Here is a 72089-nt window from a genome sequence, read left to right on the forward strand (position 1 = left end):
ATGCAGTGACATTAGCTGACAGTTTCATACACTGAACAGCAAAAATCAAGATCTGCATCTGCTGATTGTGAAACTCCCCCTCTCCACTATCAGTGCCAACCAATGCTGCCTATTAGTGCCAGTGCTGCTTATCAGTGCCAACCAATGCCGCATTGCTGCCTATTAGTGCCAATCAGTGCTGCATATCAGTGCCAACCAATGTGGCATTGCTGCCTATTAGTGCTAACCATTGCCAATCGGTGCTGCGAAGGGCCCCCCAAATTACTAGAGGCCCCTCACCCCGCTTCTAAACTCGCTGGCTGAGTCATTTCCGACAGCAGAACACCCCCTCCCCCCCGCTTCTCAACTTTCTTTAATGTGACATGTCACTGTCGTCAGCGCCCTCCGCTTCTCATTTTTAATGTGCCAGGTCATTTTGCTTCGGGCCCCAGGAAGGTCAGGATCGGCACTGGGTCTTGTAATGACCTGGGGGGAGTGGTGGCGGGGAAACTCATGCTATTTTTTTCAATGATTTGTATCCATATTGCAGGGACCAAACATTGCATTAAAGCCGCAAGCAGTATTAAATTTATTTTTTCTTATAGTAATCTCATGTTGTGCAGGGACATTTCTAAACACGTGCCACTACTATAGACACCCAGCAGGTACGATATTTAAAGGAATTTTTCATTTTTTTTTTCACTTTAAGCATCATTAAAATCGCTGCTCCAGAAAAAAACTACAGTTTTTAAAACGTTTTTTTCCATTGATACATGTTCCCTGGGGCAAGGCCCGAGTTCTCAAAGACGTTTTCCAACAATAACTTGCATATTGGGCTTTAAAATGAGCACTTTTGAATTCGAACGTTCGAGTCCCATAGACTTCAATGGGGTTCTAAATGTTCGCGCAAACGTTCGGTCCGTTCGAATGTTCTAGTGCGAACCGAACGCGGGTATGTTCGGCTCATTCCTACTTGTCATGCTACTTTGCCATCACAACTCGTGGGACAAGTCATATATGGGTTCAGTTTGGGGCAGGTCACCAATGGAAGTTGCCAGAGTACCCAAAATCTCAGTAGCTTCCTAGGGTGCCAGTGCTACATCAGAAAGTTGGTAGGTATGCATTTAGGAAGCTGCAGTCCTACCCACTTATCTGTGAAGACTTTTTTTATTGGCTGTCCCATCACAGCATAAGCATTGGACAAATGTAGGGACTGGCATTTCTACTTCCTGCAAGTCCCCACATGTACCCTGTTACTACTTCCTCCATAACAGATGTTTCATTTTTAAATGGTTTGCTGAATAGGTGAATTGGACTTGTATTCATAGCTGATATCCTTCTGTATGTAGTGGGTTGTGAGGCAAGGAATGCTGTCTTCTATGGCAACAGTCTTTAACAGTTCCAAACACAAAACTAACTGGTCCTTCACTTTCACTACAATCACTCCTTGTAGTTCTTCAGTACACAGAGCTCCACCAGACCCTCTGATTCACTGCCACTGAATCCCTGAGCTCCTCCAATCTTTGCGTTGGTATCTTCCTTAAGCATCACCCCCGCCTCTCTGCTGGGTCCCTAGCTTGGCACTCTAGATACCTCTCAAGTTTTACACCCGCTGGCTGGGTCCCAGGCTTGATTTCCATTGAAATTTCCTGATTCTTCACCGTCCCCGATTGGTGAGAATACTGTTCTGGTACTTGCTTCAGTTACTCACTGTGGTCCCTGGTAATAAGGCAGATCCCTTACCAGCGACATCTTCTCCTCTACCTTCGACCACGACAGGTTCTCTGGCCGACAGAACCACCACTGGTTGGACTGCAGACCGCAATCCCAACCCTGGACTGCTCTCTTGCTTCTGGATAGGCCCTCAGACAGCCTAGCAGCCAGATGTGCCCGGGATAGGCCCCAACTCCGGCCTGGCAACCCGGGCAATACAACACACGTCCACCCAGACAACCGTCCAGTTGGCACAGACCATAGATCACCTGACCTCACCCGAATATATAGGCTCTCCCAGCAGAGCCAAGGGATTCAAGAAAACCCCTGCCCATTGGCTGAGATACCCCATATACCCATAGCCTGACCTTGCATTACCCTTCTCGTACCTAGTACCACCAAGTACCCGGCCACTGAAAGAGAGAAGAGAAAAGTGCAACCAGGCCAAACTTAGGGAGAATCAATAGATCTCTAGCAATCAAGCAGGATAACTACTCCTGGCAAGTACATTTGTGAGGAACAACCCTGCCTAAACTCCAGGGTGCTACACTTTTTATCATGCTTTTCGCAGAAATGCAGGACAGTTGTACCATGGGTTGCTATGGAACAAGTTCACATCAATGCTTTTTTGTGTCTCTGAGTTTTTGGAAAGGGTCAGGGACTTTTTTTAAAACACAAAACACTGCTTTTTTGGTTCAATAGACTTCAATTGAGAAGCTGCAGAAAAGTATGTAGTGTGTTTTTACCGCAAACTTTTCGGCAACAAAAGTCCCACAATGCAAAGTCCTATCGTGTGTACAGAAATCCATCAGACTTTTGTCCGAAGTACAAACACGAATGCCCAGAACCAATGTTAAAATCAACCAACAATAGCAGAAGTTGACCAAAGGGTGGCGGTAAAGAGCAGAAAAACCATGTGATGTTGGGAAAGTTTGCGGGAAAGTTTGCAGAAAAGTCCTGCTGTGTGTATGCTATGGGTGTAGTAAGAAAAAAGAAGTCGCGCTAGTTCAAAAAATAAAAAATGGTGAAAAACCGGTGACTAATAAAGCCAAATAATTAAATATATGGTGATAAGCACCATTAATGAAAAAGTGCAATTTATATATAACTACTAATTGGCATAAATGTCTCTATAATTGATAAAACACATTGACAGTCCAAGTGAGCCAAGAGGTTAAAGTAGTCCACAGGTGTGTGATGGAAAGGAATCTTTTGGATAATAGTGATAGCAACCACGCTGTGTATAGACCAACAGGAGACCTCCACCACAGATAGTACTGACTCTTACCAGAATTCAGTAAAAATTAGGCATGAAATCAAATCCAGCAGCAACATACAGGATAATCTTCAGCCAGCGGTATCCATAAATTGATATTCACCATTAAAATCCAGGCTCCATAGGTACAAAAGAGACACCAAGAGAGGAATATAGTGTAATACTGCGCTGGTTTATTGTAGCATAAAAAAAGCTAAATGCTTACTTACATTTCCAAAGAAAGAATAGGCATCGAGCGGACATAAAAATTGAGTAACAAGATAAAAACCACAGCCGGCCGGACTGTGTGTAGGCGTGCGTCCGGATATCCGGATCCTTACACCTGGTAAACGCGGCAACGTCAGAGCGTCTCCTCCCGACGTTTCGTCACAATGGGGACGTGTTCACGGGGTAAGGAGACGCCCCTGACGTTGCCGCGTTTACCAAGTGTAAGGATCCGGATATCCGGACGCACGCCTACACACAGTCCGGCCGGCTGTGGTTTTTATCTTGTTACTCAATTTTTATGTCCGCTCGATGCCTATTCTTTCTTTGGAAATGTAAGTAAGCATTTAGCTTTTTTTATGCTACAATAAACCAGCGCAGTATTACACTATATTCCTCTCTTGGTGTCTCTTTTGTACCTATGGAGCCTGGATTTTAATGGTGAATATCAATTTATGGATACCGCTGGCTGAAGATTATCCTGTATGTTGCTGCTGGATTTGATTTCATGCCTAATTTTTACTGAATTCTGGTAAGAGTCAGTACTATCTGTGGTGGAGGTCTCCTGTTGGTCTAAACACAGCGTGGTTGCTATCACTATTATCCAAAAGATTCCTTTCCATCACACACCTGTGGACTACTTTAACCTCTTGGCTCACTTGGACTGTCAATGTGTTTTATCAATTATAGAGACATTTATGCCAATTAGTAGTTATATATAAATTGCACTTTTTCATTAATGGTGCTTATCACCATATATTTAATTATTTGGCTTTATTAGTCACCGGTTTTTCACCATTTTTTATTTTTTGAACTAGCGCGACTTCTTTTTTCTTACTATGCTTGTTTGTGCTGTATGGCACACTTAAGACGCGGCTGTTAATTTATTTATTTTTTGCACTATATGCTGGGTCTGCGCAACAATCTTTTCTTTTTTCTATGCTATGGGTGTGTCCGGCCAACTCCCCTCAAACAAAAATCCACGGAAAAGTTTTTGTTTGAAGTCCGATTGTGTGTATGAGGCTTTGTGGAGGGTAGCATTACATGCACTAGCAAACTTGGATCAATCTAACAAAATTAAAGCCAAACTCAACTACAGAAAGAGTTTTTTTTTGCCTTTTGGGATAATTTTTTTTTACATAAATGAATAAAAGCTGATCATTGTAAGCACTCCTGTCACTATTAAATGGTTTGTCAACACTACATTTACAGTAACAGACTTGCTGGCACGATCACCAGGTAAAGAAAGGCCTCATTCACATGGGAGTCCCATTCCGTACACCCAGGTGAAGGGCAGTCTTCTGCTGCACAGGTATGTTGTGCAGTCTGCCTGCATCCTGATCCATGCATCGGACCAGCATAAATGTGCAATCCGTGATGGAGGTCTGCGCAGCCAGCCGCCTGCCAATGATTTCAACAGGCTGCTTACACACCCCTGCAAGGAACACCTGTGCATCCCAGGCAGCTAAAGACGGCCTTTCCAATGGCGACACGGCACAGCACACCCACGTGAATGAGGCCTAAAAGAACAAATGCCTAAGATGGAAACTAATGCAGACACCACATCTAAGGATTGTTAAGCTGATTTCTTGTGAAAAAAAAAAAAGGATTGTTAAGCTGCATAATATTGCATCTTCGCTTTTGTGTTTAAAGCGGAGCTCCTCCGTTAAAAAAATATTAAAAGCCAGCAGCTACAAATACTGCAGCTGCTGACTTTTAATATATGGACACTTACCTGTCCTGAGTCCAGCGGCGTCTGCAGCAGAAGACGAGCAATCGCACATCTATCTGCTGCCCCCACCGCCATCCTTGGTGAGGGAACCAGGAAGTGAAGCGTTCTGGCTTCAATGCCCGATTCCCTACGGCGCATGCGCGAGTCGCGCTGCGCCGTCCTTACTGGTCCCTGTTGTGTTCTGGGAGCCAAGTGTTTCCCAGAACACAACGGGCAGGTGCGGGAACTGGCAAACTACCTGCAGAATACCCACAGGAGGACTCCCGGAATTGAGTGCAAATACCTGTCTTAGACAGGTATCTGCACCCCCCTTCCCCCTGAAAGGTGTCAAATGTGGAGGAGGGGGGGGGGGGTTCCGATGAGCAGAAGTTCCACTTTAGGGTGGAGTTCCGCTTTAATATTGCTTTTATTTGTAGAAAGTATGCATATCTTCTTTTTCTACTTCTACATTTTGGATTAGAAGGTGTACATGTTGAAATAGGTTTGATATTCTTCAATACAGCGACCGCCTATATTGCGGTCTATTCCATTATTTTATTGGATAACTTATGGCATTTTTGGTGCATTATTTTATATTTAAATAGGCCTTTGAAAGGCAATAGTAGGAATGAGTAAGTGACTTGAAATCTACTCCATGGACTGTTTAACCCCATGCTCCAGCTATCAATGTGATTATCCTCCTATATGCACATTTTTCTACTATGAGCCTTGAAAGAGGTAATTGTTTTTATGTAAATGTGTTCCCTATTGAGTTCCTATATGTGTTATTTCTTTTGTGCCTCAAACACTCATCTGGAAAGGTTTCCAGATGAGGATAAGTGTGTTTTCCTTTTACGCATACTCTTTTGTCTCGAACAACCCTTTTAAAGAAGTTACACTGGGTATGCTAAGCATGTAGAGATCTTTTGTTTCCTATAGTTTTTGTTGGTAAATTTGAAGTGATTGTAAAGGCTTTTTTTTTTTTTTAAATAACATGTTATACTTACCTCCTCTGTGTAGTTGGTTTTGCACAGAGCAGCTTGGATCCTCCTCTTCTCGAGTCCCTCTTTGCTGCTTTTAGCCCCTCCCTCAAGTGCCCCTCAGCCTTGCAGCTTGCTACAGGAGGCACCCAAGCCAAGTCAGAGCTCCGTGTATCAATACAGGCATGGAGCCCCAACATGACAACGCCCCTTCTCAGCCCTCTGATTGGCTGAGTGACAGCCATGGGAGCCAATGGCACCACTGTTCTGTGCCAGTCAATCAGGAGGAGTGTCCTGGATGGCTGAGGCGATCGTGGACTTCGCTGGAGAGAGAAGGGGCTTTAGTAGGTAATTAGGCGGTGCTGGGGCTGCTACATACAGCATGTTTTTTTTATCTTAAGGCATAGAATGCCTTAAGATGAAAAACCTTCTGCCTTTACAACTGCTTTCAGGTAATGCATATCAGGCTGGATTCACACTAGTCCAGTGCGAAATGCAGCTCCGGTTTCCCTGTGAAGATAAAAATTATTAATTCAGCGGTTCTTCTCTGCTGTAGCTAATAATCAGCTGACCTGGGAGAGGGGGAGAGCATTCCTGTTCAGAACAGAACACACGTGCGAATCAGATGCGTTCCCATTGAAGCTTATGTGCCTGCAATTCGCACCAGACTGCCTAGAAAACGCAAATGATTTTTGTGCAATGCGGAATGCAGATGCAACACACATATGTGAACCATACCCACTGAAAAAAAAATAGTTTTCAAATGTTCTGCGAATTGGATGCATTGTAAGCCGTATCCAATTTGCAATAGTGTGAACCCAGCCTCAAACAAATACAAATGTTTAATAGAGAGAATGCTTATCCATCTAGACCAACCAATTAAAACATACAAAACATGTGTAGCGCCCCCTTACTTTCAGTATGGGCACTACGCTAAAGTTAGCGCTACACATGTAGAGATAAGTTCACAGTGCTTTGAAAAAGTATTCACACCCCCTTGAAATTTTCCACATTTTGTCATGTTACAACCAAAAAACGTAAAATGTATTTTTTATGATAGACCAACACAAAGTGGCACATAATTGTGAAGTGGAAGGAAAATTCTAAATGGTTTTCAAAATCTTTTACAAATAAATATGTGAAACATGTGGCTTGCATTTATATTCAGCCCCCTTTCCTCTGATACCCCCAACTAAAATCTAGTTTAACCAATTGCCTTCAGAAGTCACCCAATTAGTAAATAGAGTCTACCTGTGTGTAATTTAATCTTAGTATAAATACAGCTGTTCTATGAAGCCCTTAGAGGTTTGTTGGAGAACTTTAGTGAACAAAAAGCATAATAAAGGCCAAGGAACACACCAGACAGGTCAGGGAAACACTTGAAGAAGTTTAAAGCAGGGATAGGTTATGGAAAAATATACCCCAAGCTTTGAACATCTCAAGGAGCACTGTTCAATCCATCATCCGAAAATGTAAAGAGTATGGCACAACTGCATATTTACCAAGACAGGGCAGGCAAGAAGAGCATTAATCAGAAAAGCAGCCAAGAGGCCCATGGTAACTTTGGAGGAGCTGCGGAGATCCACAGCTCAGATGGGAGAATCTGTCCACAGGACAACTATAATGCCACGTACACACGACCGTTTTTCGGGTTGTAAAAAATGACATTTTTAATGGTCTAGAAAAAACTGTTTTTTTCAACCCGAATATTGTTAAACCGGCCTTGCCTACACACGATCGCAAAAAAAAAATGCTCTAGCAAAGCACGGTGACGTACAACACGTACGACGGCACTATAAGGGGAAGTTCCATTCGGATGGCGCCACCCTTGGGGCTGCTTTTGCTGATTTTGTAAGACGATTCGTGCTTTTCAGTCTGTTACAGCGTGATGAATGTGCCATCTCCATTACGAACGGTAGTTTTACCAGAACGAGCGCTCCCGTCTCATAACTTGCTTCTGAGCATGCACCGTTTTTTCACATCAAAGCCCACACACGACCATTTTTTACGACGTTAAAAACGACGTGAAAAATTAAAGCATGTTCTAAATTTTTAATGACCATTTTTTACGTCGAGAAAAATGCTCTGGAACCCACACACAAACGTTTTTAATGACATAAAAAAAAACACATATGTGTACGCGGCATTAGTCGTGCTCTCCACAAATCTGGCCTTCGTGAAGTGTCAAGAAGAAAGCCATTGTTGAAAGAAAGCCATAGGAAATCCAGTTTGCGGGAAGCTCATACACACGATCGGACTTCCATCTGACTTTTCCGTGGATTTTTGTCCGAAGGGGCGTTGACCTAGAACTTGGTATGCATACACACGGCAGAACATTTTCAGCCAACATTCACCAAATCACGTGGTTATTCAGCTCTTTACCGCCACCCTTTGGGCAACTTCTGCTATTGTTGTCTGAAGTTTAGCATTGGTTCTGAGCATACGTGTTTGTACTTTGGATTTTAGTCCGATGGACTTGTGTACACACGATCGGATGATCCGACGTAACACATTTGTTGTGGGAAAGTTTGAGAGCATGCACAGCGAACATTTGTCCGTGTAAATTCCGACAACAATTGTCCGATGGAGCATACAGACGGTCGGATTTTACGCTAAAACACGTCCAGACCGCTGTTGTCGGAAAGTCCGATCGTGTGTATGGGCATTAGAATGACCCAGTCAAAGTCCAGACCTAAATTCAATTGAGAATCTGTGGCAAGTCTTGAAAATTGCTGTTCACAGGACACTCTCCAGCCAATCTGACAGAGCTTGAACTATTTTGCAAAACAGAATGGGCATTATTGTCACTCTCTAGATGTCCAAAGCTGGTAGAGACATCCCCAAAAAGATTTGCAGCTGTAATTGCAGCGAAAGGAGGTTCTACAAAAGTATTGACTCAGGGGGGCTAAATACAAATGTACGCCACGCTTTTCACATATTTGTAAAAAAAATTGAAAACCATTTATCATTTTCCTTCCACTTCACAATTATATGCCACTTTGTGTTTGTCTATCAGATAAAATCCCAATAAATACATTAACGTTTTGGTTGGAACATGACAAAATGTGGAAAATTTCAAGGGGTGTGAATACTTTAAGGCACTGTATCACTAATGTCTGCATTCAGGGTCTACCACTTGCATGTGATCATTGTATGAAAGATTACACGGGAGTAGCCGTAATTAGCTCCGGGAGTCGGCAGCCACTCAGTAAACAAGCGCTGCATATTATTGAGTAAAAAATTAAATAAAACAAAAAATTTAATAAATCTGTATTCCTGGTCAATATTTTGCACTGGAACACGCATATGGCTGATGCCTAGGAATGTATCATACATGCAAATACATGCACGAATACGCACAACACAAACACCTGAAATTACATCCAGAAATGGTGATACTTAAACATCAGTAAGTTGGGGGGTTATTTACTAAATGCAAGTGCAGTCGCTGTAGATCTGAGGGGGACATGCAAGGAAAATAAAAAAACAGCATTTTAGCCTGCACATGATTGGATGAGAAAATCAGCAGTGCTTTCCCTCATTTCAGATCTACAGCGACTGCACTTCAAAGTGCACTTGTAATGCAAAGTGGATTTCTCCTTAGTAAATCAACCCCCTTGTGTAAGGTTTTAAAATAATGAAATAAATAAAATCAACATTTTTAAAAGGTTCAGTAAAATTTTATTGGCAGTAATAAAAATCAAACATACATAGATTCACAGAAAACAAAATTTTCCTGAGCTCAGCATCAGCTGGATATTTGTGCACAGCTTGATGTATATACCCCTGGGTACATACATAGCTTGACATCCCTGAGGTAGATTTCTCACATTTGTATAGTCATAGAAATATCCCCACCCATCCAATCCAGACTAACACGGTTACCTGAGACAATCCGGAGTAATATATATTTGTATAAATACACGTGCGTGGGGTATATTATAAGGTAACCTTCTGCGTCATACTACTACATGCTGAATCTTGATGCTCAAATGTTTTGAAGGCCAATAAAAATAAAGCAGGAGCCTAAGAACTGTCCGATAGGACGCCATGGGCAGTACAAACCCTTCCAGTTCCTGCTCTTGTTCTATAATTTTTACACTTTGGGCCTTCAATAAGAGCCGGTTCACACTGGGGCGGCACGACTTCGGGGGCGACTCGGCAAGTCATCCTGAAGACGACTTCAGAGGCGACTTGCAAAATGACTTCTGTATAGAAGTCAATTCAAGTCGCCCCGAGTAGCCCCCAAAGTCGTACAAGAACCTTTTTCTAAGTCGGAGCGACTTGGGTCGCTCCTCTTAGAACGGTTCTTAAACCAACAGAAAAGTATCAGTTCCAGCAAGATAAACACAGACAGCAGGCAGTTTTCACAGAGATCGCAATTCATTCTGATCATGTCCTTTAATTCACCACTGGACATGGGAAGATATGTACAATTTACCCCTGTATCGTCATTCCGAAAATCAGTGCCCTCCATCACTGATACTAAAAATATATATATATAAATATGTACTCATAAAATAACCATATAGTTCTGAGTAAAACTATATATTTGTACAACGTAATATACATATATAAAACAAATAAATATGTTTTCTGATATAATGACACATACCCAGCAATTTCTAACCATGCTGTAGTAACGTTTGTGAATACCAGGTATGGAGGGCATCTTAGGTTAAAACAGGCTGATAAATAGATAAAAAAAAAAAGTTATGTACAGATTTATTGTGTATATAATACACTGTGTATATACATATATTTATATAATGCTTTACATTTCTGATATGCATTATATAAATATATATATCTGTTTGTGATAGGAGCTGGAGACCTAGGATGCAAAGCACTGGCATGCACTGTACCCCTTCCTTCCTCTTTGAGTACCTGAATAAAGTTGGCCATACACCAGTAGAATTTCGTTCAAATGTCCATATGGAAATTCAGAAAAATGGTTTGTCAGAGGATTCCATATTGCCATTACTGAGCCAACTCATTTTGCTGGAAAGCCTTTAAAATTTAGTCTAGACCTGCCTCTTGATTGGCAGTATTAAAAAGGTTTCTTTTGTGCCAACACCGTGCATGTATTAGTGTACCAGCTATGACTAAGCACTGAAGCTACAGTGCGAATTGTTAGCTTTTGTTCCAATATTTTTGCTGTGGCATGTTTATTTTGTGATCGATTTTAATTAAAAGAACATTTTTGGAGAACGGCTGTCCAAGTTTCCTTCGTATTTTTGCATCACTGTTGCATTGCCGGCACCCATGGTTTGGTTCCAGTGAGGAGGTTCTTTGAAGACTACTGAGCGGTTATTTTCTCTCAACACCGTGCATGTGTTGGCACAAATGAAACCCCCCCCCAAACAAAAACCACAATCAAAAGTTAGAATTTCACTCTTTCAAGAAAAATTTCCATCATGTCCCTTCAAGATTTCTTATCAGTACGGTAGAGAACAATTGCTTATTTATCCCCACTAACCTTTCTGACAACTTTTGAACAAAATTCTACTGATGTATGGCTAGCTTTAGATTGTTCTTATTGGTTGAACTGTAGCCCACCAATAACAGCCTCTTAGCTGACCTCAAAGCGAGGAAGGCTTAAAGGGGGAAGTGGAACATTGTAAACATCAGACGCATATTACCCAGCAACCCATGGTTGGTTGATCTGTGCCACGATTTGAAATTGCATAAGCAATGGCTACATAAAAAAGGAGAGATACTTGAGGCCCGTACACACGAAAAGAAATTTGGAAGTTAAAATTTGTCCGACTAATGATCTGCCGACTTTCGGATCGTCCGTATGGTGCTTTTTACAGCCGATTACAATTTTTTTGTATGAAAAAAGCTGGATGTGCTGACTATAAAATTTTAATCGTATGCAAACATAATGTCCGACTTTCGTTTTAATTAGTACAGTTTTCATCTGAAAAAAATTGTAAGAGCAAGACTACGCATGCTCAGAAATGAAAGAATACATACAAAACAATTCAGCACATGACATCAATTCTGACGTTGAATTCTGACTACAAGAATTTTCGAATGGGGAGTAACCTCTTCACTTTTGACATGAGACTAGCAGCATACAAAAAAACGGATAAACGTTCTACCAAAAATCTGATCGGGTGTACGAGGCTTTAGCCTTGGTTCACATCTGTGCGGTGCATTTTAGGTGTGAATTCATTTAACTTTATATAATGTGTGTTTTAATGAAAGCATATTAAAAATGGAGCAGGCAGGACTTTAACGTACTGCACCTAAAACGCACAGGTGTGAACAGGGCCTAGTCTTATTCTCTATTACTATCTGTAATTAATGTGCAAGCAATACTTGGGGGGTTATTTACTAAAGGCAAATCCACTTTGCACTGCCAAGTGCACTTGGAAGTGCAGTCGCTGTAGATCTGAGGGAAACATGCAAGGGGGGGGGGGGGAAAGATCTAATGCGACTGCACTTTTTAGTGCACTTGTAGTGCAAAGTGGATTTGCCTTTAGTAAATCAACCCATTGGTGTCATTCTAACCCACAATACGCAGTGGAGTCATCAGAAAAAAAAATTGAGCCTTATATACCAATTCATACTGGGCCATTTCCACAAATCAAAAAAAAACACTAAGCGATCTTAACTTAAATACAATATATTTTTTGCAAAGCCCCTCTGATCAGGTCCAACTGACCCAATTGGACCCCCTATTCTCCTCTATGGAGTGCCGGATGTAAACAAATTATGTCGGTTTACACTAGGCTACCCCAGAGTCCGATCTGGCAAAAAAGAAAAACGGAAGGGGATCTATCCTCTAGTCTAGCCAGATCAGAGGGCAGTAAAGTACATCCAGCTGCCCATAGAGCAGAGTGGGCTGTGTCTGTGCCTGTTCTGAAAAATCAGTGGATGGAACCCCTGCTGAGGAAAACCGGATCTGGCCTTTGTGAAAGGGGCCTTAGGTAGAGATTTCAGTGGGAGTAGGGGTATAATTGTGTTTGTCAGTGTTGTGCCCAACCCAGTACAGTGAGGGGCTAGAACAGAATTCATACTTGGTATTCGCTTAAAAAACAGTTGTCCTAAAGCCACCGTGTGTTGGCAACATACTGTTAATATACCCATATATAACAGCTTATGGTTTTATCAAGAATGACCAAACCTTAAACTTGCCTACACCGGGGCAGTTCCTTTTCGCACAGGATTATGGGCTTCCATACTTGTCTTAATAGCAAGTATGTGAACTGCTCTCCAGCATAGAGATTTGGGATCCTCAACTTTCTCACGGATCTATAGAAAGACTTAACGAGGTCACCAGATGAGCCTAATGCAGCGTACACACGATTGGACATTCCGACAACAAAACCGTGTATTTTTTTCCGACGGAATGCTGGCTCAAACTTGTGTTGCATACACACGGTCACACAAATGTTGTCGGAAATTCCAAACGTCAAGAACGCGGTCACGTGCAACATGACGATGAGCCGAGAAAAATGAAGTTCAATGATTCTGAGCATGGGTCAAATTGATTCCGAGCATGCATAGGATTTTTGTGTGTCGGAATTGCATACAAAGACGATCTGAAAAATTGAGAACCAGCTCTCAAACATTTGTTGTCGGAAGTTCCGACAGCAAATGTCCGAAGGAGCATACACACGGTCGGAATATTCAACCAAAAGCTCACATCGAACATTTGTTGTCGTTGGTTTGTACGCGGCATAAGGCAAGTAATTTGAGGTTTTCTCTCATAATAATTTTTTTTTCTATCTAGGGGTCATTATTTTCTTTGGTTGGGGGGGGGGGGGGGGTGGGTGTTGAATATTAAGATTGCTTTATATTTTTCTTCAAGTTTTCTACCTTAATACCTTGATGAGAAATGTCATAATACCTATATTTGCGCACTAATATTTAAATGAGAAATATACTTTTAGCTAATTGTACTTTTGATTTTGTTATGCAGTTTTATATTTATATTATAGGACACAATGGTCTTAAAAGTTGTACACAACAAATACAATTTTAACTGTTGGTAAACAAAAGGAAAACAAATAAAAAAAAATAACTCAAATCAAAATGCATGCAATTTTGGAAATCTTATGGCCAGTTAGGTACTCCTAAGGCTTTCAAAAATGAAATGTTCATATTGCCATTTTACACATTAATTAAAGAATAATAAGAATAACATTCACAGCAGCCATAAGTAAAAAAAGAGAAAAAAACTAAAAATAAAACATTCTGAATAAAATATAGAACATTGAAATACATCAAATACTTGGTACAAATAAGATCAGACAGAGGGATCAAAGTATAAAATGTATAAAGAAATAGCGAGAAAAGGGCAAACACATTACGTAAAGACCAACTATAGTTGGTAACTGTGAGAGGATTGCCGTTAGCTGCACATGTAAAATGCCCATTACGAGGGTCACCTATTGAATTGCCACAGGACTTGTATTAGTAAAATATAATTCTTAATTGGCTTTTGCCATGCTCATTCAAGCACATCAGTTTATCTTTGGTGTAGAGTCAAGCTGGCCATACACAATTCGGTTTTACTCCTAAAAACCTTTGGAGGAGGCTTGCCATTGTAAAATAATGATTGTATAATGGCAAATCCAGAGCAATTGGATTTATTTTTCCTTACCATTGTGATCAGTGCATGCATATGTGTCTTTCTGAGCAAGCGTGCTTGTTCAAACTTGCAGCTACTATGAAGGATCAACTTGTATATTGATTTAAAAGATGTGGCCTTAGCAACATTTCCTGTATGTGTATAGTTTTGAAGTAGAACTAAAAGGCAAACTCCCCCCCCCCCATTTAGGATAGCGTAAGGAGTGTTATAACCCCTGTCAGGTTCTTTTTATGTCATCTGTCCCCCATTTGGGAGATTTTTCTTATCACTTTCTGTCCCATAGCCAAAACAGGCAGGACAGGATATCAATTCAAACACTTTGTTGTCACCAGGACCAGTCTCCCCATTGGAAGATTTCCCCCACTATTACTGTTGTGCGGGCGACCCAATTTTTAGGATTTTCTTTCAATTTCAGTAATAATGGTGAACATGACAAATAAAAATGGTGAATCTCCCTAATGGGTACACAGACAACAGTATTAAAGCCTGACCGATGTTCTAATCCAAAGAAAGTTTTCCCCTTAGTTATACTTTTACAAAAGAAGGATCTGTGTAAATCTGCCTGTCCGTGGGCAGCATAAGTCAGTCTAATGTTACATTCATTGTTTTCAGGCTTGTGACACACTAAGGCCACGTACACACGACCGGTCCATCCGATGAGAATGGTCCGATGGACCGTTTTCATCGGTTCGCCGCTGAAGTGGTCTGATGTGCGTACACACCATCAGTTCAAAATCCGATCGGGTCAAAACGCGGAGACGTAAAACACACGACGTGCTGAAAAAACAAAGTTCAATGCTTCCAAGCATGCGTCGACTTGATTCTGAGCATGCGCGGGTTTTGAACCGATGCTTTTGTGTACTAACTATCGGTTTGGACCTATCGGTCAGCGGTCCATCGGTTCGATTTTAAAGCAAGTTCTATCATTTTTGTCCAAAGGACAAAAGACAGATGGGCCGTACTGAAACTGAACTTCGGTCCGTTTTCATCGGTTTGGACCCATGGTGTGTACGCGGCCTCACATTTGCCTCGGTACCAGCTTTGTATTCACACTGAGATTTAACTGGTCTATTTTGGTAGCCCATCAGAGTGAACAAAATAAGGCTCCTTTCACAAGGGCTTTCCGATCAAGGTCCATCTGTCAGTTTTTTAGGCCAACCTCATCGGATGCTCCATGCACCTCTATGGAGCAGCGCCATGCCCGCCGACATCTGCCACTATCCGATCCAGACAGATGGAAACCCTATTTTGTATCAGTCTGGAGAATCAGATCGGATGAAAACGGACAGGCGGTCCGTTTTCATCCGATCTCCATAGAAGACAAGCGGGGCTTTGACAGGTCCATCTCCATACAGTGAGCGGAGACAGACCTGTCATCCACCTGCTCAGTGGGGGATCAGCGGATTGATCACTGTTGAGCAAAGCGGAGTCCGTGCTTACACAAGCCCATGTGAAAGGGCCCTCAGTCACAGTAAGGGAGATTTACTAAAACTGGTGCAGCTGTGCCTAGTAACCAATCAGCTTCTAGGTTTTATTATCAAAGCTTAACTTGAACAAGCTGAATTTAGAAGCGGATTGGTTACTATGCACAGCTGCACCTAATACTGTGTGCCCCAGTTTTAGTAAATCTTCCCCATTGTGGTAATGCAAAAATATGACGATGTTTCAAGTATCTAAAGAGAACTTAGTAACCAGTTTGCTTGATAGCATGTCTCCTCTACCATTAATATTTGCCCTGGGCTAGTATGCCGCCCCTTTCACCTATTGGAGCCCTGAAAGAAAGCCCATTACAAGTTCTGAGCTGCTGTGAATTGGAGTTCATACACTTCTGTGCAGTGACATGAATGAAGTCTATGTGACACTTCAAAAAAAAAAAGTTGAGAAAAAGAAAAAAAAAACGTATATATAAAAGCAGTGCAATGCTCTGTGACATGCATCCCAGTGTTCCATGTGTTTTACCATGGAGGCTAGTGTGAAATTAGCCTCACTGTACAGCAGTGTAGAGCAGTTTAAGTTGGATCCCTAGTAGGCTCCCTACATCTCTTGCCTATTGCCATTTATTAATACAGATCTGCATTAATGTCACAATCCCAGAGAAGGTGTTTTTTGTAGGATGGTCCAATGAGGGGGAACTCGAGAGACAAAAAACAGGAAGGACGACCTCAATAGATTTATCTGCGTTGTGTGGCATAGTAAAGTCTGTGCAGCATGTAATTTATTTGGCACACATTACCTAGTTCATGGTCTTTGACCAATTATATTATCAGTCCATTATGTATAGTTTTTTAGTTCAGAAAGCAGGACCCTTGACCTTTAACTGCAACCCCAAATCAGACAGACCTTATGCTACATCACTTGGTCTGACTGGCTGATCTGCCTACCCGGTATACATCAGGGGAGGGTGATGGAAGTCACATGTTCCACCGTACCTAGATTCTGGGTATTTCAGTGGGCTCTAGTAGGCTAAGGAGGTGGCGAGGGGGGAATAGGGATTGTAAAGTACCACCTGTGGAGGAGACACGCTATCAAGCAGCACTATTATTTTGCCCCTGATTTAAGTACTGTCAGCTTCAAATCTGCTTTAACAGAGTTGAAATGATCAGCTCTAATACTGGTTAGACATGGTGATGCCCATGCAAAGCTTTTCATAAGTGGAAAATTCATCAATAATTTGAAAAGTTGAAGAATGGGCACCACCATATTTAAGGGGTGGGTGTTCATCTTTAAATCTTTAATAAACCAGAAAAAAAATCAAAAATCAAATCACAGTGTGAATCTAGAGCCACGTTTCAGCTACTCTGCAGCTGTAGGGCTCAACTCCTCGGTGGCGGGTTGTCCTGGTGAGATGGCCGACACGGCAGCCTTCTCTGGGCACTGTGCCACCATGTGGCTAGTACTTTGGCAGAAATGGCATTTCTTGGGCTGTGGTGGCAAGCTACATTCCTTGGCGTGGTGATCAAGTCCTCCACAGTTATAACATCTGCAAGAACAAAATAAAACAATGTTTGTACACTTTTTTTCAAACTGAATTTAACTAAAAATAGTTAATACTTTTAATAGGAACACAAACATTGCAAGACACAAGATGGCATTACCCTACCCCGTTAGTAAAAGGTCAAAACTCTTTGGGGTTTATTTACTAAAAGCAAATAGTCTGAGCACTGCAGTTGCGCTAGAGCGGAGGGGAACGTGCAAGAAAAAATAACGTTTTTTGCTTGCACATGACTATATGATATAAATCAGCAGCTCTTCCCATCATTTCAGAGCTTCCCCTCAGATCTGGAACACAGTATATTTGCCTTTAGTAAATCAACCTCCCCGTGTGTGTGTGTGTATATATATATATATATATATATATATATATATATATATATATATATATATATATATATATATATATATATATATATATATATATATATATATATATATATATATATCCCAATGACATTGGCTCACATAAATAAAATAAAAAAACACTCATAAAAAAAAAAAACATAAAACCACAAGATGTATGTTGGTAGCACTCAATTAAAAGATAGCAGTAAGTGAAGTGCTGAGGTAGTAGCAAGCCAATGTTCTGCAACGTAGTGAGGCAATAATATCTTTGTTGGTCTAAAAATGAAACTTGCAGATAAATTATAATTACTCTCGCTAACCTTCCCCCCCACACCCCCACCTCCAGTCTATAGGTGTAATAAAAACTAGTGAACATAAGGTTAATGATTCTTACCTTGTACAGGCCCTACCATGGGTCTCGCTGGGCTGGTTTGGACAGGGTGGTGAGCGCCACCGGATTATACAGAGCAGGAATCTCCCGCTTACCCTCCTGTCAGATGAAGTATCACCCCCTGGGCCGGTTCATATGATAGGCAGTACACTGGTGATGCCCATCATAGAAGGCAGGACTTCGTCTGAGGACAGCGGCCACGCGGGGTAAACAGGAGATCTCTGCTCTGTATAATCTGTCTGCTCTCCTAGCTTGCAATGCACTTCTCACAGGCAAGGCTGAGCTGCTGGGCACTGGTGAGGCTGCATTGATGGACACTAATGGGGCTGTGCCGATGAGCACTGGTGAGTATAATCAGTGCCGATCCTGACCCCCCTGGGGCCCTAAGCAAAATGACATGGCACATTAAAAATGAGAAGCGGGGGGCCCTGATGACAGCGACATGTCACATTAAAGAAAGTTGAGAAGCGTAGGGGGTGTTCTGCTGTCGGAAATGACATCTTACATTAAATTGAGAAGCAGGGGGTGCTGACATCTTACCTCTTCTCCCATGCAGCCAGCGAGTTGAGAAGCGGGGTGAGGGGGCGAAAATGACCTCTCACCAGGCGGGGCCTCTAGTAATTTGGGGGGCCCTTCGCAGCTTTACGGGGCCCTAAGCGGCTTGCATAGTGAGCCTATAGGGCGGATCGGCCCTGAGTATAATACACTCTTCAAATATGCTTTAAAATGCATGGTTTTCCCTTTTATGAACAAGACAATAATGACTATGTGGGTATAATAATGCTATGGGGCTGGTATGAAATGATTTCCAGAAATAACATACATACAATGTATAAAATATATATATATATATAATACAATCATTACATAAAACACATACACTGCATATATTTGAGGGAAAAAAAAAAGTATATTACCTTAACATACATTACAGGCTTGTTTGTTATAAATGAGTGCACAGATATTTACAGTAAGGGTATTCCTACACTGGCAGATATTTGCAAGCAATATAATAGATAATTGCTTGTGATAATCAGGTAGTGTAGGCGGGACTGGATTTAGAAGTAGGCACAGTGCGCATGTGCCTAAAGGCAACAGAGGCAAAAAGGTGACTTTTCACGTGCAGTTATATACACTATGGGGCAGATCCACAAAAGGATTACGCCGGCGTATCTATTGATACGCCGGCGTAATTTAAAATTTCCCGCGTCGTATCTTTGTTTTGTATCCACAAAACAAGATACGACGGCATCTGGGATCGATCCGACAGGCGAACGTCTTAGTACGGCGTCGGATCTTAGATGCAATTTTTCGGCGGCCGCTAGGTGGCATTTCCGTCGAAATCCGCGTCGAGTATGCAAATTAGCTATTTACGGCGATCCACGAACGTACGTCCGGCCGGCATTTTTACGTCGTTTTCGTTCAGCTTTTTCCGGCGTATAGTTAAAGCTGCTATATGGTGGCGTACTCAATGTTAAGTATGGCCGTCGTTCCCACGTAAAATTTTAAATTTTTTACGTCCTTTGCGTAAGTCATTCGCGAATAGGGATTTGAGTAGAATGACGTCACCGTCGTAAGCATTGGCTTGTTCCGGGTTAATTTCGAGCATGCGCACTGGGATACCCCCATGGACGGCGCATGCGCAGTTAAAAAAACCCATTGTGTACGTTGGGTCACGATGTATTAACATAAAACACGCCCCCATCACATCCATTTGAATTCCGCGCCCTTACGCCGCCAGAGATACACTGTGCTGCCGTAACTTACGACGCAAATTCTTTGTGGATTCGAAAAAAAAAAATTGCGGCGGCGTAGTGTATCTTAGATACGCTACGCCCGGCGGGAAGATGCGCCCAGGTACGTGGATCTACCCCTATATATACACCACCATATTCTAAACCACGTTAGGGTCAGGAAACATAAAAAAAATAAAAAAAAGGGGGGAGATCCTAGCAGAGGGGCGTTACTTTAGGCATCAAGACTTGTGTACCAATAAGCCCAATAATTGAAATCCAGCTCTCACTTTATGACCATCTGCTTCTATATCAGACATTACTTTGCTTAAAAAGTATGCTGCAGAGAATTTCCATTATGTTAAAAACCACTGTGACTAAGGAGTAAATTTGGTTATCCACAGAAAAGGAAGCAAACCTTTTAGCACACATAATGCAGCAGCATCTTGGCTAAGTTGGGGAGAAAAGTTTGAGTGGGTACTGTTGGTATGACCAGTCATACGTTGACATCAATCGCCATGCATTGGCCAGCATAAGCCACCTTGTCCCAGCTGATGAAAGATGGAGGAGATTGACCACTAAATCAAACCTTGTATGCCAAAATGCATATTTCAAGTCAACATTAGATTGTGTTTGTTTATGGTTATCTGTATCCTTACCTATCTCCTTTAGGCTTCCTTTTTTGCTGGCCCTTTACTTTAGGTCGCCTCTCACTGCCAATGCATGGGGCACCCCCTGGCCCTGTTACTTGGGTGGACTCGAAGCCCTTTGATGATTTCTTGAAAGTGAATTCCACAGACTCCCCCTCCTTCAAGCTGCGGAAACCTTCCATGTACAGTTTGCTCTGTGAATGGAAAAAAATTGATTAAATTATAAGAATGGGAGAAAGAGGAGAGGATTGGGCCACTTTATAAAAGCATCAATCAAAATGGTTTCCACTACCTAAAGTGTTTGTTTTTTTGTTCGTTTTATTACAACAATTACTGGTAAAAGCCAACTGTGTAAATGTATAGCCCCAAAATATTATTATATATTACACATTAGGTCATTGGCCATATTATGTCATGTCATTGTGATAATGATGCATCTGTATGACAGTTTCAGCAAGCTCATTTCCATCATTGGACTCCCATCAGGGATGATCATGCAGTGTGCGGATGTCAGTAATATGTCGTCTCTGTCCACAACGATAATGAAAATAGTCTCTGAAAAAAAAGTTATATTAACAGTCTGACATTTTAAAACAGACATGGTAAAAATAAATATGCATTTCTGTGCCATGGTATACCCTCTTAAAGCGGAGCTCCACCCTAAAGTGGAACTTCTGCTCATGGGAACCCCCCCCCCCTCCGGTGTCACATTTGACACCTTTCAGGGGGAGGGGGGTGCAGATACCTGTCTAAGACAGGTATTTGCACCCACTTCCGGCCACACAGTCTGCGGGTAGACTGCGGGCAGGACGTCAGATCCCGTCCCGTCCCCCGTTGTGTTCTGGGAAACACACGCCTTCCAGAACACAGCGGGGACCAGTCAGCGCGGCGCAGCGTGACTCGCGCATGCACCATAGGGAACCGGGCAGTGAAGCCGCAATGCTTCACTTCCTGGTTCCCTCACTGAGGATGGCGGAGGGGGCCGACGGTGCTGGACTCCAGTACAGGTAAGTGTCCCAATATTAAGTCAGCAGCTGCAGTATTTGTAGCTGCTGGCTTTTAATATTTTTTTTTGGCGGAGATCCACTTTAAAAAAGGTCGCAGCTGCTCCTTTAAAAAAATACTCATAAGACACTCTTACACATACAATGATGTGTAACAGCACTATCAACAAACTATATCATGTGCAAAAAAAAATCATGTGTGCTCAAATTGGTAAATAATCAATATCAAACCAATTACATAAAAATGTTATTATACAAACATCATCATCTAAAATGTCTAGCTTGTTATAATATATCCATCATGACACTCACATGAACAGAGTGTCCTTCCCAAAAATTAAACCACATTTTTGCACAGTTCATCACTGATACTCCTCTTCTGGGGTCCCCCGCCAGCCCCTCCCCCCTGCGGAGTGCCCCCATGGAAAGCCACTGCCATGGGGGGACTCATGTGGACTCCCGTTGACAAAGACAGTAAGGCTCGACCCTGCTCCCCCCCCCCCGCTTCCTCGTTATACAGTTTGGTTGACAAGAGTGGGAACCAATGGCTTCCGCTACTATTAATCTTTCCAGTGAAGAGGGACAGAGCCAGGGCCAGACTGGCCTACCGGAAATGCCCAGGTAGGCCAGTAGGCCGCCTGTCTTGGGGCCACTTTGAGCTGTGGCTGCAGCGGCACCCACAAAAAAATATATATATATATGGCTGCACGCCGACATGTAAACTGCGCATGTGCCATTTTGAAGCTAGCTGGACGGTAAAGCCTGTACACGCTTGGCGGGTGCATGCGCAGTAACGCAATGGTCCCCGGCGACACCATTTTTAAATGTGAGGCACTTGTCTCACGTCGAGCCCGCGGTTGTAAACAAAGCCACGATCGCAGCTGGAAAGCATGGGAGCATTCTTTTTTTTTTTAATCTTGTGCTTTCCAGCCTGGAGGAGATATGTGGGGTCTTATAAACCCCATATCTCTCCATAAAGAGGACCTTTCACGCACCACTCCTATTACAAGGGATGTTTACATTCCTTGTAATAGGAATAAAAGTGATCAACATTTTTTTTAAAAGAGAAAGTGTAAAAATAAAAAAGTTAAACAAAACAATAAAACATTTTTTTTTAAAGCGTCCCCACAATTCTAGTTGTAGACCGCCTCTAACTCTAAACTGGTAACCTGTAAAAAAAAAAAAAAAAAAAAAAAAATAAAGCATGACCTATGGATATTTTTAAGTCCCGAAGTTTGGTGGCATTCAATGAGTGTGTGCATTTTTAACTCGTGACATGTTGGGTATCCATTTACTTGGCAGAACATCACAAAAAAAAAAAAAAAAAAAAAAATCGGGCAAACTTTACTGTTTTGTTATTTTTTTTTAAATCATGAAAACGCGTTTGAAAAATTGTTGCGCAAATACTGTGCGAGATAAAAAGTTGCAACGACCGCCATTTTATTCCCTAGGGTGTCTGCTAAAAAAAAAAACATACATAATGTTCGAGACTTCCAAGTAATTTTCTAGCAAAAAAATTTTTTTTTTACATGTAGGAGAGAAGTGCCAGAATAGGCTCGGTATGGAAGTGGTTAAAAGACATTCACAACAAATCAAGGTTGACTGCACATTGCCCATAAAGCAAATTCATGATCAAAGAAGCTTTGAATGGTCAATTCATTTGTAAAATTGCTGACCAAACTGCTCACATATAGCCAAGTCTCTATACTGGTATATAATTACCCCATTGTAGGACAGAGTGATCCCCCCCCCCCCTTTACTCATGGGGATTCCCCGTTATGCCTACATGTTAATGAACGTGCAAAAGCCATCTCCCTCTCTCCAGGTGGGGGCTGCAGGGTTTCCCAGCTTATGACAGAGAGCAGATATTCTGCCTAACTGAATGGAAGAACAAAGGGATCTCAGACATGCTATACATTCCATGCATTCCTAATAGAGAGGGGGAGGGTAGGAGGTATAGGCAGAGGGGGGAAGGGGCTTGTTATGCAGGTAGCCATGTGCTCTATGCATTGTTCAGCTGCAGTGATTAAAGCCACTTCAAGTACGGGTAAAGGTCATTAGCACAATCCAATATACACAATTCTATACCCACAGTTGGTCCAGAGGAAGGCAAAAAACCCCAGCAGAGCATGATCCAATTTGCTACAGCAGGGGAAAAAAAAGTCCTTCCTGATCCCCAGAGAGGCAATCGGATTTTCCATGATCAACTTTACCTATAAATGTTAGTACCCAGCTATATTATGCACATTTAGGAAAGTATCCAGGCCTTTCTTAAAGCAATCTACTGAGCTGGCCAGAGTCTATTCCACATTTTCACAGCCCTTACTGTAAATGAAACCTTATATATATATATATATATATATACATTTTTTTAAATATATTTATTTATATCTATCCCAATGCCCCCATCCACACATTTGAGGTGAAAGGGGGGGGGGGGGGAATGCATGTCAAGACGGAATACAATGATGGCTAGTTTATGCGCTGGATCTAGCATTATACCCAAAAGTATATGGCTGGCTTAAAGAATGGATGATCAGTTTGATCTTTGTAGATTTGCTAAAATAAAGATTATAGTGCCAAAATTAGGTCGATTTCCAAAAAAGAAAATAGGCTATTCACTTTGTCGACTTTCATTGTCCAATGACAAGCTTGCAAAATTGCTTTGGATACTCTTTGCAGAGTACATTTTCACCACATTGACTAAACTAAAGAAAATCGCATTGCAAAGTGAACAGGCCTTCCTGCATTGTACAGGCTTGAATAGACAGAATGCATTGAGCTAATCGCAGACTTGTAGTTAAACTGTACCCTGGGCATAAAACAGTCAAAGTGAGTGCATAAAAATACACGTGCATTATCACCCAAGTGTGAATGTTTGTGTAATGCGCAGACATCCCAGTGCAGACCTAATGTCAGGGAATAATAGACATTTCACTGCTGACGTGTGAAGACATTTCCCTTTTTCTGCTAGTTCAGACCATCAAGAATACTTTACTTTTTAATCTGTGAGGCAAAGGAATATCAAATTGCAGTGAATACATTGTATTTATGGAAACGTAGATTACCACCATTGCTATTTATATCCTTTAGCTTTGATAAATAGGCAGAAGAAATTGGTTTTAATTTCCCCCGACTGATATATTTCTTGATATCTATGTTATATCTGATCATTTACTAGAGGATATATACCTTTTGGAGACAAGGGGGAGTGAATGGGATTTAGTAGTATGATGCTGGTACTTTATGTTTTAATGTAGTGCCTTATGTTTTTTAGACACATTTTAACCAATTTAATAAAAGAAGGTTATATTTTTATATGGTATACGACTGACTAGTTATTCCAAAGGGAGGTTTTCAGCACTTTTAAAGTCCCAACTTTTTTCTTTATGCTTCTAAAGTCCTAATCGCACCTTCTAAGTACAAGCAGGAGAATGGTGATTTATATCACAGACCACAAAGTGTCATTTTCAGTAGTCCCTAGGTGCCACGTCAAAGGGAATAGGGCTCAGATTTGATTTAGTCTGTCTTGATTGGGGGTATGGCAGCCATCTGTGTGATCATAGCAGACAAGGACATGAGCAGTCGAGATTTAAGAAAACAAGAAGGAACTATGGAGCTAATCGATTAGTTCTCAATGATTGTATTCTGCAAAGATCCAGTTTAAATTGTGAATAGTGCCAGGATCACAAGTGGTACATGCATGATATAAAAGGCCATGTTGGTGGTACACGACGGGCAAAAATGTGAAAACATTAAAAATCTGAAACAAAGTAACCCAATTCTCCCGATTGTATTCTTCCATTGCAGCATGTGGGATTAAAGAAAGAATGACGCAATAAGTATAGGCATAAAATGTCTCTATACAGTACTATATGACACGTATGATCATAACAGAAGTGTTGCTGGTGTGAATTTGTTATTTATGCTTCCATGACAAAATCTGTTCTAGATGCTATGGAAACGTTTAGAAGAGGGTTTACTAAAACTGGAGAGTGCAAAATCTGGTGCAGCCCTGCATAAAACCTGGAAGCTGATTGGTTTCTATTGTTAAAGCTTAAAGGGATTGTAAAGGTAAATGTTTTTTCACCTTAATGCATCCTATGCATTAGGGTGAAATAACATCCGACGGTACCCCCCCCCCCCCGAACCCTCGTTTTACTTACCTGACCCCCTCGAAAGTCCCGCACACGTCCACGTGATCCTCTTCGGTTCCCAGCCTGGCCGTTGATTGGCTAGGGCTGGACGGATTAATAGCAGCGCAGCCATTGGCTGGCGCTGCTGTCAATCACAGCGGATGACTCGGCGCTCCCGGGGCGGGGCCGAGTGATATAGTCGGCGGCTATGCCCGCCGCTGTATCACGGGAGCGCGCTCGCAAAAGCTTTCCACCATGCAAGCTCGCTTGCATGAAGGTGGAAAGCTTTTGCGAGGAGGAGCCGAGACAGCCGCCGAGGGACCCCAGAAGACAGGGTTAGGGGACACTCTGTGCGAAACGAGCTGCACAGTGGAGGTAAGTATAACATGTTTGTTACTTAAAAAAAAAAAAAGAAGTTTGCCTTTAGTGACCCTTTAATTGAACTAGAATCTGGCTATAATGCAAAGCTGCACTGCACCAGATTCTGAGTGCTCTAGTTAGTAAGTCTTGCCTATTGGGTGCATGTACTCAATAGTTTAGATAAGGCTATGTTTGTGGGATTAAAAAAAAAAAAAAAAAAAAAAAAAAAACACAATCACATTGTATCCTTTTTGAGGATCTGTTGAAGACAATGTAATTTGCTCTTATCTTCCTGTTTCTGCAGGATGTGTTATCTCACTTTGTGTCCTGTATACACAGGAGATATTGGGATAGGAAATATGCTGCCCTATGGAGGGAGGTGATGGTGGCTCTGGTCTGTAGAAGACTCAGACCTTTTGATGCTGAGAATGTTGGAGGCTGCAATAAGGAAATTAGACATTTGAGACAATAAAATGAGATAGTACCCTTATCCCACCCACACACTTCCAAAATCTCCTGAGAATGCACAGGTCAAGCAAAGGTTACTGGGAATCCATCGCATGCGATTCATCCCTGAATATTCATTCCAGTGCTTGCAGGTGGTCTCATCTCAAGAGAGATATATAAATACACAGAATTGATAAATGTAGATAAGAAAGACAGTTGTTTTAAATCAGTTTTGTTTCATACTGATTGCATGGATAAACAATTGGAATGCCATTAGGTATATCAGAAATACACAGGAACCTTTTCCCAGCGTGGATGCATTTCCGTGTGGAATTTAAAACACTTACAGCTTTTTTTTTTAATAAAAGGAGTGTTCAATCTTCGGTGCAATCAGAAGTCACTCAGTGTATAATATAGTGGATTCTGATTGGTTGTTATAGGCTATTGCTTGCAAGAAGTTGCACTCTTTAATAAAGGCCAGTACTTACTGTTTTGGGGCACACTTAATTCTACAGTCTCTTAAATACAGATAAGATCGGGTCTCTGGAATGCTTGGAATTTTTATTTTCAGAAAAAGACTTGAGATCTTGAAATCAATCCCCTGTCAAACACTTCCCTTTGGCATCTCTCTATTTGTGCTTTAAAGCAGTACCCTTTCCCATTTACAAAACGGTAAGGAATAATGATTAAAAGTGGTCTTAATAAAAAAAGTCACACACACCTTCTTGATCTGATAAACTTTACTAATCTTATATATTTTTTAAAGTCCTGGTGCTCAGCAAGTGGCCCTTTGCCCATCAGACAGTACCTTGCCTGAGTACTTGCGAAGGCCAGTAAAGTAAAAGTCTTTATACTGGATTCTAGTTATTAAATGGCTTTCCTTCTCCATTACCTTTTTCTATGATACCCATCCCTTTTCACTTTTTGTGTTTTTTCCCCCCTTAGGTATTTTAGGGCATGGTCTCCAAGGTCCACAGCGTGCAAGAACTATATTCTTTTTATGTGCCCGGAGCACCATAGAAGTGCTTGCAGTCAGCCAATGTTAGGCAATAAAGATGCTACGGCTCTACAGACTCGCCCACAAATCTGAGTTGAACTGAACGTAGACAGAGTGAATCCAGGGCCACACGCCCACCTCTGCATGCCTGTCAATCTTAGATCTGTGGCTGAGTCTGGACAGTTGCTGCATCTTTAGATTGCCTGCATGCAGCTCTACACCGCTAAAAATGCATACCCGCCTCCCCCCCCCCAAAAAAACAACACAAACAAAGCCGCTCTTGCATGCTTCTGGCCTTGGCACCCCAAACGAGGGCTCTTGTGATGGACCTTGTTGAGAGAAATATCAAATGTGGCACGTTTTTTTTTTAAAGTGGGCTGTAGGGAGCACTCGTGTGGAAGGATTGATCTGTACAAGGGTAGTAATATTTGAGTTGATGTACTAATAGCCAATAGGCTGTTCAATTTGCAAAAGGAAGTTGCACTTTGTAAAAGGAATATGACCCAGAGCTTAGTGAAAGTTGAAGCGCTGCTGACTTCCATCATCCAATCATTTGCAGGCAAAAATGCAGTCTATTTTATTTGCACATTGTGATGGACTTTTTACCTATATGCTTCAGTTTAATCCTCCCTGCTTGTTTAAGGCTGTTAATTGTAGTTACTCTTCTGCAGCCAGTGCTGTTTCAAATGTTAATTGTTCTAGCCCTGTGTTTACTGGTTACTGTGATTAGATAAGTGGCTTGTGTTAATTATGCTGATTGCTTCCTTGTGATAATTATCTCTCTATATGCGGTGCCGAGCCGGCTAGATACTGACTAGTTCAAAGAAATATCTTTATTTCAAAGGAGCTGTATTGAAGACCCCCCACTATGTAAGGGGGGGGCGGAGATTTGTCATTGTAACGGTTGTAACCACATATAAGCTCTGGTTTTTTACTATTAAAACTCTGTGTTGTTCAAGCAGTAAGCTGGTCTCATGTGTGGCTTTCTGGGCGATTCCAGGGATATCCCTCCTCGTGGAATATTGGGGTGATTGTCGTTATGGGAAGAAGGGAACGTTGACGGGGATATCATACCGATACCGTCACAATTGGTTGGCAGCAGCGGGATCTTCCCTCTACTCTCCTTTACACCCGGATTCCAAGCAGACACTGGGAACAGTGAATGGAAGGCTGCTACACCCTGCTTAAAAGAAATACACTGAAAGAACTACTGGAAGTTCGTGGAAGGATTGCTAGCAACAAAACCAAGCGGGTCATCATAGCAGAATCAATGGAGATAGACCAGGAGGACGGGATTACAGCAACGCCAGCAGTACAAGAGATGGAGACACCAGTGATTCAGGAGGAGTCACCAACCAACAAGCTAATGAGAGAGAAGCTAGCGTGGTTCGGCCCGAACCCAACGCCAGATGTGGTACTGAAAGTGATGGACATGTTAGCGAAGGAGGCTAAAGAAATAAGAGACGCAGAGCTACAGAAGGCTAAACAAATAAGGGACGCAGAACTACAGTTAAAACTGGCAGCAGTCCAACAAGCAGCCGCACCTTCTCCGAACAGTGAGTACAGCACAGCAGACGCAAGGAAGATTCCGTTTAGCGCTTTTAAAGCTTTTGATGAAAAGGACTGTGAGATTGATAACTTCCTGGCGGATTTTGAGCGACAATGTAACCTGCACCGAATTGCTAGAAGAGAGTGGGTTGCAATATTGTCAGGCAAACTGTCAGGCAAAGCTTCTGATGCTTTCCGGACCGTGCCAGATCAGGATATCCATAGCTACGCCCGGGTTAAAGAAGCGCTCCTAGCTCGTTATGCAGTAACCCCAGAGTCCCACCGACAGAAGTTCAGGGACTCACGCAAAACCACGAAAGACTCTTACGCAGAATGGGCATGCCAGCTGTCCCTGTCGGCCTCTAACTGGGTTAACAGCAGCCAGGCCACCACCGCAGAGGACATTTTGCAACTAATGCTCCTGGAGCAATTTTACAATCACATCCAGACGGACGTCAAGGATTGGGTGAGAGATCGCAGGCCCATGACTCTACCAGAGGCCGCGAAGTTGGCGGATGAATATGCGGATACTCGCAAGACAAACCAGGTCACACCACGGGTACAACCTCCACAACCAACGGCGCCCTCACACCCACCAGCCGCTAGATACCAACCGCCTAACAGACCGATGACATCTAGCCCTCGCTACCCACGCCAGGAGGACAACGAACAACGCTGCTTCCGGTGCAAACAGTTGGGTCACTTCAAGCAGAATTGCCCCATGAATGACAACACCAGGTCAAATTGGTCTCAACCTGGGTACCGCCCACCAGCAGCAGCCCATTGTGTAGACTCGGCTTGGGATCCCCAGGAGCTGGGTCAGGAAGAACCATTGGGCACCCCTTACGAAGCCCTCATGGTACAATCTGTTATTACGGACAACAGGGAACACCATTGTCAGCTGGTCATGGGCGACCGCCATGAGCCGGAGGGGCCTTGGAGGGAGCTGGGCAGAAAGAGGCACCGCCAGCTACCCTCCAAGAAGAAGAGGTCCTGGAAGTCATATAACCAGCGGACCTGGGAGGAGAAGAAGCGACTGGAGGAGAGGGAGTCGCAGCGGGCGTCCCAGATGCGGGCCGAGATGTTCGCCAAGGGCCCACCGGTGGCCCCTTACACCACCACCCAGTTCCTGATGATGAAGGACCACGTGGAGAGCCTGCAAGACATGAGCAAGCAGGATCTGATCCGTGAGTACATAGAGCTGGAGGAGTGCATAAGCCGCATGGAGGAGGAGAACAACCACCTGAGGTCACAGCGGGCTGACCCCCCCAGGCTCCATGAACTGGAGATGGAGCTGGAGAGGCTCAAAGAGGAGAACCTGCGGCTGCGGAGGGAGCAGGGGGTGGCTGACCTTATGGGGCTCTGAGTCCCCTCCCCCCCCCCCCCCCCCGGACTCTGAGCACCAGTGCTACAGCATTTCAACAAATATAACTTTTTCTTTTTATGAATCTCCTGTGATTGTCACTTCAGAGCCATAACCTGCCCCCTCCCATAGCGGGACACCTAGACGGCAGCGCACAGACCCATTCGCCGTCTTCACACTGACTTCTGGTGACTTTGCAGATCGCACAAAGACTTGGGGACTGACCGGCGTGATCTGACGACCCGGTGGCATACCTGAGTCTGAAGCAGTTGCCAAGGGAGGTCAGTCATGCCAAACGGAGTTAACCTCGGACTAAAAGCTCTGAACCCGTCAACCCTATTGGACCAGGAGAGGTCCAACCGGCTTTTCCGGAGCAGGGAGAAGAAGGGGGGCCATTGTGATGGACTTTTTACCTATATGCTTCAGTTTAATCCTCCCTGCTTGTTTAAGGCTGTTAATTGTAGTTACTCTTCTGCAGCCAGTGCTGTTTCAAATGTTAATTGTTCTAGCCCTGTGTTTACTGGTTACTGTGATTAGATAAGTGGCTTGTGTTAATTATGCTGATTGCTTCCTTGTGATAATTATCTCTCTATATGCGGTGCCGAGCCGGCTAGATACTGACTAGTTCAAAGAAATATCTTTATTTCAAAGGAGCTGTATTGAAGACCCCCCACTATGTAAGGGGGGGGCGGAGATTTGTCATTGTAACGGTTGTAACCACATATAAGCTCTGGTTTTTTACTATTAAAACTCTGTGTTGTTCAAGCAGTAAGCTGGTCTCATGTGTGGCTTTCTGGGCGATTCCAGGGATATCCCTCCTCGTGGAATATTGGGGTGATTGTCGTTATGGGAAGAAGGGAACGTTGACGGGGATATCATACCGATACCGTCACACACATGATTGGGTATTCTTTGCAAAGTAGATCTCCTCCACATTCACTAAGCACAGGAGCAAACTCCCTTACAAAGTACAACTTCCCTTGTAAAGTGCATAGTCTATTGGCCTTCTGTAAATCAACCCCACGGTGTCTCCAGTCTAGGACTCCTCAGTCTCCAACACCTCCTATAGCATATTAGAGTCTTTGAACTTCACTTACAGCATGTACATAGTTGTTGGCCCTCTCCTATTGCATATATGCAATGTCCCACAGCTTTCTGTTGCATTACATTCACTTCTTGTTATATGTGGCCCGTTAGTGATGTCAGGGGCCACACTTAAGGCCCTGTGTCAAGAAGGTTGACCACCACCGTTCTAAAGCATCTTACAAATACTGTTAATTTTCAAAATCATATACAGAAGACACTATTAATTTGCAATCCATAGTTGATTAGATGTAAAATATTTAAATCAAGGTTAATGTTTCAAAAACAGTATAGATCCAGAGCTTCATTGGAAATATTTTTTTTTTTTAAGAATCAGATAGTTTTCTTACCTGATGCACAAAGACATCCACAGGTGTCTCCAGCTCAGCGCCTACTTTCTTGGTCATTGTGAGGAAACCAAAGCCCATTCTAACATTAAACCATTTGCAGGTCCCGGAACCCTGAACGTTTTCGGACTCCCCACCTTTAGAAGACTCTGAGTCTTCTACAGGCTTCACGAATCCTCCTGTAAACATAAATACAAACGGTTAACTTTTGGAAAGAATTTAAAAAACAAAAAATATTTTTCACAAGACCAATTATACAAAAAAAGTTTTGCAATAGTAAAAAATCAAATGCAAAATATTAATTAGGAGTATAAGGATAATCACTTCATGATAGCCATTGATGGGTTTGCTCATGCAATCCAAAGAAGCTAATTTAAATTATGTGTAAAGTTTACGAGAGAACCTATGTTGACCAGAACACAGCATGGAGCTCCTTTATAGGTAGGTTCATTGGAAAGATGTGTAATGTTATTAGATCAATAATATTATAGTGTCTTTTTTTTTTATTTAAGTAAATAATTTGTGAAATTGAGAGTTTCCATTTTCCTGAAATTTTGCAAAATTTTTTAACTTTCAGGCAAATTATCACCATTTAGGTAAAATGCATAGGAGGGAATGTGAAAAGAAGGCGTTTTGTATGGCTGAAATGAACTTAAAAAAGGGAAGAATTGAGACACCTACACACTTGTTAGCGATTGACTGTTCATTTCAAAAGCCAGAATAAAATAATATCCTGGCCAGTGGAATGAATGAGCACCCAGACACTTGACACGTGTGTGCAAAACGTGGCTTTAGGTGTGTTCTTTCAACTGCATTTTCCTGCTAGGAGCAAAAGGCATTCAGAATAGCTGGGCAAACACAACATGTGCATGATGCCTCAAAATGAAGTATCCCATTACTTTTCTAAGAATGGGTGAAAAAGCATTTGGTATACGATACAGACACTCTTATACCATGGCCCATCATCTTCAAGGCTCTGGAAGCTCCAAGCTGGTGTGTTTTGGATATGCTAATCTCAATTTTTGCCTAGTTTGACAAGGACTATCTCCTGCCTCATTCAATTTAATATTGGACATTGAAGCAATGTCCACTGATGGGCTAGAACACCAGAATATAAATATCCCAACTGAGACATTTGTTCTGATGACAACTGTGTAAGAGAGGAGCTCCTTTACTTTTTAGAGACTTCCTCTTGCTTCCTTTTTGTACAGGAAGATCGGGTCACTTTCAAGACCCTCTGCCTCATTCACAAATGCTCACAAGGAAACGCTCCTCAATACTTAAGCGAGAAAATAAAACCCTACGTCAGCAATCGTGTCCTCCGGTCAACCAACCAAAACCTCCTCTAAATCCCCAAATCCCGAGCAGTCTGATGCTAAGCGTTGGCTGCCTGATTGTCGGAATCAGTGTGTTCAGCTCAGTGTTATATGCCAGAGTTGGAGCCAGGGGGTGAAAGACCTTTATGGGAGGCAATTGCTGTCTGTACCTGCAGGGACCCATTACTGATCAGGGATCCAGAATCTCTCCCTCTGCCTACTCTGATTTAGGAGCCTCCTATTACCACTCTGTGCACCTCCTTCCTAACCCTGCTGTGTGCTGCCTGGTGTACCAGATGTTGTTGCCAAATCACCCTACATTTCGACCTACTACCAAGATTTTTTCACCACAAGGCTGATTTTCCTGACTGTATTTCTTCCACCAAGAAAACCCTATCAGCTACCTGAAATAGACAGACATTTGCAGAGTCCTTGAATCCGTTTGTTATATTCCATAGCCGTGCCATATTGCTTCTTGTGACCCTGAACTTATCCCTTGGCTGCGTTATATTGCTTTCCGTGACCCTGCTTTTTGTTCTTGCTGATTGATTGCTGCTCCTGTTCCTCTGGACTAACCTTGCTGTACCTGGACTGCTGCTCTGTGACTCAGGACTTATTCTTGTTGTTCCATAGTGCCACTTTGTGCCCCTGAACTCACCATTGGCTTTACTGTAATGCCGCTCTGGACTTATCCTCTGCTGTGCCATATTCCTATCCTGCCAGTCTCCCCTTTTGCCTTGGAATGTTACTTGTGGACCCACATCTTGTTTCTGCACTCTATTTCGCTCCTTCTCTCCTATGAGGTGGCTGCATTTTCCTGACTATACCACACTTATCTCGCACCCCGTTCTGTAAAATGAAATTCTCCAGTAAATACCCCACACATTGGTTCACATGTGAATGGACTCTCCATAAAAATTGTGCCCACCTGTGACAAAGGTTTTCACTGGGTTTTAACAAAATTAGCAGTATTGGGTGAGGATAATTTCTATGGCCACCCAGAGACCTAGAAATATGCTCTGACGTCCTTGCATGATCAGGCACCCTCAGGCATGAGGATCAGCTGGCAGGTTCATGAATAGGAACATTCTACTGAATGGAGTGAAGAGAGGAGGGGGATGAGCAGCATTAGTAGACACCACTAGCACTGCGTAGACCAAGTTAGAGCAATATCGGTGAATATCTTAACCTCCCTAGTTCCCAGGACAGCAGCTGGCCAATTTGGTTATTGATAATCACCTGATACATTCACCATCTCATGTCTATGAGCACATATTGAAATAATATAAAGTTTTGCTGATTTATGTGCTGCCAATGATTACAAACAAGGAGGCAGCAGTTTACTAAAATGTTTAAAAAGTCTGTTCCTGTGCTGTGGGAGCCCATTGGCTGGCCATACATTATACAATTTTATTTTTCAATTTCCTTTAGATGTACCTTGAACTATGTAGTGCAAGGGCCTACCTAATTGCATACAAATCGAAAGTGTTTAGGTTCGATATCATATTATATGATTTTGGTAAATCTAAAGAAAAATTGTACAAGAAGGTTGTGTAATGTATGGCCAGCCAAAGTCTGAATCCAGCCTAAAGGGCCAATTTTAGTTCAGATTTTTTTTTTTGGTTAGCAATCAACACTGGAAACTGAGGGTCCCACCTGCTGTGTCTTTAACGGTATCGGGGCATTGGGGAAGTGTTTTTTTTTCCAGTTAAGCTTTGCAATCACAAGACATAGGGAATGAGCGACACCATGAATTGTAAGGTGCCACTAGTACATGGCCAGCAATTTCCAGTGCCGATTGCTTGACAACCAAAACACTAACAGATATCCAACATAGTGCTGTGCATTTGATCAAGTCATGTTGCATGGCTGCTCAAAGCCCACGTTTATTAAAAAAACAAAGCAACATCATGATTAGATGACAAACATTAACATAATGTCTTGACTACACTCACTCTACTAGCCATTTTATAGCTATTCCAACTACAGTAAGGTCCATTTACACTGCAAGAGTGCATGTGTCCAGTTTCCCCATAATAAAAAGTATAGTCTGTTCCCATCCCAATGCTGCAGTGCAGTACAATTTAAAAAATATGACATAGGTTTATGTCTCAAGTAAAAATTCAACTCCTATGACCTGTCCGACCATAGATAGCAATAATAGAAAAGAGGTTAAAACACAAATTGCTTGAATAAAACCTTGTACACACGATTTTGATTTTCAGACGGGAATTGTGTGATGACAGACTGTTGTCGGAAAATCCGACTGTTTCTATGCTCCATCGGACAATTGTTGGACTTTCCGCGGACAAATATTGCATAGCATGCTTTCAAATTTTCAGCCAACAATTGTGTTGTCCAATTTTCCAAGCGTGCGTACACAAGTCCGTCGGACAAAAGTCCAAAGTACAAACACCCATGCCCCGAATAAATGCTCAAACACAACATTAGCAGGAGGTTTCCAAAGGGTGGCGCTAATGAGCTGAAAAAACACGTAGTTTCGTGTTTGCCGAAAATTGTGTGCCATTTGTATGCAAGACAAATTCCTGGCCAACGCCCTTTGGACAAAAGTCCTACACTTTGTCTGCCGGAAAATCCGATCATGTGTATGAGGCTTAAGTTGTATAATCTCTGAAACATTGGGCAAATATATTTGTAAGACAAAAAAAAATTAAGTTTACCTCTAAATTAAAATGACCTAATGCACTAAAAGCTGGCCATATGTGGATAGAAAATCATTTAAAAAAAAGTTTGTTTTGATTAAAGATCTGGCGAGCGACTTGTCAACATATTTAATCAATCGTTGCCAACATAAATGGTAAATTTTTTCGTCGCTCAATGCACATGCCTTGTACGTTTTTCTTCCATCATTAATGTTTAGAAAATAATTTGATTATGCAACAAAATTCCGACATGACAGATCTTTCTTTTGGCAGAAAACTTTGCATTTCGAGAATTGAAACGTGCCCACGACCGTTTCTAAGTTGAACGATTGGGCTTATCAAAACTTTTTTTCGAAATTATTTGATATCCACGTATGGCCAGCTTTACAGTGATCTTTAATTTAGACTGCTCTAAATTGGTATCATTTTTAGGAAACAATTCCATTTTGGAAAGCTAGACTATTATGCCCCGTACACACGATCAGAATTTCCGATGGATTAAAATCGGATGGAATTTTTCGTTGGAATTCCATTCAAGCTGTCTTGCATACACACTGTCAGACCAAATTCCGACCGTCCAAAAAGCGGTGACGTAAAACACTACGACGAGCAGAGAAAAATTAAGTTTAATGCTTCCGAGCATGCGTCGACTTGATTCTGAGTTTGCACACAGACGATTGGAATTTCCTATCGTTTTTTTTTTCCCCCATCGGTAAAAAATAAAACATGTTCTATTTCTAAACACCGATGGAAAAAAGTCAGATGGGGCCCACACACGATCGGAATTTCCGATGAAAAAAGTCCATCTGACTTTTTTCATCGGAAATTCCGATCCTGTGTACGCGGCATAAGGCTGGGTTCACTCTCTTCACATGCAGCTCACAGCAGGGGTCTGGTGCGTCCCCAATCACCATTTAAGGTCAGATTTCAGCCTGAATTCAGACCTGAAATGAACCAAAAGACGCGCAGGCGCCTGCGCTAATTTGCACCGGACCTGCTGCGGAGACATGTGAACCGGCTCCATAGAGAGCCATGCAAAATCTCCTGCTATTGCGAACTGGATGCAGGGGAACCTGCATCCAATTTGCAATAGTGTGAATCCAGCCTCAAGCCTAGTACACACGGGCCGAATATCATTGGCCGGTTTAATAGAAACCTGACGATATTCGGCCAGTATGGCTGATCTCTTTCGAAGGGGCATGCCCGAAAAAGGGCTGCTGATCGTCATCTGATCAATGCTTTCAGCCAATCGCTGTGACCTGTACATTAAAGCTAAACTCTAGGGATGATATCTTTTCCACACATACATTGGGCCAGCTTGAATATTGCAAGTATACATATGTGATACCCAATTAGCCTCTGTGGAAGCTATAAAATCACTGTAGCTACCGCAGTGATGGCAGAAGTCTTCTGGGGGCCATGCTGAGCGGCTGCCCTTCTGCATAGTAACCATAGGGGGGGCTCATGTCCAGCATGACCGCCATTCAGAGAATGCTTTGCATTTTTCTCAATGAATGCAAAGCGTCCTCCAACCGATAAGACGAGGTCGAGTGGAGGGGCACTGATGTCACCTCCAGTAGTGCTCAAAGAATATATATATATATATATATATATATATATATATATATATATATATATATATATATATATATATATATATATATATATATATATATATAAAAATCTCATCCACAGAAGATATTTAGTGCATGGACCACTGCAACATCAATATCTGCCAAACGCATGTGCATTTTTTTTTTAGAATGAGCAAACTTTCTTTTTTAGCTCTTGTGTGTAATTGAGCTATTCAGGTCAGCTGAGTCTTTAATGGCTAGCTTCAACAGCCAATGAGGGCTTAGGCCTGATTCACACCCATGCATTTTTAGCGCTTTTTGCACTACAGTCCACTTAACATGGTTTCCTATGGAACACGTTGTGTAAAAATGCATAGTTGTGAATCAGGCTTTAGTGGACATAAGGAACATAAGGAACATGTACCTGGTAATCATTTTGACTTTAGCATAACTAGATTTAGCAAATGAGCCTACAGCTAGCCAGCAGATTTTCGAAAAACAAACGTTCGTCCAAAAATTCGTACAGTACATTTGATGACGTGACAAATATTGTTCAAAAAGCACTTCAAATTTGTATTAGATTCATGAATTAATGCAATTTCCCAAACAAAAACCACATTCACGGTTAGAAATGTGTAAATAAAAGAAAAAATTCCATCCTGCTCCTTTGAATTTTCTCTTTGCTGTGGTCGATAACAAACATCAGGTTTTACCCCACTAACAATTAGAAAAGCAAACAAACTGAAATGAATGTTTCCACACAAAATTCTTCTAGTGTATAGCCAGCTTATGGATCTTAAAGCAAACCTGTACTAAAAAGGAATATGGAGACTGCCCTTAAAATGCAAATAGCAAGACGCTCATACTGATGCAGTGGATTCAATACTTTCTGATGCGTTGACCTGGAACAAGCATGCAGATCAGGAGTTCTGGCTTTGCCCAGATTTCTATTGCTGCATACATATTGAAACATTCAGCAATGACAACATGCATAAAACTGGCCATACATTAGTAGAACTTTTGTCAACATTTTAAGAACGTTCGTTTGACTTTGTAATCATTAGTGGAGTCAAATCGACATTCGTTTTAGACCACAGTAACAAGAAAAATTTGAGGAAGCAGAATGGAAAAATGTCTCAAAAATGTATGAATTTCTAAAAGTGTAATGTGCGTCTTGTTCTGGAATGTCCATTTGTTCTAAAATGAATAAAAAGCTAATTCAATTTTGAAGTACTTTTAAACGATATTTGTCAATGCTAGTAGTGTATGCTAAGGCCAGCTTTATTCTCGCAGCAAGCTGACCATTTGATTGTATAAGCTTTTATGTTTCGATAGAAATGTATAGAAAGCTAAATGTATGCATGCTTACATAAGATCCAGTTTGTATGAAAGAATGAATGGATAGGATGAAGATTAAAGTTGTTGAAGGTTGTAAAGTTGTTGAAGGTTGTAAATGCTGGCCAAATGCAACACTTTATTTTTACATTTTTCATACATTTTTATTATAAGATGTTTAGTAACATTCAAACCACAGTTAGTAGAGTCAGTTTAAAACAAAAAATTATATATATTTAATAATAATAAGTCTCTGGAAAAAGCCAATCTTCCAGCAACATGGGATTTCAATATTGAGTTCAATTAACAATTCTTTACTCATTAGGTTATCAATCATCAGTGTTAACCATTAAGTAAAAAATCAGTCCAACGCTTCCAAACTCAGCATTAAACAATTTGAAAAATACCAAAAATATTACTTTCAGTAATGTGGCATAATGTAGTCATAGCAGCGTATCATAACTGGTACAACTAGGTAGATTCTGAAAACCACAGCAATGCATCTACTACCTTTAGTAGTTAAAGCACAGTCAAACATAATAAAATTATCCAAAACAGTAATGAACACAGAGAACTCGTTTTACAACGAGCATTGCAAAAGTTACAATTCTCTAGCTCATGTTTTCCAAAAAAAAAGCTAAAAAACAAAAATGCACACCACACATTTCAACCCTAAAACTCTCTCCACTATCACTCAATAGCCACCGTTACAAAATCAGAGCAATTCACTAGCTCACAGCAGAAACAAGAGCAGGTCTTACACTCTCTCAAAATCTGGATACACTAATGTCCCCAAAGAAATTCAAAGCTTAGTGGCACCCAGCCAACTCCATCCCAGGCTAGACACCCATTTCTTCCTATATATCGGAGCATCCAAGACTTTTCCCACAGCCACTAGTCATCACCTGGAATCTCAGCGTTGGTAACAGAACCCATTTAGGAGTTCCTCTTGAGTTAATGAAGTATCCCAGGAACTCCCTTGAAGTCTTGTATCAGCCAAAAGCTTGTGGTCTCCAGTCTAACTAGATCCTTCACCTTCTCAAAATCACCCACCCTCCCCCTAGTTCGAATAAAGAAATTAAATGCACAAAAGAGACAACAAGGTTTGCTACATCTTCTTGGGACAATAGAGATGGGAGGGCAATTGCCTTTGAAAAGATCCAAAATTTTGCAAGACAATGGTAGGTCAACTGGCAAAGCTGCCCTCCCCCTCTCCTCTCAAAGAAAATTTCCAAAATTTTGACAAAATCACCTTCAAATTCCATGGCCCGCCCCTACCCCCTCAATCCGATCACCTTGTGCCATGCTGAGTTTAAGGTTAAGTGGTGGTCCTGTATCAGAGGTCAAGCAGAGCTCCCACGTAGGTCCTCATGACGATATGTTGTCATGTTGTCACACTCACATGCTCCTCGTCTAGAAAGATTCAAAAATGACTCTCTCTCGAAATAAGAGCACCCTGTGGTTCTGGGTACCCAAACTATCCAATCAGCAGCCGAGACCACCTGCCAGGACAGCAATGAATGACTACCACACTTGGGCACACTATTAAGACCTCCCATATGAAGCCCACCTCCCTGGACAAATGTAGCTGAAAGATGACCAGTCAGGGGTTGAGCTGACCTGAAATGATTTCCCAATTCCATCTCCTCTTCAATCAGTCCCCCTCCCCCAGGGCACAGGAGAGCAGAAGGGAGGGGGGTGTTAAGGAACATTTGAAGTTGAATGGGCAGTGTTTCATAGAGATATGATGCAGATGCTTATGATATAGGGTTTTAAATGATCTGAGTAAATAGAAGTACACCTTTAAGTGAGTTTAGGAAACATGTCTAGAACTAATGATTGAGGTATCTTACCTGTGTTAAATATCCCAGTGCAGTTATAGGTACTGTTTTTCAGAGTTCTCTTGCATCCTGCACACATGTATGGGTTTACATTGTGACTGTGTATATTAAACCAATTACATTGATGTCTGCTTCCACATATCAGCTGGAGCTGCTAAAGTGTTTGGCTGTCTTTTGTTACTAGGTGTTGCTTTCATTAGGAATGCACTGATCAGGAGACAGCAGGGTCAGACTCCCTGTGTGCTGCTGGCTCCAAGAGTCTTCTGTGAAGCTTCTGTTTAAAAGGTGATAACACCCTTCATCCCCCATTGAGAGGTTTAAAAAGGCCATCATGCTTATGTGTCACACCCATGCATGGGACAAAGGCCCTGCAACCAGTCTGCAGTTTCCGGTGGTCAGTTTAAACTGGTCCTGGCCATTGGCTTTATTTGAAACCTTTAACTCTTTAATGCCTGCATTGACACCATGGTTGGGAGGTGGGCTGCCTGGAATGTCTCGAATACCCAAAGATCATATCATTGAATAGGATGCACATGTTTGCATCCTTAAAGCGGAGGTCCGCCGACCATTCATTTATTTAATTTTTTTCATGCATTCTGACACTTGCCTAATAACAATATAACACTCACGTGTTTGGTGTAATAATTCCCCCGATATCCATTTTCATATCTAAAATGAACTTATAAAAATTGTCGATGGCCGGTTCCATGTTGCTTGTGGGCATGTAAAGCAGGTCACATGGGATCCGGGGGGTCCCGTAATGCCTGTTGTCAGGACCGACGATGTAGGGGTGACCATATCAAGCTAAGAAAAAACATTATGTATAGTAGACAGCACAGGGGAAATAATTATTTGGTGGCATCACAGCAAGAGCGAGGAACCCTATGCAAGAACAAAACCTTTAGGCTGGGTTCACACCATCACTGCATGCGGCTCACAGCAGGGGTCCTGGTTCACCGTTTTCAGCCCAAATTTTGGGCTAAATTCGGCCCTGAAATGGACAAAAAGATGCACAGGGCTCCTGTGCAAATTCGCATCGGAGATATGTGAACCGGCTCCATAGAGAGCTGGTTAAAATCTGCTATTGTGAATTGGATAGCAGGAGATTTTCACTGGCTCTCTATGGAGCCGGTTCCGCTGCAGCGCCGGTGAGAATTTGCACAGGAGTCCTGTGCGTCTTTTGGTCTGTTTCAGGTCCGAATTCAGCCAAAAATTCAGGCTGAAATCGGACCTGAAATGTTGAACCAGGACGCACCGGACACCTTCTGTGAGCCGCATGCCCCGAGAGTGTGAACCCAGCCTAAAAGTTTTGTTCTTACATAGGGTTTCTTGCTCTTGCTGTGATGCCACCAAATAATTATCTTCCCTGCGCTGTCTACTATACATAATGTTTTTTCTTAGCTTGATATGGTCCCCCCTCATAACGGGACCCAGAAAATTTCGGACCTGAAACCACATGTGGCACTGATGTGAACCCAGCCTTTGTAGGTAAGCGCAATGGTTTCAAATTGTTCGAAACCCCCTGACCCCCCCCCAAAAAAAATGCAAAGAACGAGGTGAAGGATAACAATGTAAGTATGCAACCACAATTTTTTTAATATATAGGATTTAGTTGGTGTTTGTTGTGAATACTGCTGCGAAACTATGTGATACTATATGGACGCACACTCATGCCGCGTACACACAAGCGTTTTTGGGGTTCTAAAATATGAAGTTTTTCAGGGTCTAGAGAAAAAAAATGCTCTAGCAAAGCGTGGTGACGTGCAACGCGTACAACGGCACTATAAAGGGGAAGTTCCATTTGGATGACGCCACCCTTTGGGCTGCTTTAGCCGATTTTGTGTTGGTAAAAGACGATTCGCGCTTTTCAGTCTGTTACAGTGTGATGAATGCGCTTACCCCTTTACGAACGGTAGTTTTACCAGAACGAGTGCTCCCGTCTCATAACTTGCTTCTGAGCATGCGCGGATTTTTCACGTCGTTAAAGCCCACACACGACCATTTTTTACAACCCTAAAACGACAACGTTAAAAACGTTGTGAAAAAATAGAGCATGTTCGAAAAAAGAAAAAAAATTGCCCATTTTTTAGAACCCGAAAAATGCTCTGAAGCCCACACACGATCGTTTTTAATGACATACAAAAGTAAATGATACAAACTATCAATTTTAGGATATCAGATAGAGTGGAGACATTACTAAGGTCTTATTCACACGAACGTAGCATGACAATGCATGCAAAATTTGCACAATTTTTTGCGCATATGTGAAACACTCTTTTCATGCTTTCAGTGCCGTTCACTGTTAGTGGCACCTCAAATGCACCAAGTAAGACGCAAGTTCTTGTGCGTACAAAAAAATAAAAATGTGCAAGAACGTGTGGTACTAAAAGTGCAAAATGAACAAAGCTCAAAAGAAGGTACATGAACTCTGTTGCTGCAGTTGTCGTGTATTGGGCAGCTTATTGAAAACGATAAGCTGCCCTACTCGCATGGGGCAGCAGCGCACAAAAAAAAAAAAAGCATACATATGTTCAAAGTCCGATGTGATAAGTGCTACACTTATGTGAATGGGACCGAAATGCTGCACAGGCGACGTGAATGTAAATCAGTTGCTGAAAGGTAATGACACTGGGATTGAGACAGTATACAGTTGATGAATACAAGATGGCTCATAGCAGTGATGTCTCTTTAATGGCATGTAGGGTCATCACTGGGTTTATAGGGTCCAGCATGGCCAACAGTGGGTGGGAAGCTGGTCACAATCACCTCTTCTGGCTGCAACATGAGGGTGGGGGAGGGATGGAGAGAGCTTCCGATTGCTTTCACCTTTTTAGGCAACGGAAACAAGAGTAGTGGGGGCAGAAAGGAAGATAAATATACCCAACATAGCTGGGATTCCTGGCAATTTACAGGGAGGGGAAGCAAGCAGCCTGCCAAAATTTCCCATGGTTCATTCATTGACCAACAAGAGCAACTGATGGGTGGTCCGTAACCAGGCATTTAAGAGGAGATTATAGCAATTGGTTTTCTCCAGCCTAATAGGCAATGTAATGCCCCTTTCCAGTGGGGGGAAGATGATGTTTAATGTCCCTGCCTACAATTCACCTTTGGTCTACTGCTAGATAACCCACTAGGAAGACACTCAATTGTATCTGCTAAGATCACTAAAGCAGGCCATACACGGTCGAATTTCGAACAAATTTTCTTTTCAAAATCAGAAAGTTCATTTTTTTTGTGATCTGATGATGCCACCATTGATTTTCGAAATTCGGCCGACCAAACCTTCATGTTGCCGGGAATATTAGTTTCTCTCCGGGAATATTCTTTTCTTGCACATTGTATTACATTTCTCGCACGATTCTCCCATCATTGATCAGAAAATCGTTTGTTTTTTCAAAAAAATGTCCAACATGTTGGATTTCTCAAATTTGTTTGCCGCACGAAAATCGGCTGTTGCTGCAGCCCACTAACGGTGCGAAATTCGTACGAAAATTCTTTGATGCAATTTTCGAAAGAAAATTATTTCGAAAATTCGAACCGTGTATGGCCGCCTTGAAGTATTGGGAATACGCAGCTTCACCTGAAGGTTCAATCAATCCTAATGTAGGATTTATGCCATCAGTGTGCTTTTATAACTAAATAGTGCAGTCCTAGGTTTGATGTAAAGTCAAAAAAAGAGCATATCAACAAACTTTTGTAAACAAAAAAAAATAGTTTATTATGGGTGTAGTAATTTGGTCCTTTTTCTAGAATTTACAATCTTTGTAATAAATATTAGTATGTGGCAACATCTCGTTATGTTTATTCGAAAGTGGTTTTAGCCCAGGTTCACACTGGGCTGCGGGAGTGAAATTGTGCGAGTTCAGCTGAACTCGCACGATTTCACTCCCGCTGGCAGTCCCGATTTCGGCCGCGATTTAAGAGACATGTGTGCAGGTTTCTGCACAGATGTCAATGTAAATCGCGGCCCGAAATCGCAAAAAGTAGTACAGGAACTACTTTTTTAAATCGGTGCAGCGCCGCAGATGCGGCGTCGCACCGATTAGGACGGTGCCATTGCCGACAATTGCCGGCAAATGCCGCCGATTTGAGATGCGATTTGACATATGAAATCGCATCTCAAATCGTACCCAGTGTGAACCTGGGCTTAAACTCAAAAGTTTTCATTTTGGTTTTTGGATGGAGTAATGAAGGGGTAGAACTTCTGTCAGGTGTTTACTTCTGTCTGTGTCCTGACCCATAGATTTATCCTCTTTGTCTGGCCTATTGATGGAAAATCCAAATTTTTTTCAGTCGTCATCAGATCAGTAATGGGGGGGGGGGGGGGAACTCTTCTTGATGGATGTTCCTGTTCTGGTGAGAACTGTCTAAAGCTAGCTATACACCATCAGATTTCTTCCATTCAGCCCAAATGAACAAGAAGTTATTATTATTAATTATTATTATTATTATTATACAGGATTTATATAGCGCCAACAGTCTAGAAGGGAGGGTCAAGTGAAACAAAGGGTAATAGCTGTGGGGGATAATCAGATGGACAAAATAAAAATACAGTTGTTAGGTGTGGGTAAGATAGGCTTCTCCGAAGAGGAGGGTTTTCAAGGATCCTCTAAAAGCTAATAGAGAAGGAGATGGACAGATTGGGGTAAGGAGTTCCATAGGCTCGGAGAGGCTCTGGAAAAGTCCTGGAGACGAGCATGGGAGCAGGTGATGAGAGATCTAGAGAGCAGGAGGTCTTGAGAAGAACAAAGAGAATGATTAGATTGGTATTTAGAGATTAGGTCAGTGATGTAGCTGGGGGGCAGAGTTGTGGATGGCTTTGTAGGTAGTTGTTAGTATTTTAAATTGAATTTGTTGGGTGAGCGGAAGCCAGTGGAGGGATTGACAGAGAGGAGCAGCAGAGACAGAGCGTTGGTTGTAAGGTGGATGAGTCTGGCAGCAGCATTCATAATGGACTGAAGGGGGGATAGAATATGCAGAGGTAAGCCAATGAGGAGGGAGTTGCAGTAATCAAGGCGAGAGATGACCAGGGAGTGAATTAAGAGTTTTGTTGTGTCATTGGTTAGAAAGGGGCGTATTTTGGAAGTCACTTGATTCCCACATCCATACTACAGTAAAGCCTTGTACACACGATCTAATTGTTGGCCAACCGAGCGTCCGATTCTTGTCTTAAGGGCGTGTGCCTGAATCTTGTCGTGCATACTAATGGTACACAATTTTCGTGCAACAAACAGGAACGTAGTGACGTACTATGAGGAATTTCATTTATTGAGCGCCACCCTTTGGGCCCCTTCTGCTAATTTCGGTGAGCACTGATTCCGAGCATGCGTGTTTGTACTTTCAACTTTTGTGTGATGGACTTGTGTACTGACCATCAGAAAATCTGACAACCAACCGTTGTCCATGATGGATGACTAGCATGTCATCCAACATTTGTTGGTAGAAAGTTGGTCAAAAGGAGCGTACTAACAGCCAGATTTTAGGACAACAGTCTGTCAATAGACAATCCCCTGCCAACAATTGGATTGTGTGTACAAAGCTTTAGTATAGGTAAATCTCCAGTGCTGTCTATTTTACCAAGACAGCCAGCACCAATTTGTTGGTTGGCAGATTAAAAATGGTGGCAAAAAACGCACTACATGCTTTTCTGCAGCTTCTCCTCCGAAGTGTAATAAACGTACCGTTTTGCATTTGAAAAAATGTGACCCTTTCCAAAAACGCAGCAGCTGAAAAAAGCATAGAAGTGAACATGCCCCATAGGAAACCGTGTTAAATGGTGGGCTGTAGTGCGTTTCTGCAAAAAGCCCAACAAAAAAACAAAAAAAAAACATATTGGTGTGAACCAGGCCTTAGTTCCACTTTAAAGGGGCGTTCCAGCCAATATTTATTAAAAGTCAGCAGCTACAAAAAGTGTAGCTGCTGGCTTTTAATAAACAGACACTTACCTGCTCCAGCGTTCCAGCGACGCGCTGGCCGGGGCTCCGCTCCTCTCCCCCCCTCCCCGGCCGGCGTCTTCATTGTCACTGTGGGCACCCGGCCATGACAGCTTTTGGCTTCACGGCCGGGCACCCACTGCGCATGCGCGAGCGGCCCGGCGCTGTTTCATTGGACAGGCGATCGCCTAGGACCTGTCACGTGTCCTAGGCGATCGCCTACAGGGAGGGGCTGCCAAAAGGCGATTAAGCTAATCGCCTTTGCGGCCCCTCGGCGGAAGGAGGAAGTGGGACAGGAAGTCCCCTTCTCCTGAAGCCCCCACTCCCCCCCAAAAAAAGTACATGCCAAATGTGGCATGTAAGGGGGTGAGGAGTGGGATAAGCGGAAGTTCCATTTTTGGGTGGAACTCCACTTTAAGGCCTCATACATTGCTTTTCTCCTCTGGACACCAGAACCTCTGGCAGGAGAAAAGCTGGTTAAAAAAAAAATGCACCTAAAGCTGCGTATTGCACATGCGTTTCGGTGTGTCAAGCATTTGAGCATTGATGGATTTTATTGAACAGAATATTCATTTATTCTGGTCATTGGAATGTATTAATGCTCAAGCACTAAATGCATCTAGCGCTTAGGTCCAAAAAATGTTTTTATTCCTGACATTGGAGAGTTTTCCTCATTTCTTGTCTGGGAAATGTACAAAGGACAGGAAATAAGGGGAAATCTCTCTAAGGCTGGATTCACACCTATGCATTTTTTGTGCTTTTTGCATTTTGCAGATTTGCACTACAGAACGTGTTCCATAGGAAACCATGTTAAATGGACTGTAGTGCAAATCTGCAAAATGCAAAAAGCACTAAAAATGAAAAGGTGTGAATCCAGCCTAAGGCCGGCCATACACAGTTGGAATCTCGGCCAGTTCAGCAGGAACTGGCCAGGATTCAAAACTGTTAATTGGCAGGCTGAATGTACCAAGATAAATCAATCAACTTGGGTACAACCTTCCATATTCTCTTAAGATTATCACTAGTAACTGTTATAGCAACAATCACTGGTCATCTCCCGGTGGGGTCGGCTTCCCCCGCCCTCCCCCCGCTGGGGGAAGACAATGGCCTGGCAGGAGGGATTGCTGCATCAACACTGTTGATGGAGAAATCAAGCAAATTTCTTTCCCGCAACCACGTGTAGGGCCGGTGTTCTAACTATAGGGTTCCTCCTATCGATATGGTTCCCCCTTGAATGCGCAGGCGCAATCCGAGCCAACGGAAATCAGCGAGCCTGATCAGCTGTTCGTCAGCTGTAGACGCGCTCGCTCCCGATGCTTGTTTATACACGCTGCTCTATACAGCAAGGGGCGGATGTGATATTGAGCAGTGCTTTTTTGCTTGGTTATACACACCGCTCTATACAACAAGGGGCGGATGGGAGACGTGTATTTTATTGAGAAAACCATCCCCCTAATAAGCACTGCTCAATATCACATCCGGTCCTTTCTGTATAGAGCAGCGTGTAGTATAGAGCGGTGTGTATAACCAAGCATCAAAGCACTGGTCAATGTGACATCAATCTCCGCCCCTTTTTCGGCCCCTTGCTGCGCAGCGTGTATCATCGGGAGCGAGCGTGTGTACAGCTGACTAACAGGTCTGTATTCAGGCTCAGAGATTTCCGTGGCCTCCGACTGCGCCTGCGCGGTCGAGGCCGGACCTAGGGGAACCAGCTCGACAAGACACCGGCCTTAGGCCTCGTACACATAATGATAAAATCAGAAGGGAAAATTCGTAAGACGAGCGGTCTGCGAATTTTCGGATCGTTAGTTCAACAGCCGATTTGACTTTTTCGGCAAACAAAAGCTGGATGTGCAGGCTATAAAATTCTTGTCTGATGTGAACTCAATGTCTGATTGTCGGATAGTCAGTACAGAAATCGTCACACAAAAGTCGAAAGTACAAAAACCCATGCTCGGAATCAAGGAACAACTTGGAAGAGTTTGGTCTTGTAAACTACTGTTCGTGATCGAGAATTAACATTCGTGACGCTGCAATTAATGAAATTTCTAAATGCAGCACACATTCTCATCTTCTTTAACCACTTAAGGACCGCCTAATGCCGATATACGTCGGCAGAATGGCACGGCTGGGCACAGGTGCGTTGCCCTTTAAGTGCCCAGCCATGGGTCGCGCGCGCTCGCAACCCGGTCCGAAGCTCCGTGACCGCGCCTATGGGACTTGCGGACCCAATCGCTGCCGGTGTCCCGTGAACGGGTCACAGGAGCTGAAGAACGGGGAGAGGCGAGTGTAAACAAACCTTCCCCGTTCTTCTCTGTGGCTTGTCACTGAGAATCACTCCCTTAGGGCACACTTAACCCCTTAGCGCCCCCTAGTGGTTAACCCCTTCACTGCCATTGTCATTTTCACAGTTATCAGTGCATTTTTATAGTACTTTTCGCTGTGAAAATTACAATGGTCCCAAAAATGTGTCAAAAGTGTCCGCCATAATGTCGCAGTCAAAAAAAAAAAAAGTGTAAGTGTCAATAAAATAAAATACAACATGTACAATGCTACCCAAGTCATCTGGAAACTTAAAGCGGTTGTATATCAACACATAAAAAAAAAAAAAAAAAAACCTGCAAGGCAAAGGCATAATGAGGTAGTATGCGCCACATACTAGCTCATTATGAAATACCTCAAAACGAAGCCCCCGTATCGGAGCCTGGTCCACGCAAAGGGGGCTGACATCTTGCCCTCGGCGTGTCTTCCGGGTTCGCGTCTCCGACACTGAGTGGCTGGAGCCATGATGACATCACTACCGCGCATGTGTTTCCTTCCTGGCAAGGTTCGGCAGCATCTGAGCATTCAGAGCGAATGCGCTGCCGACATCTGCGGCTGCATGCAAAGGGAATATCTCCTAAACCATACATATTCATTTTACCTACAGGTAAGCCTTATTATGGGCTTACCTGTAGGTAAAAAGGACAAAAGTGGGTATACAACCACTTTAAGATAACGAAGATGTTGCTTTTGAGCGTTTCTGCAGAGTTATTTTTTTCGTGGTACCGCGTTTTTGGACACACGTTTTTACCGCGATTTGTGTTTTTTTTTTTAAAACTGTATATAGCTTTTTGCCAAGGAGGGGGCCACAGCATCCTTAACAACTGATGAGTCATCAGCTGTCAGCGGGGCTTCCCCACTGACAGCTGAATGTTAAAAAATAAATAAATTGTGAAACAAAACAGCGTGGTGTCCCCCAGGTCCATACCAGGCCCTTGGGTCTAGTATGGATTCCCCCCTCCCCCCCCACGCCAAATTCTATTTTTTTTAAATGGCATGGGGTCCCCCCCAAAATCCATACCAGACCCTTATCCGAGCATGCAGCCTGGCAGGTCAGGAAAGGGAGGGGACATGCGAGCACCCCCCTGAACCATACCAGGCCTTTGTCCCCACGTTGATTTCTTCCCGACAAACCCTTGCCCAGTGGTTGTCAGAGTCTGCAGGCAGGGGGCCACCAGATTCCGGCTTCCCCCCATGTGAATGAGTATGGGGTAAATTTTACCCCTACCCATTCACCAAAAAAAAAATACAGTAGACAGTTTTTGACAAGTCTTTTATTAAAAATGTCTTCTTCCATCGGTCTTCCTGCATCTTCTCCTGCATTTTCCTCCTACCACTCTTCTTCCTCCTGTCTGCTTTGTCCGGTGTGCTTCTTCTGCACCCTCCTCCGATGCTGCATCCCGCTGATCTGTCCACGCCGATGTCAAGCATTTCTTAGATAAGGATGGGGGCGCGGCCATAGGATGAAGTCATCTAGAGGCCCCGCCCCCTTGTGACATCACCGCCCGGGGCATGATGGGTCCATGACATCACAAGGAACACCATCCAATGCCCACGCCCCCATCATTATATAAGAAATGCTTGACATCGGAGCGGTAAGATCAGCAGGACGTAGCATCGGAAGAGGAAGAAGCACACCAGACAAAGACAGGACAAAGAAGAAGAGCGGAAGAAGAAGCGGGAGAAGAAGAAGCCCTTCCATGTTGAGGGCATGTGGCCTGGTATGGTATGATTCGGGGGGCGGTTGGTGGAGACCTCATAATGTTTTTTTTTTTTCCCCACAGATTTTTGTTTTTTTTTGACAATTCTTTTTTTTACATTCAGCGGGGAAGTCTACTAACAGCTGATGACTATTGTTTGTTAAGGACATGGCGGCTGGCTTACCGGTACCGGTACCGGTTTGGATGTGGGTCCATTGAAGTCTTTTACATGCAAAACGCTGCATAAAAAAAATTAGAGTCCCCATCCCTTTCCAAAAACGCAGAGGTAAAAAAAAAATGCATTTTTTTTGTGAACATGTTTCATAGGAACCCATTGTAAAAAATGTCCCTGCATTTCTTAAAAAAGCATCAAAAAACGCATTAGTGTAAATGGAGCCTTATGAGATTATATATATATGTATATATATATATATATATATATATAAAAATTATTATTATATCTGCTTTGTACACAGATCACCCAAGGGAATAGTAAATATCACCATTGCACCTTTTAACAAATGTGAAGTACACCTAAATAGCCCAAAGCAGGTGCCTTTTACAACCCCAGGCTGCTATGGAGCTCAAAAAGGCATCCTAGCTGTCATATGGGGAATCCATCCAACCTAGAGATACATCACTGAATGAAGGAAGATGCAGCATGCATCAGGCAGAGTTACATACCAGATAGCTGCGGCCATGTTGTCCCCTCTGGGAACAGCTGTGCATTTAGCAGAGCATTAATCCCAATGGCAGCCATAACACCCACACAGGAAGCCAATTTAAGGGTCCATACAGCAGGGTTTCTACCTGGGGAGCAACAGGTGGACGGCCACAAGTTTATTGCCGCCAGGTAAGGGGTGCTTGGTCCTACTAGGTGAGGAGCAAAAGAGAGGAACAGCGGCCTGAGGGCGGAAGTCAAATTTATGAGTTAGGTCCTGCAGGTGGGGATATGGGTGGAGCATACTCAGTAGTAGGCTGACATGGAGGTGTCAGGAAAGAAAGTTCTCTGGGGGGTTATTGAAATTGCATTGTATGCAATGGATAGATGGATAAACACAATAACCCTCCTCTCCCCAAAATATTTCCACTTCCCACCCAGCAACGTCATCAACTTTGAGTGGGGATATCTGAATGATGCCTGCAGCTTCAGCCGCTTGATCGTTCTTACAGGCAGCGTTAGGGAACGTCCCTCCTATGATCGGCGAGAGGGAGAAGGAATCGGTCAATGCCATAAGTTGACCATAGAGATTCCGGTGGGCAGGGTGTCCCCCGGAAATCTCTATGATCTTTTGGAGGCCGGGCGCAATGTTGCGTCGTCACACCCGGCCTCTGCACATTTGAAAAAACATTTCGCTGCCTCTGCTGGGAAGCCAGGATCTTTTTTTTTTTACAGGCTTCCCAGCCTAGAGGCGAGATGTGTGGACTTATATAGACCCCAGATCTCGCTATAAAGAGGACCTGGCACACACTATTCCTATTACAAGGGATGTTTACATTCCTTGTAATAGGAATAAAAGTGATATAAAAAAAAAAGTTAAGAGTGTCAAACCAAACAAAACGTAAAAAAAACAATAGTAATAAAAAAAAAAAAATGTATGCGCCCGCCGTCCCCACGTGCTTGCGTGCAAACGCATACGTAGGTCGCACCCCCATATAAGTAAATGGCATTCAAACCACACATGTAAGGAATTGCTGCGAATGTTAGGGTACTTTCACACTGAGACGTCGTGGGCGTTGACGGTAAAGTGCCTCTATTTTTAGCGATTTTTGGCCGCTAGCGGGGCGGTTTTAACCCCCGCTTGCGGCTGAAAAAGGGTTAAACCTGCCCGCAAAAACCCCGCTTTGCGGGCGGTTTGGAGGCGTTGCCCAATTGATTTCAATGGGCAGAGGCGCTGAAGGAGCGGTATATTCACCACTCCTACAGCGCCTCAAAGATGCGGCTGGCAGGACTTTTTTTATCGTCCTGCCAGCGCAACACTCTAGTGTGAAAGCCCTCAGGCTTTCACACTGGATATAAATGAGCGGCTCTTTGCAGGCGCTATTTTTAGCGCAAAAGTGCCTGCAAAGCGCCTCAGTGTGAAAGCAGCCTTAGAGCAAGAGCAATAATTCTAGCACTAGACCTCCTCTCTAACTCCAAACAGGTTTGGCACCATTCCACAAGTGAGCACAATTTCAAAGCGTGACATGTTAGGTACCTAATTACTCGTGTAACATCATTTTTCATATCATGCAAAAAAACTTGGGCTAACTTTACTTTATTTTTATTTTTTTTATAATGTTTGAGAGTACTGAGTAATTTTCTAGCAAAAAAGATTATGATTTTTACATGTAGGAGAGAAGTGTCAAAATTGGCCCGGGTAGCAAGTAGTTTAAACCCACCACCTCTACCCCTCCCCCATCATTAAACATTGTTGGCCCTTTAAACCCCCTCACCTGTAATCACAGCCTGGCTGGTAGCCTCTCTCTCCTCATAGATTCCTGTGCACAATCCTCCCTCCTCCCCTTTCCTCTGTTGTGAGACAAAGGGGCAGGCTCTGATATGTAAATAGTAGTACATATATGGTCTCTGCGATTGCTGGGTCATGTTTTTTTTGCACATTGTAAGCATTGTATCCTTTATGACTGATCAGGGAGCAGTAAGCAAATGCATTACAAAATAAAGGTAAAATAAATATATAGAGAGAAAATATATGAAAGAAGTTCCTTGTAAAACGCTTGTGGAATGGTCGCCAAACTTCGGTAATTAAAAATCCCCATAGGCGACACTTTACATTTTTTTTCTGGTTACATGTTTTGAGTTACAGAGGAGGTCTAGGGCTAGAATTATTGCTCTCTAACAATAAAAAAAACCAAAACGATCACCGCTTCCTAGCCGAAGCGGCGCAATATTTTTGAATACAGAGGCCGGGCGGGACGTCATAACATCGCGCCCGGCCTCCGACGATCATAGAGACTCCGGCGACCATCTGGTCCGCCGGAGTCTCTATGATCGTCGGAGGCCGGGCGCGATGTTATGACGTCACGCCCGGCCTCTGCATTCAAAAAAACGGCGCTGCTCTCTATGATCAGCATCTGGGGCCAGGGGATCCCTTCACCGACTCACCGATCGCACAGGTGAGTCGGTAGAAGCATCGGAGGGCGGCGGGAGGGGGGGGACGTTCCCTTTCACCGCCCGTAAGAATAATCAAGCAGTGGAACAGCCGCTATGATCATTCTTATGGTGTAGGGAATCGCCGGCTGAAAATGCCGATATTTGAATTATGCCTGTAGCTGCAGGCATCATTCAGATATCACAGCACAAAGCCCAGGACGTCATTATACGGCCTGCGGATGCAAAGTGGTTAAAAAAAATAATAATTCAGCAATGTAATCCAATCTCGACCCAGGATATGGAAAAACACGCCGCCACGATCCGATTCCGCCACCATGTGCGCGGGTGACCCCGCCCCCTCTGACGCAACGGGGGTGTAGCGTCATTCGGCGGGCGCCTCCCATGGAGGAACCCATGCCGTTTTTTTTCAATTACTTTTAGCTGTAATTTTGCGCCACTTTACTATAGACACCCCCCAGGTATGAAATTTAAAGGAATATTTCACTTTTATTGTATCACTTTAAGCATTATTTAAAATCACTGCTCCCGAAAATAATGCAGTTTTTAAAACTTTATTTGCATTGATACATGTCCCCTGGGGCATGACCCGGGTCCCCAAACCCTTTTTAGTACAATAAGGGCCCTTTCAGACGTGCGGACCGTATGTCTGCTTTTTCATCCATCCGTTTGCGAATGAAAAAGGGACATGCATTGGTCCCTATGTGATTGCGGGTGTAGAATGTCCTATTTTTTCTTCCGTCTGCGGATCGGATGAACACGGACAGACGGTCCGTGTTCATCTGATCCCCCCATAGGGGAGAGCGGAGAAAAGACAGGGCGGTCCCTGCACAATGTGCAGGGACCGCCCTGTCAGCCGATGGCTCAGCGGTGATATACGGAGCGATCCCCGCTGAGCTTACGGACACACGGAGGCGGGTCATTACTGATCCGCCCCGTGTGAAAGGGCCCTAACTTGCATATTAGCCTTTAAAATTCGCACTTTTGATTTCTCCCATAGACTTTTAAATGGTGTTCCGCGGCTTTCGAATTTGCTGCGAGAACCCCAAATTGTTCGCTATTCGGCGAAACAGGCAAACACCCGATGTTCGAGTCAAACTTATGTTCGACTCGAACTTCGGGCTCATCCCTAGCTGTAAAGGTTTTGTTATAGCAGCGCTTCTCGGCCGCTAGTGGAGCACTTTTAACCCCCGCTAGCGGCCAAAAAAAGGGTTGATATCACCCGTGTTGCGGTGCCGATATTTTTTCTTTTTACCTTTTTCTCCACCTCGTGCACACCATTCCTGTGGCTCCCTTTACCTGCCTCCTTGACACTACAGTTATCTTCGGTTGAGACGATTAATAGTACCATCAATGGTATGCAACAAGCGATCCTACGGTAGGTAGGTGTCATCAATCTTATATACTAGAATACAATCTTTTATTACTAGTCCTTTCATTGATAAGCCTCCTTTTCCAGGTTTTCCCTCTCTTGGACCCCAGGACACACACTTGCACTGTGCCGGGGTTCAGGACACAGTGGGTTGGATGCCATTGGGGACTTGATCCCCCGTCAGGATGTCTTTATAACCATCTTGACATTCTTAGTCGACCGACTGACTGTTTGATGAGCATGGGGGACCAGGCGTGTTGTTGCTCAACTCTCAATTTAACCTGTGGATACCTACATGTCTTAGTCAATGAATACAATGTAAGTGAACCGTATTTTTGATAAAGTTCACACTGAAGATGGTTGTATATATATGTATTGTTAACTATCTTGTACTTTTGTAATTCTTTAGATACATTTTTCTGTAAGAACCCTGATGAAGAAAAGGATTTTCCGAAACGCGTCTGGTTCAGGAAAATGTATTTCTCATTGACATTTTTAATTGTATCCACATGTACATGTGTTATTTATATGTTGTTTTTGTTGGTAGCACCCACAAATTCCCACCCCAGGAGTTCCCCCTTTTTGTATTGACTATTCACTGGGATGTGGCACACCCATGTTAGTTTTCTCTATCTTTATGTAGAGCACAGGTGTCAAACACAAGGCCCGCGGGCTGAATCCGGCCCTCCAGGCCATTTCATGTGGCCCTCGTACCTCTCCTGCAGCTGCAGGAGAGCTCCTGCCCTCCTCTGGTTCTCTTCCAGACCCTTACTTTCTGCTTTCAAGCAATGCATCCAGCTTCTTCCCAGCAGCAGCATAAGGAAAGGGGGGTGTACTGTGATGTAAGGGAGAGTTTAAGTAAAAATAATAGTCAAATATATCCTGAGAAGTAGAGAGGCGTGAGGGCACCCAAAAAGCCACCCCAATGGGGGCACATAAAAGTGGAAAATGAGAATGTAACGAGAGGAGCCCATACCTCTAGTCCAATAATTTAATAAATCAGAGACTTATGCTGCGCACACACGATCGGACATTCCAACAACAAAACCATGGATTTTTTTCTGACTGGATGGTTTTTTTTTTTCCGCTCAAACTTGTCTTGCATACACACGATCTGACATTCCAACAACAAAACCGTGGATTTTTTTCCGACTGAATGTTCGCTCAAACTTGTCTTGCATACACACGGTTACACAAATGTTGTCGGAAATTCCGAACGTCAAAAACGCAGTGACGTACAACACTACAGCGAGCCGAGAAAAATTAAGTTCAGTGATTCCGAGCATGCGTCAAATTGATTCCAAGCATGCGTAGGATTTTTGTGCGTCGGAATTGCATACAGACGATCGGAATTTACGATAACACAACTTTTGTTGTCGGAAAAATTGAGAACCAGCTCTCAAACATTTGTTGTAGAAAATTCCGACAGCAAACGTCCGATGGAGCATACACACAGTCGGAAAATCCGACCAAAAGCTCACATTGTACATTTGTTGTCGGAAATTCCGACCGCGTGTTTACGCGGCATTAGGCATTAAAAAGAAAGAAAAAGAGGGGAAAGAGAAGGAGGAAAGGAGGGGATGGAACTGAACATCCCAAGGATTCAACCTCGCTTTTAGATTGTAAGCTCTAACGAGCAGGGTTCTCTGATCTCTCCTGTATTGAATTGTATTGTAAATAGTATGTTGAAAAGCACTATGCAAACTGATGGCGCTATATAAATCCTGTAATATAATAATAATAGTAACCTGTGTTGCATTATTCACAATTTAACTAACAACAGATTGCTGGTATCGAAATTGATCACAAATTGCTACTTGTGTGGATATCTTAAATTAGAGCTCAGCCTATTGAGCTGTAAACAATGGATTTTTCTTCTGTTCATATCAGCTGAATTTAGCCTGGAACACACAAGATAATGCAACATTTAATATTTACTCCTCTGAAAATATAAAACAGTAAAACCCCTGTGGTTGAGCTATGTTTATACCTTCTCCCAACTGCTCCCCCATTTGCTGCAAAGGCAGCGGCTGGGGGTGTACACAGGGGATTATAGTCCCTGACGCTTTCAAGTGAATGGGACTGCTTTGCAAGCCCCCACAACCTCGTGCAAAGCACATGCAACACACTGGTTCAAGGGGTTAAAGAAGGCTGTGAGGAGGAGATACAAGGCTTTCTCACCACCTGTCAAATGTTCTCTGAAGAGTGAGACAAACTCAGATTGCTTTTTAGGGATCAAAGCCCTTAGTTATAAGCATTTGATTTTTTTTTTTTTTACAGAATTTAAAAAGAAATAAATAAAAACTGCCTTTTGAGCCTATGGGGGAGGAATAGGGAAAATAGAAAGACATACCGTATTTATCGGCGTATACCGCGCACTTTTTTGCCCTGAAAATCATACTGCGCCGACATATACCGAGCGCAGTACACTCGGGTATAGTCGGGCAGTCTCGGCTCCTTCCGCGCTCACGTCCTGGACGTACAGGACGTCAGCGCGGGTAGCCGAGCATTGCCGACAATACACGAGTGTACTGCGCTCTGTATATGTCGGCGCAGTATTCAAACTCGGCGCGGGAAACGAGCGGGGAGGACGCGAAGACGCCGCAGAAGGACGCCGGACCCGCCGAAGAGGACACCGGACCCGCCGAAGAGGACACCGGACCCGCCGAAGAGGACACCGGACCCGCCGCAGAAGGACACCCGAAGCCGCAGAAGGACACCTGAAGCCGCAGAAGGACGCCGGACCCGCCGAAGAGGACACCCGAAGCCGCAGACGAACACCGGACCCGACAAGGCCGCCGATGGACGCCGTGCAAGACACCAAAACTGTAAGTACAAAAAACACAAAAAAACTTTTTTTCCACAGGATTCGGGTCAACTTTGGGGGTGCGCGGTATATGCGGGAGCGCGTTATACCGCGATAAATACGGTACTTGACGCTGGCTTATTTTCCTGGTGCCTCCATGGCAGCATACCAATGGTCATGGCTCTGCCCCTGATAGTGGCTATCAGAAGTAGAAAATGTCCCGGCATCAGTGGGCATAAACAGTGCCAGCTCTTTGGTGTCATTGTGAGAAATTGTGCCCCATCATTGGTGTCATTAGGTTTCATTGTTGGTGTCATTAGGAGAAACTGTGCCCCATCAATGGTATCATTGGGAGGAAATCTGCCCCATCGTTGGTGTCATTGGGCACCGTTGTTGGTGTCATTGGGAGGAATTGTGCCCCTTTGTTGTTATCAGTGGATAAAATTGGTGTTATTGGGTCTTTTTGTTGGTGCCATTAGGAATTGTGCCCCATCGTTGGTGTTTTTGGGAGGAATTGTGCCTCTTCTTTGTTATGAGTGGATGAAATTGGTGTCAATCGGTGTCATTAGGCAGAACTGTGCCCCATTGTTGGTGTCATTGGGCCCAATCTTTGATGTCATTGGGTGGAATTGTGCCCCATAGTTGGTGTCAGTGCATGAAATAGTGCCATAAGGGCCAGATAAAAGCAAGCAAGGGGCCACATCCAGCCCTCGGGCCGCAGTTTGGAGACCACTGTGCTAATATTTATTTACCTCTGCAGTGTCCTTTTTCTTTCTTTCTTTCTTTCTTTCTTTCTTTTTTTTTTTTTTAAAGACATAAAAAATAATTTTGATAGCTTCTGTGTGCTAGTACAGCTTCAGCTTGCACTCTACCTATTTGGTGTCAGATAGGGGGTACAAGTTGTGCTAAAGATGGCTGTACTAAGGCTGGCTATATATAGATCATTTTTTTTTTGTGCAGCCTCCTGGCTGAACGAAAAAAACAAACACAGTCCTCCATCTCACACAATAAAGATGGATAGAGAAATCCTCCCCGGTGAAACAATAGTATTCAGAATACACTGATCAGTGGCTGCAGCTGCTGATCAAGATTTTCTTTTAACTAGCCCAAGAATGGGCCAACTACGGCCCACGGGCCGTAGATGGCCTGGCGGACCTTTTAATCCGGCCCGTGGAGCAGGGCGGAAAACTGACCGAGTTTTTTTTTTTTACCGCCGTGTGTCTGTGTCAGGAGCGGTTCGTCCATAGAGGGCGCCACCCCCTCTGGCTCTCGCACAGCCACTAAAATATATAGGTTCATGCATTCAGCTGGCCGGATGTTGAGCACCAGCCAGCTGAATAACGGCAGCTGGTTGGCTGTGTGAAAGTGCCTATCAGAGCCAGCGTCTCAGCCAATCAGGTAATCTGATTCTGGTAATCGTTAACCTGATTGGCTGAAGCATCATCGAGGACAGGACGAGGGACATCGAAGGACGGTAGAAGCACGGCTGACCCCAGAAAGGTAAGTGCCGGGGGGGGGGGGGGGGCATTTTACAGGTCACAGTGGCAGCATTTTACTGGGCACAGTGGCGACAATTGTGGGGCACAGAGGCTACAATTGCGGGGCACAGTAGCTACAAATGATGGGCACAGTGGTGACAATTGTGTGGCACAGTGGCGACAATTGCGGGGGACAGTGGCTACAATTGATGGGCACAGTGGCTACAATTGATGGGCACAGTGGCTACAATTGATGGCACAGTGGCTACAATTGATGGGCACAGTGGCTACAATTGATGGGCACAGTGGTAACAATTGATGGGCACAGTGGTGACAATTGATGGCATGGCACAGTGGTGACAATTGATGGCAAAGTGGCTGTGTTTGATGGCATGGCACAGTGACTGCGTTTGATGGCATAGTGGTGACAATTGATGGCACAGTGGCTGCGTTTGATGGCACGGCACAGTGGTTGCGTTTGATGGCACGGCACAGTGGTTGCGTTTGATGGCATGGCACAGTGGCTGCGTTTGATGGCATGGCACAGTGGCTGCGTTTGATGGCATGGCACAGTGGCTGCATTTGATTTAATTTATATTAATTCACACATACACACCGTCCATCTACTCTTGGTCCGGCCCCTGGGTCCAATATATGAACCCATTGCGGCCCTCGAGTTAAAAAGTTTGCCCATCTTTGAACTAGCCTGTTTGACAGACACCCATCATTAGATTGACTTCTGTGGTGCAGGATTCAGGATTGGTCACACATAGATGGAAATTCTGTCAAGCCCCATGCTGAACCAGACACATTTTGATCCATCTATGGCCAGCTTTAGAATGGCTTTGATAAGATCCTGTATAAGTAGACTTTCATGCAGAAAAAAAAAAAATTAAATATACTACTGCGCAAATGTTTTAGGCAGGTGTGGAAAAAAATGCTGTGAAGAGAAACAGAAGTATTAATAGTTTATTTTTTATCAATTAACAAAATGAAAAGTAAATGAACAGAAGAGAAATCCAAACCAAATCAATATTTAGTGTCACCACCCTATGCCTTTAAAGGAGAAGTCTAGCGAACGCTCGTTTGGCTGTACTTCTCCTGTGTGTTTTGCACTTCTGTGACCCGTTTTCAGAGCGGACTGAATGTCCAATGATGACCAATGTCGGCCCAGGCACCGCGTCATCCCGACAATGGGAGTCCGGATCCACCAGGTGCCTGGACTGACACCCATCTCAGACTCTCAGCGAGCCGCCGAGAGCCTGAGACGAATGCTCTGCCCCTCCATAGCCCAGCACTTCAATGAGCGAAGGAGGAGAAGAGCAGAGAGCTGTGACTGACAGTCTGCAGCTCTCTGCTCATGGAGCTCTGAAAACCAAGCGATCGTCGATTGTCAACCACTCAGTTTTCAGTGCAGGGGCACCGGGGGACAGATGCAGCATCGGATTGATAATTCGCTGTTGCGGCTTCGAAATAGGGTGGGCTCGGAGCGCAGAGCATTGTTTTCGGAGCTCACCAAGGTGTGTTGTAACAGCGAATGAATAAAGGATAGGATGCAGAATCGTAGTCAGCATGATCGGGAGTCGGCAACATCCAGACAGCAGAGGTACCAATTCACAGAGCAGTATCAAACTTGATGTCTAAGCTAAGGTCACAATCAGATTTATAGCAAATTTCCCTAGAAAGCAGGCAATAGCAAAAATGGAAACAGAAGCCAGAATCAGCAATGGGAGATACAGGTACAAGAGGAGTCAGGAGGTAAGAGAAGTCATCAATGGAAGAACAGTGCAGGTCAGGTCACGGGTCACTGGAATAGCTGACAACCACTCACCCAGGGTTCGACAAAATCTGAGCGCCCGGTTGCAATTGCGACTAGAATTAGCGACCTGGCGCCAGGGGAAGCTTAGACCTGCAGAAGGCCGCAAAGCCGCGGCCTCAATTACCGGCCGGCGCTGCCAACCGTGATCGTGCGGCAGGGGAGGTTGGGGCGCACGGAGACACATCCTGTGTCTCTGTGCGCCCCCACCTCCCAATCGCGGCGGGCTGCGCCGGCCGGTAATTGAGGCCGCAGCTTTGCAGCCTTCTGCAGGCCCAAGCTTCCTTCTGTGATCTGGCGCCATCTTGTGGTGGCCGTTGGCATGACAAGTAAACCAGCAATTCTAAGGGAGCTTCGACAGTGTTTTCACTGCCATCTCCTTTCCTCTAATTAGAGCCCCCAAACATTATAGGCTAGGCTAGATTCATTCAGCCCGCCGTAAGTTTGTGCGGGCGTAGCGTATCTCAGATACGCTACGCCGCCGTAACTTAGTGAGGCTGGGGCTGGATTCACAAAGAACCTGCACCCTAAGTTACGGCGGCGTAGCATAAATCTGCCGGCGTAAGCGCGCCAAATTCAAATTGAGAAGAGGTGGGCGTGTTTTATGTAAATAAAACATGACCCCCACGTAAATGATGTCTCTAACGAACGACGCATGCGCCGTCCGTGAACCTATCCCAGTGCGCATGCTCCTAATCGCAAATAGTCAATGCTTTCGACGTGAACGTAATTTACGCAAAGCCCTATTCGCGAACGACTTACGCAAACGACGCAAAATTCGACGCTGTTCCGACGTCCATACTTAACATTGGCTATGCCTCATATAGCAGGAGTAACGTTACGCCGGAAAAAGCCTTACGCAAACGACGTAAAAAAATCCGCCTGGCGCACGTACGTTTCTGAATTGGCGTATCCAGCTCATTTGCATATTCTACGCTGAAATCGACGGAAGCGCCACCTAGCGGCCAGCGTAAATATGCACCCTAAGATACGACGGCGTAGGAGACTTACGCCGCTCTTATCTTAGCCTAATTTAAGCGTATCTGGTTTCCAGAATACGCTTAAATTTACGACGGCGTAGATTCAGAGTTACGCCGGCGTATCTACTGATACGCCGGCGTAACTCTCTATGAATCTAGCCCTATTAGGTAGATTCAGGTAGATTGGAATATCTTTAGGGCGGCGTAGCCTAGCCTGTTTAGGCTACACCGCCGTAAATTAGCTAGGCTAGTAGTGATTTTCAATCTACTTACCTGCTAATCTACGGCGGCGTAGCCTCAAATGAGCGGGCGTAAGGGTGCCTAATTCAAATGACTTGGAGGGGGGGCGTGTATCATGGTAATGAGGCTTGACCTCACGTTTTTTTACACTGCGCATGCGCCGGGCGCCTACATTACCCATGGCGCACTGCGGCTAAGTACGCCGTATGGGCCTATTGATTTAGACGTGGACGTAAACGACGTAACTCCCGATTCGCGGACGACTTACGCAAACGACGTAAAAAATTCGAACCTCGCGGCAGGAACGGCGGCCATACTTTAACATTGTTATTCCACCTCATAGGTGGAATAACTTTAGGCCGCCTAAGGCCTTACGGAAACGACGTAATTCGACTGCGGTGGGCTGGCGTACGTTCGGGAATCGGCGTACAAGCTCATTTACATAATCTACGCTGGTCGCAATGGAAGCGCCACCTAGCGGCCATCCGAAAAATTGCAAGCTAAGATAGAACGGCGCAAGCCATCCTATCTTAGCTTTGTTTAAGCGTATCTCTGTTTGAGCATACGCTTAAACATACGGCGGCGTAGATTCGGAGTTAGGTTGGCTTATCGACTGATAAGCCGGCCTAACTCTTTGTGAATCTACCTATATATATATTTTTTATTCTAACACCCTAGAGAATAAAATGGCGGTCGTTGCAATACTTTCTGTCACATCGTATTTGCGCAGCGGTCTTACAAGCGCACTTTTTTGGGGAAAAAATAAATAAATTAATTGCAGTAAAGTTAGCCCAATTTTTTTTATATTGTGAAAGATAATGTTACGCCGAGTAAATTGTGGAATCGTGGAATGGCGACAAACTTTTGCCCTTTAAAATCTCCATAGGCTACGTTTAAAAAATCCTACAGGTTGCATGTTTTGAGCTACAAAGAAGGTCTAGGGCTAGAATTATTGCTCTCGCTCTACCAATCGCGGCGATACCTCATATGTGTGGTTTGAATACCGTTTCCATATGCGGGCACTACTCACGTATGCGTTCGTTTGTGCGCACGAGCTCGGCGGGACGGGGCTCGTTTTCTAGCTCCTATGTTTTTTAGCTGGCTCCTAGATTCCAAGCAAATTTGTCAAACCCTGCACTCACCAATGTTTCCAGGCAATGCAGATATTTAAATAGAATGCTTGTTGTCAATGCCAGTACTGAACATGCTCACTCACCATGAGATGCATGTTTATTTGGTAATCACCCTGAAGGTCAGGCCATGGTCTGCATCATGCACATGCATGTGTCCAGAGAGGTTTGACCTTCCTGACATTACCTGAATCTGTTGTGATCACTCCCTAAGGGTATATAAGTGTAGCGCTACCCCCGTAGGAGCCGCTTAATATTTGTTTCGTTCTGCACTCTGTCGCTCAACCCCAAGAACTGTCTTAACCCCTCTGGCACAACTGCTTAACAATGTTAGTGTAGAACACAGCAACAGAAAGTGACACAATAATGAAAGAGCATATAGTATATTTACCAAGACCCTGGGTTCCGTCACTTCATCAGTTGTTGCAGTAAATAGAGACTCACACAAGGTATCAATGAACAACGTTTAACACTTACTATGATGAAAAATGGTGAAGAATAACATAAAGAAATGGTGTGAATAACAGATGAATAACACAAGTGTTGATTGGCAGAGGTATTTGTTCAAAGCAATAACGTTACACCGCTGTATCCAATAGCAACCTGATAAGGGTATATGTGAACAGGTGCACAGTGGAATAGATCCTCAATACTTTAATACCTGTATTGAAGCACCTCCCCACTGAGGCCTCAGCACACAGACCACTGCATGCAGAATACACAACAGTGAACACAATAATAAAAGTACAAGTTCCAACTGTATGTTCTTAAATGGCTCCCCCTAGAGTGCAGTTCAGAGTGATACACAATTGTATAGCAGTAAAGCCCTGTGAAATAATAAAGTATTGAAAGTTCCTCCAGTTCCAGTTTTCTTGTCTTCAGCTAGCTTAATTATACTGCAGTGTGAGGTAGTGCACGTATTTGTAATCCAAAATAGCAAAGGAAACAGTCAGGCCTCGTACAGACGAGAGGATATCCATTGGAAACGGTCCGCCGGACCATTTCCAGCTGACATTTCTGCTCCCGATTTTGATCTGATGGGCTGTACACACCATCAGATCAAAATCCCCGCGGAAAACATACGCGGTGACGTGCCGCGGCGACGTGCGTGACCCTGGAAGTTAAATACTTCCACGCATGCGTCAAATCACTTTGACGCATGCGAGGGATGGGGATCGCTTGGACTTATCCGGTGAGTCTGTACAGACGACCGGATCAGTCCAACGGACAGGTTTCCAGCGGATAGATTTCTTAGCATGCTAAGAAATTTTTATCCGCTTGAAAACCGTCGGCTGGAGAAATCTCCGCCAAAAAATGTCCGCTAGGCCGTACACACGACCGGTTTTGTTTGCTGGAACTGATCCACGGATAAATCCCAACAGGCAGATCCGGTCGTGTGTACGAGGCCTCACTGTAGAATATGGTGAGATTGATTACTGAAAACCCCAGAATTCAGCTATAGAATACTCAAGTTCAATAGATCCACAGTCGTGGAACTACAGGTCTCAGTGGCAGTCTGTATAGCAGGCAATCACTTAGCAAAAGGACAGTCACTACATGGATAGGCAAATGCCTTCTCACCACTCTGGATTCAAGCTGGCTGTGGACTCCGTCTGTGTAGATGGCACCTCCACGCCATGCTTCTCCTCCCGGTAAGCTGGAAGGTAGGTGGCTTCAAAAGCTCTGAAGCGCTGGCTGATTCTCCTGCTCGAACAACAGGGCTGCTCACAAGGATCCTTCTGGAGCAGGCGATCCGCTCTCTGCTATAGGCCGCAGGCTCTCCCAGCCCTGGGCACACACAGGCCTCTTGCTGGTTGTTGAATGGCGTCCAGAGAGAGAGAGAAAGCATGCCACGCATGTCCTTGTATCTGCCTACCCAGCAGGCTGTGCTGTGACTTGGCATTGTGGGTTTGTAGCTTGGCATTGTGGGATTGTAGTTCCCAGCCTAATTTAACAACATGAGTGCTTCCTCATTGTCCAAATATCCCACAATGCAAATGTTTTTCTTAACCAGAAGGAAATATCCTGATAAAGTTTCAATAGCCACTAGAGGGAGCCAAACCATTTCTAAAGAACAATACATTTCTTAACCACTTCCTTACCGCGTCATTGTGAAATGACGGCGGCAGGAACCCCTCCTCGATCCAGGAGGACGTCATGTGACGTCCTGGGCTTTCCTGGTGGATATCTGAATGATGCCTGCAGCTAGAGGCATCATTCAGATATCCTTTTCTCCTGCCGGCGATTCTGCACAACGTAAGAACGATCATAGCGGCGATTCCGCCGCTAGATCGTTCTTACAGACGGCGGGAGGGGACATCCCGCCGCCATCCGGTGCTTCTCCGGGCTCTCCCGTGCCATCGGGGGCCCGGAGAACGAATCGTCCGGCGCTGGCAGGAAGCATAGAGATGACTGGTGACCAGATGGTCACCAGTCATCTCTATGACCTGTCGGATGACCCGGGCGCGATGTGATGACGTCACGCCCGGGTCCCCGTAAGTAAACAAAGCCGCAATTGCGGCTGCTAAGCAACCGTAAGCATGAGATCGGTGAATTTTTTTTCACCGATTTCATGCTTTCCAGCCTGGAGGAGAGATGTGGGGTCTTATTGACCCCGCATCTCTCCATAAAGAGGACCTGTCACACACATTCCTATTACAAGGGATGTTTACATTCCTTGTAATAGGAATAAAAGTGATAATAAAAAAAATAAAATAAAAAAAAAAAGTGTAAAAAAATAAATAAATATGTAAAAAAAAAAAAAAGAAATAAAAAATATTTTTTTTAACGCCCCTGTCCCCAGTAGCTTGTGCGCAGAAGCGAACGCACACGCAAGTCCCGCCGACATATGTAAACGCCGTTAAAACCACATATGTGAGGTATCATCGCGTGCGTTAGAGTGCCAGCAACAATTCTAGCACTAGATCTCCTCTGTAAATCTAAACTGGTAACCTGTAAAAAATGTCAAAGAGTTGCCTATGGAGATTTTTAAGTACCGAAGTTTGGCGCCATTCCATGAATGTGCGCAATTTTAAAGCGTGACATGTTAGGTATCTATTTACTCGGTGTAACATCATCTTTCATATTTTACAAAAAAATTGGGCTAACTTTACTGTTTTGTTATTTTTTTAATTCATGAAACAATTTTTTTCCAAAAAAAAGGCGTTTGAAAAATTATTGCGCAAATGGCGTGCAAGATAAAATGTTTCAATGACCGTCGTTTTATTCCCTAGGGTGTCTGCTAAAAAAACATATATAATGTTTGGGGGTTCTGCCTAATTTTCTAGCAAAAAAAATATGATTTGTACATGTAGGAAAGAAGTACCAGAATAGGCCTGGTATGGATGTGTGTATAACTGCCCTGTATGGAAGAGGTTAAATAATAACTTTGGTAGTAGACCTGTGCTACACAAGGGCCCCTTTCCTGGTTTGCGGGTGTATTTTATAGGAGATTGTCTCAACACCTGTTCACATGAGTTCCTAATTCCTTTTTCAGTTATTACATTAATTTGTCACATAATTCCTGTTGTTTTTCTGCCTGTCACCTGTACCGTGTTTCCCCGAAAATAAGACCTACCCCGAAAATAAGACCTACCCCGATTTTCAGAAAAACCTGCAATATAAGCCCTACCCCGAAAGTAAGACCTAGTTTAAAGTGCTGGTGAAATACTAGTGTTATACTACAGTGTTATATAGTGTAGACTGCGTGTGTGTGTGTGTGTTTATATGATCTAGTTGTGCCAAATACCTTCGGTATATCGCTGACCTCCCGCTCCTCTCAGCTGATCTTACGCGGCTCTCCTCTTCTCCTCTCCTCTCAGCTGTCAGGGGGGATCTCGGGCCCCCCTCCCTCTGTATTCTTTAGAGCTGGGAAGAGACCTCCGGCGGGCCATGGAAGCGCCGAGCGAGCGGCGCTCAGCTGATGTCACGCTGCTCTGCTCTCTGCAAGCTGTCAGTGGGGAATTTGGGCCCCCCTCCCTCTGCATTCCTTAGAGCAGGGAAGAGACCTCCGGCGGGCCATGGAAGCGCTGAGCGAGCGGCGCTCAGCTGATGTCACGCTGCTCTGCTCTCTGCAAGCTGTCAGTGGGGAATTTGGGCCCCCCTCCCTCTGCATTCCTTAGAGCTGGGAAGAGTCCTCCGTGGGCCATGGAAGCGCCGAGCAGGGTTCAGCTGATGTCATGCTGCTCTGCTCTTCTGCATGCTGTCAGCAGTGCTCGAAGAGGGAAAGAGAGCTCCAGGGGGTTACAGATGCACCCAGCACTTGAAGAAGGTATGTGGCACAATTGAATTGCAGACATACACATTTTGCAATATGTGGTGCTGTGAATTTTAGGAATTTACAAGCTTTTTTACACAGTTCCACAGGGGATTTCTGACAGGCAGAAGGGAGAGAAGACAGCCCCCGGCATGATAAGACCTACCCCGAAAATAAGCCCTAGTGTCTTTTTGGTTGCCCAAATTAATATAAGACCCGGGCTTATTTTCGGGGAAACACGGTAATACCCCTGCCTGAATATTTCCTGATCTGACCCATGTCTGCCATCTGTTTCATACTGAATGCTGACTTTCTTTATTTCTGCCTCCTGTTTGTGCCAGTGGGGAAAGCCCATTGTGCGAAATTTAAAAGTCTCGTTCAGTAAAATTCAAACATTGTGTGGTAGTCCCCAAAGAAGAATGGACCTTCCAAAAGCTTGCCTATTGGGCACAGGATAAACACCTTTTCATGATAGTTGCTAAGGTTCCAGGGCTCTAACACCCACCCAACCCTCAGCTAGCAGAGCAGCTAGTTAAAATCAACAACAGGGGCAAGCATATACGAGATTGTTGACCTCAAAACTATGACATTTTTGTTTACTAAGTATATCAGAGTTCTTTAAAAAAATATGTAGTGCAATCAGAACAATTGTCAAACAAATGAATGCTTCAATCACCAGAACATTAGTGCTAGATTAGGCATTCTGGGCAACTTTAAAGGCATACTGTCACTAACTAATGCTGTATATGATTTCTCCGGCCTGCTGCAAATGTGATCATCTTTTGGGAGGGCATGTTTTTTGGGCATGCCCTGGTATTTCATGTTAAAAGAGAAGTATGTTTTTTTTGTTTTTTGTTGCTATTATACTATTATACTTACCTCGGTGGATGGACCATCAGACTGATGCTGCCGCTGTCCCCCGGCGTCTCTGCACTGAGCAGGGCTGTCTTAATGAGAGGGCACACCTGGGCACTGCCCAGGGGCCCCAGCTGCATGGGGGGCCCCTGCACTTTCCCCAAAGCAGCTGGTCTTTAAGCCCATGCTCTCCCGAAATTGGGGGCCCCATGATGGCACTGAGAGTGATAGATACATAGGGGAGGCAGTCTGCTTCCTACCTACTTGATGTCTGTTTACCTGCACTGTCATCCTTGTAGGGGCCCCAAAGCATTAAATTGCCCAGGGGCCCATGATGCTATTTAGATGGCCCTGGCACTGAGAACCGAGTCACCGAACACTGGCAATGGCTCGGTTCTCACTCCTCCCTGGGCAGAGCCATACTGACTGTCAGTCAGCATGGCTTCTGCTCTACTTCTCAGCACTCATTGGAGCGCCAAGCAGTGGTGGGGCGGGGAGAGGCTGTCTCATCGTCTCAGTGACTCGCTGAGACTGCCATCAATCAGGGCAGCTGGCGGATCCCGACTTGGAAGTCGTGATGATGTGCTGCCCCGACTGATGACAGTGACGTCAGCAGAGAGCAGACTTCAGACCTAGTCCCTACCATGGTGGGAGGACTCTTCTAGGTTTACTGCTATGCTATTCTACACCAGAAAAGCAATTACTTTATGTAGGAAAAAATCTTCTCCTCCTTCAGTTCAATACTGGCTGCAGTTGATGAACACCACTTTGCCCATTTACAAGGATACATATACTAACAGAGCTTGCTTGAAGAAATTTGATAACATGTGGGCGAGCTGGTTAAATAGTGCCTCTACTTTAAGGTGACCAGATTTTTAAAATGAAATCCGGGGACATATTTTTTCTTTACTAGTAATGGCAACAATCAGCGACTCTCTGCCCGTCGCCGCCCGCCTCACAGCCTCTCAAGTGTTACTCTTTCGGGCCCCGGCTACTACTGGATGGGGAGCGGAGGAAGATCACTCTGCCAGGGAAGGCAAGGAGACAGGCAGGTGGCTGGCCAGGATTTGAGCCAAGGCAGAAGAACATGCGAGCGGAGCTGAATGGGCATGCGCCCGAAACGGAAAAAATATTCCCTCCTCTCCGACAAGCACATGATCATCAGAAAGGGGCACAGATAATGGGAAAATACAACCCCCCTATGCTAGTAGGCACGGCGGAGCGGGGGTGTGTAATTCAATTTTTTTTATTTCAATTCTGCACTGACTGTCTTTGAAATTGCCCCAGCCCCCTATTAAATCCAATCTGGGGACAAACCCGGGGACAGACTTGGTCCGGGGACAGTGTCCTCAATCAGGGGACTGTGCCCTGAAACTGGGGATGTCTGGTCACCCTACTCTACTGCCTTGATGCCTGATTCTGCATAATTGATGCTTATTGTAATTCTTCCATCTTGCTAGTACACACAACGTGTTTTTTACCATGGTCTGATTTTGGTTGTTTGACCCTCTCCGTGGGCTTAGTATGTTAACTATTATCTTTGTACAGTTCAAGCCATACATGCTTGCTGTGGATTATTCTATAGTGTGTTCCACTTGATTATGCTACATTTGTGCTTTCTGTTTTTTTTTTCCTCTGGGTACTGTGTGCCATTTTGGTTTTGTTTCAGTTGGTTGATACACCCCTGCAGGCCACCATAGTTTTTTGTACATTTCTTACAAACCTTCAATAAACAAAAACAAAAACAAATGCTGTCTATACTGTATTTATATTATATATACTATATACTGCAAGTTTCATTACCTTTTCCCCTCTCATTCAGAGGAATCTGGAAGTATCCATAGATGTGAGACCCGCAACCCCTTTAAATTACATTTTTGTGTTGTTTTTTTTCTTTGGAAGTTGAAACAAAAAGCAGTTAAACCATGTTTCCTTTATTTTCTCTTGTGTGCTACTGTTAAAATATTTTTTATAAATTACTGTAATTTACAGTGAATAGGAAATACTCTGTCCAGGGTGCTGAACAGGAAACTAACCAACTTCATACAAAGAAAGTGATCTGGATTTGAAAGCAGTGGTACCATCATCGATAAAAGCCGGTTCACACAGGGGCGAATTGGGATCCGACTTGAAGTCGCCCCAAGTGGCGCAACATTAGAAATTCAATGGAAGTGAATGAGAGCCGTCTTAATGTACACTACTGAAGTCGCTCCGACTTCAGAAAAGGTTCCTGTACTATTTCAATCTGACTTCAAGGCGACTTGTATCCATTGATTTCAATGGAAGTCGCCTCCAAAGTCGGATCACTGTCTTGACTGAAGCGACTGTTCGTGCTCAAGTCGTCTCCAAGTTGCCTGTGAAAGTCGCACTGGAAGTCGTGTTGCCCTAGTGTGAACCGGCTCTTACATTTGTGTTTACCTGAATTATTACAATAATTAGAGCAGAAAAAGACAGAAGATGATACACAGCTAAGAATGAATACAGAAGCCTCTTCATGTGAAGTTCAGCTTTATTTTAAAGCGGTAATAGACCCAAAACCAAAAATATTATATATTGCAGCTTACCAAACATTAGATGTGGTGACTGCATTTGTTTTCTTTTAGGCCCCCCCCCCCCTCTGTTTTCACCTGGTGATCCAGCCAGTAACACGGCTTCTGAGTGTCTCCACTCTGGATGAAAGAGCACAGGGGCACAGCAAACAGTAGCATTGTTAGTCTGGGAGAGAGGAGTGCTAGATGTACTAGCATATTTAAGTACACTGACAAATTGAAGCCAGACTCAAGCCCACACTGTAATTGCACACGCAGTTACAGGTGCTGTTTTTTTATTTGTGTCCCTGTCAGTGGTAAATGGTTTGTCTCAACAGTGTTAACTGATGCATTTGTAGAAGAGCTTGTTCTTTTGAAAAACAACAGACTTACTGGCCAGACCACCAAATGAAAATAGAAGAAAGAAAGCCACCCCCCCCCCCCCCCCAAAAAAAAAAAAAAAAAAAATTCAGCCATCACATCTAATAATTGGAAAGCTGCAATTTAATTATTTTTATTTTTTTTGTTTAATACTGCTTTAATGCCGCGTACACACGATTGGATATTCCGACAAGAAAAGTTTGAAAATAAAAATTCAGACCGTGTGTAGGCTCCATTTGACTTTTTTTGTCGGAATTTCCAAAGGCAAAATTTGAGAGCTGGTTCTCAATTTTTCCGACAAGAAAAGTTCTTGTCTGACATTCCGATCGTCTGTATGCAATTCCGACGTGCAAAAAAACAGGCATGCTTGGAATAATTGAACTTAATTTTTCTCGGCCCGTTGTAGTGTTGTACATCACCGCGTTCATGACGGTCAGAATTTTGTGTGACAGTGTGTATGCAACACAAGTTTGAGTCAACATTCCGTCGGAAAAAAATCCACGGTTTTCTTGTCAGAATTTCAGATTGTGTGTACACGGCATTACCTTTTGAGTCTCAAAGTACTTCATAATAGCAGACACTACAA

The 72089-nt window shown here is 43.7% G+C and overlaps 1 protein-coding gene across 1 annotated transcript; it reads right to left on the reverse strand.

Moving 5' to 3' along the window:
* Window positions 1-16032: 16032 nt before the first annotated feature.
* LIN28A (lin-28 homolog A) lies at window positions 16033-40311 on the reverse strand. Its single transcript, XM_040338014.1, has 4 exons — window positions 40050-40311; window positions 31870-32045; window positions 20591-20775; window positions 16033-17448 (listed from the first exon to the last, which is right to left on the reverse strand). The coding sequence occupies exons 1-4, from the start codon at window positions 40057-40059 to the stop codon at window positions 17262-17264; spliced, it is 558 nt and encodes a 185-aa protein (XP_040193948.1). The 5' UTR covers window positions 40060-40311; the 3' UTR covers window positions 16033-17261.
* Between the last annotated feature and the right edge of the window lie 31778 nt (window positions 40312-72089).

Source organism: Rana temporaria, chromosome 2 (genome assembly GCF_905171775.1).
Source record: "Rana temporaria chromosome 2, aRanTem1.1, whole genome shotgun sequence".
In the NCBI taxonomy this organism is placed as follows: Eukaryota; Metazoa; Chordata; class Amphibia; order Anura; family Ranidae; genus Rana; species Rana temporaria.

What these genes read in the sequence shown, in the direction of transcription:
- LIN28A (XM_040338014.1), bottom strand. An exon ending in TGGATGTCTTTGTGCATCAG is followed by an intron (nt 20,776 to 31,869) that starts GTAAGAAAACTA and finishes TTCCATTCACAG; the next exon opens with AGCAAACTGTACATGGAAGG. An exon ending in AGGAAGCCTAAAGGAGATAG is followed by an intron (nt 17,449 to 20,590) that starts GTAAGGATACAG and finishes TTGTTCTTGCAG; the next exon opens with ATGTTATAACTGTGGAGGAC.